At 35.0% G+C, this 72,089-nt stretch overlaps 2 protein-coding genes across 11 annotated transcripts; both read left to right on the top strand.

Annotated features, from left to right (window-relative positions):
• Positions 1–18,768: 18,768 nt before the first annotated feature.
• Positions 18,769–53,852, top strand: LOC114308370 (cyclin-A2-4). Of its 9 annotated transcripts, none has more exons than XM_082866016.1 (12): positions 18,769–19,025; positions 21,344–21,702; positions 22,148–22,466; positions 43,108–43,238; positions 44,955–45,005; positions 45,703–45,836; positions 46,283–46,358; positions 48,829–48,905; positions 49,215–49,248; positions 49,350–49,499; positions 52,805–52,939; positions 53,487–53,852. In XM_082866016.1, the coding sequence occupies exons 2-12, from the start codon at positions 21,406–21,408 to the stop codon at positions 53,538–53,540; spliced, it is 1,458 nt and encodes a 485-aa protein (XP_082722142.1). In that variant the 5' UTR covers positions 18,769–19,025; positions 21,344–21,405; the 3' UTR covers positions 53,541–53,852. The 9 variants fall into 9 exon arrangements, with proteins under 9 accessions (XP_082722142.1, XP_082722135.1, XP_082722139.1 ...); XM_082866009.1 differs by having other exon boundaries at positions 44,913–45,005; XM_082866013.1 differs by having other exon boundaries at positions 43,105–43,238.
• A 9,851-nt stretch (positions 53,853–63,703) lies between these two features.
• On the top strand, positions 63,704–69,238 carry LOC114308400 (D-glycerate 3-kinase, chloroplastic). 2 transcript variants are annotated; one of them, XM_082866008.1, is made up of 12 exons: positions 63,704–64,569; positions 66,264–66,649; positions 66,800–66,879; positions 66,993–67,044; positions 67,129–67,170; positions 67,269–67,347; positions 67,455–67,486; positions 67,575–67,643; positions 68,302–68,376; positions 68,494–68,610; positions 68,700–68,750; positions 68,840–69,238. In XM_082866008.1, the coding sequence occupies exons 1-12, from the start codon at positions 64,347–64,349 to the stop codon at positions 68,981–68,983; spliced, it is 1,350 nt and encodes a 449-aa protein (XP_082722134.1). In that variant the 5' UTR covers positions 63,704–64,346; the 3' UTR covers positions 68,984–69,238. The 2 variants fall into 2 exon arrangements, with proteins under 2 accessions (XP_082722134.1, XP_028109788.2); XM_028253987.2 differs by having other exon boundaries at positions 64,190–64,569; positions 66,261–66,649.
• The last annotated feature ends 2,851 nt before the right edge of the window (positions 69,239–72,089 follow it).

Raw genomic sequence — 72,089 nt, 5'->3', positions numbered from 1 at the left:
TGTATCAAAAAAAAAAACAAAAAAAAAAACGAAAAACCATTATATATTGTCATATTAATTTACTTTTTACACATCTTTTAATAAAAAGTTAAAAGATCAACTAAAGTAGTCAAATTTCAAAAGTTGTGTAAGATTTTTTTTAGACTTCTAGGGCCGTTTTTTTTCAGAGTTAAGTTGGATGAGATTGGGTGAGATTGTTAGTATCGAAATTATTTGTGATGAGACTAACAAAAATTATATTTCTTTGTAATATTTTTTAGTGAGGGGATTAACTATATAAAATACCATAAATACCCTTTGAAGTTTTTGATATATTTAAATATTAAAAATTATATTTTATAAATATTTTTTATACTATATTATTTAATATATATATATATATATAAGGAAAAATTATTTATAAGTCCTATTAGGGAGACTTATGCTACATATGGTCCTACTAAAAAATTTATGTTCCCATAAGTCCTGTGGGAAGTTTGTTAACACATTTACCCTCAATATTAGTTGTTAATATCATAAATAATAGTAAAATCATATATAGGAAATTGAATGTTACCATAGATCATATCTATATAAACGTAACGTAACGTGACACCTACATAAACGTAACGTAACGTGACACCTGCATAGACGTAACGTGACATCTATCCGTAACGTGACACCTACATAGACATAACGTGACACTTATGATCTATGGCAACATTCAATTTCTTATATAGGAAATTGAATGTTGCCATAGATCATATTTATATGAAATGTAACGTGACACCAACATAAGCCAGCAACATTTTCACATTCAATTTTAAAAAATAAAAACTCATTAAGTTTGCGAAACGTAACGTAACACGTTACGTTACGTTTATATAGGTGTCACGTTACGTTTATGTAAGTGTCGCGTTACGTTACGTATATGTAGGTGTCACGTTACGTTACGTTTATGTAAGTGTCACGTCTCGTTACGTTTATGTAGGATTTTGTGGAATACATTCATATTTAAATAGGACTTAAGACTCTATAAGAAATTACACAGGACTTAGTTTAGCATAAATGTCTAAAAAATGACTTATAAATAAGTCTCTCTATATATAATGATGTAATACCCAAAAAAAACCACACACACAAATGCATGGGCAAAATAGACTTTTTTCAAGTTAATCCCTTTGTTAGTTTTGAAATCCAATCTTTGAGGTTTTTTCTAATGGGAAAATTACCTGTAGGTCCTTTTTGAAATAGGTGTACACTATTTAATCCAATAACTTTTTGAATAAACCCAAAAGTCCTACACTTTGCTCCTCTCTCTCTCTCTCTTTCTCTCTCTCTCTCTCTCTCTCTCTCTCTCTCTCTCTTTTCTGCGTTTTCCTCTCCTTCTCTTTGTTATGTCCAACGACCAGTGATTACACCTTCCTTATTCTCTTTCTCTTTCTAATATATAGTCACCGGTAACTGATGACCACCATTAATTGAGGTTATGGGCAACCACCAACCATCGACATCAACTCGTTACTTCATCCTCATCGACGGCGAAGAAGATGAGTAGATCTACTCAAATCTAATATAGAACTACTCAAATTTGATATAGAACTCTACATAAAATTCGACTAAATTTAAACCAAAAATAGTTGCTAGAGTACAATATTCTTTCTATATCTATTTTTTCCTTCAATTTCTCAATTTTTTTCTCTGTTATACACGCTTATTTTTATGTTTTAATGGAGAAAAATTTCAAGTTCTGAATAAGTTATTTTTAAGTTTAGTTACAGGCGGTGAAAACTGTAAAATTTTACAGTTTCAGCTTTTTTGGTGCTGAAATGAATCATTCTTTAAAACTGTAAAATTTTGCAGTTTCATAGAATTCTTTAGAACTGTAAAATTTTACAGTTTCATAACATGTTTTCCAGTTTAATAGAATAATGCTTTGAAACTGTAACATTTTACAGCTTCAAAGCTTACTTTTTAATTTGATCAATATTACAGATTATTTGCTTAGTTGTTTGTTATTGTTATGTTTTTTAACTATAATTTCTTCATTCATTCTCTTTTTTTTGGGAGGCAATATTTTAAATATTCCAGTGAATCTCCGATGATGTTTTTGACATTTTCCAGTGATATTCAGAACACTCCTGCAAACTTCCGGTGATGCTCCGGCTACTTTTAATATTGTTGAATATTCCGGCGAGTCTTCGGTGAATCTGACAGAAGTCGTTGAATGTAGCAACATTTTTAAAGTGATAAAAATAAAAAATAAAAAGAGTTTTTGATAGCAATTAAAAATATATAAGACTAATTGATACAAATATTTTATTTTAAAATTAGATAAATTTTAAATTTTATGTATAAAATTTATTGGTAAGTACTCCTTTTCTAATCCCCTCTTCTAAAGCCCATGTTAGATCACGAGACTACCAATCTCAAGTTTCACACCGCAAACAACATGATTTTAGTACTCCCTAATAGTTCAATCCCAAGTTCCTATTTTTTTAAAACAAACAGGCCTTAGATTCTACGTACCTAGATGAACAAAAAAAAAAAAAAAAAAAAAAGAACAAAAAAGTTGAGGACATTGACCTTTTAGACTTTTTTTAATTTATTTTTTATTTTTTATTTTTTTTATTTTTTTACAACAGAAGGACCAGAAAAATAATTTTGACACAAATTCGAAGAAAAAAAAAAGAAAAAAGAATGAATTGTTTTAGCTGATATGGATGTAGAAAGGTGTGGGTCCCAATGTGAACTGTTTTACATCTTTTGGGCTGTCATAAAACTGACTTGTCACGTGTTAATTCGTAATAATTTGCCGTTAGCATTTCAACAAAAACGCTGTTTACCACCAGACTAATCCTCCATTCAAAATTTTAAATATAATTGAGGTTGTTTGGTTTTAATTTTTTGAATTTATTAAAATTAATTTTTTTTATTTTTTTATTTTTAGTAAATATTTTTAAAATTTTAAGTAATTTTTTATTTTTTTAGATATATCTTATTTAGATGTATTTAAAAATTAAAATATTTGTAAAAAAATATTTTTAAAAATTAATAAATACACAAGTATACCAAAAATATATGGAATTTTCATATGCTTTTTTGTATTTTTGGTATTTAGTGAATTTTCTAAATATTTTTTTCACAAATATTATACTTTTAAAATGTATTTATGTTAGGTATATCTAAAAATAAAAATAAAAAATTGCCTAGAATATTAAAAAAATTCAGTCAAAAAAAAAAATGGAAGACAAAAAATTTTAATTTTCTAAAAAGTGAATTCTGAAAATAAAAACCAAACAAGCTAATTCTAACTTGCTATTTTGCTCCCTTATTTTACCTCTTACGATACTATTATCCCATACAACTGCTTATGGATCCGTCTAGAAATAGGTAATTTTAATTTTTTGACTATTTTAATTTGACTAAAAAAGATTATATTTAGAATGATAGTTAGTATTTTATTTTTTTTGTAATTGATTTGATGATTGTGAAAGAAAAAGTAAAATAATTATTAATTAAATGTGACATTTTATCTTATTAGTTATTTTAGCCTATTTTATCTTTATTAATTATTTTAGCTAAAGAACCTATAACCAAATAGGGCATATATAACCCAAACAATGGATTGTCGGTAGTTTGGGATGTGGGTTGGCTTTTTGACTATTTTAACCTTGAGCTAAAAAGTCTCGTTTAGAATAAACTTTTTTGACTTTTGTGAAAGAAAAAATGAAATAATTATGGGTTGAATGTGATGTGATGTTTTGTCTTTTTGGGCTAAAAAATATGACATGCCAAACGAGGCTAAAAAAAGTACCTCTAAGAATGTGCGTGGTGCAAATTCGGTACGAAATTAATGATAAAATTAGAAATATTAAACCATGAATGTTGGATTAAAAAATAATAAAACTGTGATTTGAGTGGTATGGACGGTTTCAATTTGTTAATTGATTGGAAAAAATTATTAAACAACTAATTTGCATAATATTTTTTCATATATTATATATATATAACACTAATTTATAATAAATTTTACATTTTAGATATCTTTTACACTTATTTTGATTTTGATTTTTTTTTTTTTTTGTGAATAAGTCATAAATAAAAACAAAGAGCTTACACAATTACAAGGGGCATACCCCAGGCCCTACACCACCACTATACATGAACAAAACCAGCCAAAAAGCCACACAAAATATACAGCCTCAATACACAAACACTAGGGACTAGAGTTTTCTCTAAGCTATGGATAACATTCCAAACAAAACTGAGAAGACTTAGACCAAAAAAGCTACACATCAGATTTGGATCCTCTTAATGTGTTCAGGGTCCCCATACCAGCTGTATGTGGACCATGAACTCACCCCATAATCCCAAAAATCTGAATCAATGTCAACATAAAGATACGAGTATTTTTCCCTTGCACAGCCCACAAGGGTAGGCCACAAAATATTCACCTGAATAGCAATAAATAAGAACGACTTTTACAATCAAAATTAAAGGATTTCTTCACACTTGAGGCGCTTAGAGCAGCCATCATCCCTTGCCGCCAGATTCCTAATTCCAGAGGACAAACTGCCTGCAAATGTTCCCAGCGGCAGAAGACATCCAGCAGACATTTTATGTAACCCTTCTTTCCAGCAACAGACTTGAAACAAACACGCAACCTGATACATGAATTCCTATCACAGCTAAGAACCAATGCTCTATGCCATCGGCAAGAAAAGGCATTACATACGAACCACAAACAGCCCACATTATATGAACTCACATCACTCAACCCACAATATGAGACCTCATTACACTCAAGAAATGTTGACAGCAAGCAACCTGCAAGATAGAACAACAATTCATAAACGTGTAAACAAGTTAGCAACAAGACTCTCTCAATATGGGTAGTGAAAGGTATGTGATTTAATGTCCTCCCCACACTCAACCCTCTATGATATGCTCTAGCTCCCAGAACAGCACCTTTCAACCTGCAAATTAACCAAACAATTAGATAACACTCTATTTATGCTCTCATTCACTCAACCCACTTAAAGTGATCTCACATCCCTCAAAACTCTTCTAACCGGATCCAGAACGGTAATACTATTCTTCAAAATTGAATCTGGCAGCCTCCATGTCTCAAGAAACCACCTATCACTTTGATTACTATTCAGGTTAGTAACAGAAAGCATCCGAAATTGAACCATATCAATAATTTGCTTAATAACCACCTCATCTGAGAGGAACTCCCCATTAAAAAATCTATTATTTCTGGTCATCCACAATTGGTAAACTGTGCAATTAAAAGCCAATCTGGAAATGATCGACCCAAGGGATTTACCCCTAATTTGTTGAGACAGAAGCTGAACCAGCTCAAACCATGGCAGATCTAGCCAAGAAACATTTAACTTTATTTTCATGACATTCCACACTCTATCAGAGAAAGGGTAGTGGAAAAACAGGTGGCTGTGATCTTCATAAGGGTTATGGCAAACATAACATTGTAAAGATTGACTAATACCAAACTGCTTAACCCTATCCCCAGTGTTAAGTCTCCCCTGAACATCCATCCAACAAATTAAACTAGCCTTAGGAACATTATGGGGGCCCCAAATAATCCCACTCCAAGTGACTTTATCAAAGGACTTTCTCAGAAAATTCCAATTAGATCCAATGGAAAAATTACCATTAGAAGAGGGAGTCCAAATAATAGAGTCAGCTCCAACTTTAGGACTAAAAGAGGAGGGTGTGCTAGCAATCAGTTCCTTGACCTCTAAAGTATTAACAGAAGGCCACTTCCAGGCGTAATTATCGACAATGGCATTGACTTTAGTAGCATAATTCAAGGCAATATCATCCTGGATCGTATTTCCAAACCTGGTCCACAAAGAACCAAGAGGATGCCAATTGTCATACCATAAGAAAATATTAGACCCATCGCCAACCACATGTTTGATAAGAGGATAGATACTAGGTCTAAGAGAAAGCAATTTCCTCCAAAACCAAGACGGATCACTCGGGATTTTCACTTTCCAAAAGCTCCTACCTTTAAGGAGATAAGACTTAAACCATTGGCACCATATGGACTAACCTCTACCAGAGAATAAAAACCAAATATGTTTTCCCACAGCGGCCCTATTCCAGCCTTCAAGAGACTTAAACCCAAGCCCACCCTCATTTTTAGGGGCACAAAGTTTCTCCCAAGCAATTTTGGCCCCATGTTTCTTAAGATCACGACCAGACCAAAAGAAGGATCTAAACAGACTCTTTATAACTTTGATAATCTTCTTAGGAAGAATAAAGAAAGATGACCAAAAGACCTGCATAGAAAAGAGAATGGAATGAATTAATTGAGCCCGCCCAGCATACGAAAGACACTTATTAGCCCAACCCTTAATTCTCTTTGTAATCCTCTCAGCAAGCTGGTGACAGTCAGAGGACTTAAGCTTAGTGGAAATGAGAGGGACCCCTAAATAACGCACCGGAAGGGTGCCCTCAATGAACTAGGTAACCTCCAAAATCTCATCTCTCAGCTTCGTATCACAACCAGAAAAGAAAATATGACTCTTTTGTAGACTAGGTGAAAGTCCAAATAGAGCCTTAAATTCCTCCAACCCCTCTTTGATGAGGCTAACAGAGTGCATATCTCCTTTACAGAAGATCATAAGGTTGTCCGCAAAGCACAAGTTAACAATTTTAGATTTCTTACATCTCCAATGAAATTTAAAAGATGGGTTATCAGATTTTTTAGCCAGAATACGAGCAAGAATCTCCATAACAAGAACAAAAAGGTAGGGGGATAAGGGATCACCCTGCCTTAGCCCTCTCGTCCCTTGAAAATACCCATTCAGACTCTCATTAATACAAACAGAGAACGAGGGGCTTGTCATACAAGCCTCAATCCAGCGAATAAAAAAGGGAGGAAATCTCATAACTTTCAAGATGTCAAGAACCATATCTCATCTAACATTGTCATAGGCCTTCATAATATCAACTTTCATAGTACACTTAGGGGAATGAGATTTTTTATGATACCCTCTCATCAATTCTTGGGATAAGAAAATGTTATCAGAAATTCTCCTCCTCTGAACAAATGCAGACTGAACAGGGTCAATCAAATCAGGGAGGACAGACTTAAGCCTGTTAGCAATAATTTTGGATATACATTTATACACCGTATTGCAACAGGATATAGGTCTTAAATCCCCAACTCTATCCGCATTCGAAATTTTGGGGATAAGAGCAATAGTGGTGCTATTAAGCTCATGAAAGAGTTCCCCAGACCGAAAGAAGGATTTAATAGCTTCAGTAACCTCACTACCCACCACCTCCCAGGCCTTTTTAAAAAAAACCCACAGAATAACCGTCAGGGCCAGGGGCTTTATTAGAGTGCATAGACCACAACACATCATGGATTTCCTTATCAGTGACTTCCCTAACCAGGAAGTTTGTATGGTTCGACGACACTCTATTTTTGACAAGGGAGTCAATCCTATCAAAGCCAGAATAATCGTCATCAAAAGGTTTACCAAAAAGGTTAGAGAAATAGTTAACAAAGGTGAGACAGACAACATCACCGTTAGTAACACGATCACCATTGTTCAAGACCACACTATTAATTCTCCCACGATTAACATTACCCTTGATGGTCCTAAAAAAGAATTTAGAGTTTCTGTCATCCAAACCCAACCATTGAACCCTAGATTTCTGATAAGCTAGACTCTCCTCGACCCTACTCAGATCAACATACTTGGAATAAGCAATTCTCTCTTCCTCTTGGAGGTTCTGATTAAGAGGGTCTTTGTCCAACTTGATTTGGAGGTTATCCAACAAGGATTTAGCTTAAATAACACGAATCGATATCTCATTAAACTCTTTTTTATTAAGACTTTTAAAAGTAGGTTTAAGAGACCGCAACTTCTGACACACTCTAAACATAGGAGATCCCTTGATATATTTTTTCCAAACATCATTGACAATGGGGATAAACTCAGGGTGAGAAGCCCAGAAATCAATGAATTTGAAAGGCTTCTTGGATTTAGCTTCCTTAAGATCAATAGTGACAATAACAGGGGAATGGTCAGAAATACCAGAAGAGAGAAAATAGGCAGAAGAGTTTTGAAAACTAGACAACCATTGCTCATTAACTAAAACCCTATCCAGTTTAGACATAGGTGGTGTTTGGGAATTTGGTTCCCAAATTTTTTTCTCATTTTTTCCACTAAAAGACAAAAGTTTTGCAAAACCAAAAAAAACAAATCCAAACAAAATATCACATCCAACCCCATAATCATTTCACTTTTTCTCTCACAAACTTCACATCCAACCAAAAAAAACCTAACTATCTTTCCAAACACTAAAATTTTTTTATCCAATAATATCTTACAACTAAAAAAACCTACATAAAAACCCACTTCCCAAACACCCACATAATAAACTCACCCTCACCTCTCTTGTTAGCCCAGGTAAACTGACACCCACTGTAAGCAAGATCATCCATTTCAGAATCTAACATACACTTATTAAACTCCTCCTTATTACTATTCCATGTCAAACTCCCTCCAACTTTTTCATAATGATAACGAGTAGCATTAAAATCACCCAAACAAACCAGTGGAACACTAGCATAACTCTTCAGAATACATGTAATGTCATGGAACAAAGGCAATCTCAAAATGTGTTCATTCTTAGCATAAACAAACACAGCAAAAAAAACTATATTCTTCTGCAGAACAATAACCCTACAAAATATAAGCTGGTTTGTCATTTTGATACATACAACATCACAAAAATCAGGATCCCAACACACCCAAATTCTAGCCCTACAATCTGATTGTGAATTTGTCAAAAATTTCCAGCGTTTAAAGCTAAGCTCAAAAATTTTAGCTTCATTCTCTTTTTTCACTTTAGCTTCCACAAGTCCCATGAATTTAAAATTTTCTTTATGTATAAGATCAAAAACTTCTTTGTGCTTAGAGGAATCATTAAAACTTCTAATATTCCATGCAGCAAGTTTATTAATCATGAGATATAACAAAAAGGATAACACAACCAGACACACACACACACACACACACAAAAACTCTTACCTTTTCTTTCTCCTCTGGCTACTCGAGCCTTTACCAGAGGAATGATGGACCTTCACAGCTTCCACAACTGACTTCGCAAACTTGTTATTCTTCTCTAGTGTTGAATTGGTTGTATCTTGTACTTCCTCACCACCAGTATCAAACTGCTCTGTGCCCACTAGGTTTTCTCCGACAACCGATTATGGAGCTGCTTCCAAACTAGGTCCACATTGCTCTATTTGGCTATTAAACCGATTTATATTCAGTTGACCCTCTGCCATATTTGTACTGACCAAATTAGAAGATGTAGACAGAGGATCTGTAGCTACTTCCCCCACCTTTCTTTTCCCTTTGTCCTTTACTTGACTCCAACCTTCCTCATCCTTAGGGTTCTGCTCAGAAGCTTTTTGTAGAGATATGAGCTTAAACACCCGAGCGGAAAAACACTCTTTTGTTTCATGACCAAAAACACCACAATGCTCACATTTAACCGGGACCCCTTGATATTTAACTCGAATAGTCACAGTTTCCCCTTCACATTTAATCTGAAAATCGTCAAGTAGCAAAGAACTGGCTTTGATTTCAACACAAACTCTAGCAAATGAAATTCGATTACCAGAAGATGTGAGGTTATCCATGAAAAGAGGAACACCGATTGCACTCACAATTCTGCTGAGGCCTTCACTATCCCAAAATTCCATTGGAATATTATAAAACTTAACCCAAAGTGGAATTGTCCCTTGCTTCTCTTTTGTCAACTTCATCATACGATGCCATTTCTTCAAAATCAGAAGGATACCTCCAATATACCATGGACCCCCTTCGATGACTCTAATACAACTATCCTGCTTTTCAAAAATAAAGAAAATAAAACCCTCATCATTTACTAGCACATCCAAGAGACCCAGTTTCTTCCACGTATTAAAAGCATTATTTTTGATGAAGTTAAATGGAAGACTCCTGCCTAAGAAGTAACCCACCAAACAAGCTTCCCACTTTGCCAATGGTGAGGGAACAGACATCTCAACCACTAGCGAATCTGATGAACAAGACGGAGGAATGAAATGGAGTTTAACCTCAGATCATGGTGGAACAGATACAACGTTAGCCCATGTTCTGGACTCCTGATTACGATTAACCCAAACATTACCTCTACCACCACCATGACCTCCTCTATTCCTCCCTCTTCTACCTAGTAGACCACCAAGATTTCCCTCATTCAGACCTTCTCGAGAGATCGAATCATGCCTTAGACCATTCTCATTTTGAGGAGCCCCATTTATACCACTAATTCCAGCTTGATGGTTGTTCCCTAGTTCGACATTCCCCACTACTTCCAGAGATCCAACGCTCGTAGCTCCCCTTTCACCAAAATCAGACAACCTTAAACCTTCCCTAGCAAAGGGAGACACATGGGTTACGCTCTCAGTAGCCACAGTAATAGAATGATGAGAACCTCTAACCTTTGTTACTTTCAAACTATTTGGGAGATCCGACAGTTTAGATCGAACCCCAACTTCAGCCAGATCTGACCACCTAGGGTTTTGTCCTACCGGAGTCAGAAAGAACTCTCCACTCTTATCGCCAACACGTTGAACCATGGAAGCCCCAAATTCTTTCGCCAATGTTTCTGTTCGTTTACCACTAGCCCTTTGTTCTGCAATTTTAACGAGGGTTTCTAACTCTGCTTCAGAGAGATTAGCGTGAGAAAGATTAACTTCTCTGGAAGGATAGTTAACAATCTCGGATGACCCAAATTTACACAACTCACATAGTTTATTTGATGTGACCTAAGAACCAAATCAGAACCCCATCTTCACTAAAAACAAGTATATTAATCGATTGATCCATACCTGAAGCTCGATCCTTGCAGTTTAATGATATATTGAATGTTGAAACCCTACAAATGGAGAGTTTCTAGAGAGAATGAAGAGCTTCTTACTCTAACCCATGTTTGTTTCAGAAAAAGTTTATTTTGATATTTCATTATATATAAAAAAATATATATGTATTAACTATAGCGGAGTAGTCCGATTTCGAAGGTAGATTATAAATTTCAAACTGCGAATCAAACTAATCAGCGATTAGTAGGCAAATCAATGCGAATTAAATTATTTTAATAGATTAGGCAATATTTTACACAACTTTAGATACCTCTTCCTACACAGTATTTATTGTACGACATCAATAACTGTGCGTATAAACTAGTCTTCCAGTAATTAGAAGAAATTTTAGCGATATTTTGTAAGGCCTAGGCTTTGTCTCCAGTCCTAATTACACTAGCCCGTAGTGTTGGGCCTCCATGGGCCCACCACGGAGCCCAAATTGATAATCCAAACTGTTCAATGTATATAACTCCTTGAGTATTTTATCCATGTAAAAAATCACATTGATCGTATATCGATAGCCATTAGATCAATTCATATTTCTATCAGACAAACTCGAAATGGCTTTAAATGAACTAGACTGAAAGGTCCAATTGGGCTGGCCAACTCATCCAATCCCATTTTGTAAGCCACCCAAATCAAATAATTAGAACCATTGGTTATTTTCTATCCTTGCATCTATGGATTTGATTGTACGAGATTTAGACTCCCATCTACTAACAAATTAAACTTGATAGTCACAATGACTAAACTGCCCCTTAAAATTTCAAATTAACACCATTTATTAACATATTTGCGAGTAAATAATGTGAAAAGGCATGGGCACATATTTAACAAAATGAACTTGATTCGATGAGCTGAATGACGATGTCAAATACTAGTAAGAGTGATTCTACTTACATTACCAAATAAACTCCTTGCACTCATTTTCCTTTTACACCACACCCAAAAATTCCTCTCTCTCTTTACACTTTTCATAATGCTAAACTTACCCTCATTTATTTCATCCCAACATTTCAAACCGAAGTCTTCCAACCACCATTTCCAGCAGCTGCTCCATCTTCTTCAGCCATTTCACCACCTTTACAGCCTTTCAACCACCACGATCACCAGTGTCTCAACCACCACTTTCGCCACCCTCACTGCTGCAACCACCACTTCTTCTATTGCTCCACCACTGTGACCATCACCATTGCCTCAACCACCCCATTCTGCAACACTTTTAGATCTACTTCTCCACCATCGCGATTCAATGCTAGAGAGAGAGAGACAGAGAGAGATGAAACCTAGGATTTGGTTTTTGGATGAAAGAAGAAAAGGAAGAAGAAGGAGGAGAGCAGTGATGGAGAACCCCTACAACCACCCCCTTCTGTAACACTTTTGTAACAATTTATTTTGGGTGACCGCTTGAGCGGTCATTTGATCGCTCGAGCATAAATGCACAACTCCCAATATCTTGTATGTTTGCAGGCGAGACCGCTCAAGCATAGAATCCAGGCTCCCAATATTTTCACTGTAGCTTTACAAAACTTATAGAACTTTGCGTTTACCGCTTGAGCGGTAAAAGTCGCTCGAGCGGTCTAGTAGGGATAGCTTTTTTAAAAGTCCACTAAACACTCTTCTTTCTCACTTTTTCTAATTTTTCTCTCTCTAACACGCATTTCCAAACCCCAACCCTAAAAACATTTGATTTCCTCAAGTTTTACTATAGATTCACCTTAAATCCTTCAAGAAAAGTGAAGAGCAAGCTTGATTAAAGATTCTCATCAATTGGACCGTGTTTTTGGTCAAATTTCTTATTGGGTCTTCATCTCTTAGCTACCATTTTGAGGTAGTGGGTATTTTTCACTTGTTATATTCTTGATTTGAGATTTATATGTGATAATTTCTTAGTTATAACAATGTATGGGATATTTGTTAAATAAAGGGGAGTTTTGAGAAATTAAAGGGGATTTTCCCCATGTTTTGGAGCAATTTATACATATCTTTCTTGGTTATTGCTAGAAATTGTGGCTATTGACTCTCTATACGCAAATGAGAAGAAAGCCCCAAATTTTATGAAACCCGAATTTGCAAATTGAATTGATGAAGGGGATCATTCAATTGACTCTTGAATGGTGAAATTGAATGTATTGAGCTTACTTTGGCATTGAGATATGGACTTTTTTTTTTATAACTTGTGGAAATAAATCCTTGAGATTTGGAGATGATGAAAGTATGAAATTGAAGAATTTATTATGTGATCAATAGTATTATTAATGTTGATGTGGATGAACAAACTTTAGGGAAAATTTATTTGAAAACTCATTTCTCATGTGCATCATAATTTCTCATGTGATTTAACCACCTTGTGGATGTTTGGAAAATGTTAGAGGGGGTAACTAGCGTATAAGTTCGGGTAATTGAGTCGAGTTTCGGGAATTAAGTTATGTGTTGTGTTTGGTACTTCCGTAGGGAGTCAAGGTGCTTAATTGCCCTGTCTACACATATTGCCAGATGAATATAGGAAAGGTTTTTAGGTGTCCACGAGCCTGCCGTTTATAAAGTCAGCAAATGCGGAAAACTTGATTTTGGGTGTCCACAAGCCCGCTGTTTTAGAGTCGGCAGAAGTGGAGAGGCAAAGGTTTTTAGTGCCTATCGCCCCGCCGTCATTAGAGTCGGAAAATGTGAGAATATTTTCTGTATATAAATCTATATTTGTATGTATGGATTTGCGGCTTTTGCTTGGGACGTCATAGCGGATTTACCACCCCATGATCATAGATGAGATCTTGAATGAAAGTCATACATGGAACATTTTTGGTTCTTAAATGATAAAATATGGATTTTATCCTAACAAATGCATGATATGATCACATGCATCTCAAATATTTATATAATTTATTAAATGTATTTCCTACTAGGCATTAGTCACCCCAAAACTAACCATCTTTCAGGAAACAATGTTGATGCACCACCTAAATTATGGGCTTTCGAAAATGTAAACAAACAATGATGTAATCAGTGAGAATAGTTCAATGGGAAAGAAGTAGTCATGGAATTTATAATATTATTATTATTGATTTACTCTCTCTCTCTCTCTCACACACACACACACATACACACACTTAATATGGAATCAATCCAAGTGAACATTTGATTATGGCATTTTTCCTGAGGCATTACAGCTTTCATATCTGCGTCCCCACCACCATTGCGACTACCCCATATCTGCAAGAATGAGAGAGAGAGAGAGAGAGAGAGAGAGAGAGAGAGAGAGAGGGAGGAAAACCTAGGGTTAGGCTTTCAGATTTGAAAGAAGAAGAAAAAGAAGAAAAAAAGATGGAAAAGGAGAATGAAGGCTGTAGAGTGAAACTGTGAGGGACTGGGCGGCAGTGGTCGGTAGTGATGAGCTGGTCAACGGTGAAGGGGTGGCGACAATAGTGGGCTGATAAAGGTGGTAGTGATGGGATGTAATGAAAAATTAGGATTTTCAAAATTTAAGGTGGAAGGATAGTTTAGTAATTTTATAACAAAATTGAAATGTAATAAAAAAATTAAAATTGAAACGCATAATAAGTTGAATAAGTGGTATAAGTAGAATTACGCTACTATTAAACACACAATTAAAATATAATCAGGGGTAAATTACACTTTTGCCCCATTATGATATGCCATTTCCTCTTTGACTTCATTTTTTTTCCCCCCTCTTATTTTGACGTTTCACGTTTCATGTTCCAATTTTTTAAAAAAATTATTTTTAATGTAAATTTTTATTCTAAATTAGACAAAAATGTCATATTGATAGACACATGGTATGAAATATATTATCCTTAACTTACACCTCTAAATGGGATGTTTGGGAAGATAAATTTTTAGCCAAAAAATTAAAATTTCACTAGGAGTTGTCAAATCATTCTTTTTTATTTTTTTTGTATATTTTTCATAGAAAAATAAAAAAACACATACAAAAAAAAAAAAAAATTTGAAACGAGCCTAAACTTAAACTTAAATGTAATAATTTATATTTTTATAGTATGTGATAGTCAACATGATATTTTTTTATTTAATTTTAGATAAAAATTAGTTTTAACAGTAAAGATAATCAGCGATCTGTGTTAGGCCCCGTTTGAGAATTGATTATTTTAATTGACTTCCTAATTTTTCACAAAAGATGTGCAAAAACATAGAGAGATTGATGTGATAACTTGTAGTGACTATTTGACTTTTTTTTATTAAAAACCTAACTCCCCAAACGGGCCTTAGTTAAAAGGGAACAGCTTGTCTCCAGTTGGATTTCTCAACTGGAGTGTGTTAGGTTTTATTCTTGGCAACCCCGTTTGACAAAACTCCTTTTGTGTTGTAATTTTATTCGCATTTTTATTTCAGTGAGGATATGAGTTGTTAGATGCAAATCCAACCTGAATTGTGCCTTGCAGAGAAGTTTGTGATGTTAATACTTTCAAGATTGCCATTTCGCTGATTATGATGGGGATCGAGCTACTCAGTCAGCTCGTGGGGGTCGAGGGGGTAGCGCCCCTTGGCGGGTCCAGGGCAGTGCCCCCGAAGCAAAATGCAAAAATGCATTCAAAGTTGCCTTCCTGCTCAAGCGTCCATGCCCCTGCTCGAGCGGAGAATGTTGAGTTCCAGAAGTTTATTCACCTACAAAAATACTAGATGTTGTTTTTCCCCGCTCGAGCGGAACTTGCCGCGCTCGAGCGGCCAATTTGACGCTCGAGCGGCGATCGCGGGATAGTTTTCTATAAATACGTGTTTCAGTCCAAATCTAGGATAACTTCTCCAAATCTTCTTTTTGGATATTAAGGTTTATATCTGGGGATATTTTGCTAGTTTTCTTTGATATTTTGATTGAGTATTCAACTCATGGTTTAAAGAGTATACATCAAAGGATTATTTGTTTGTTCTGCACAAAAGAGAGAGTTGTTCTTCGGTGGGTTCTAAAGAATTCGAGCCTGAAGCTTTGGTGGATTTTGAAGTGACTCAACGTCAAGACAATTCCGAGGTGAAGACGGGGTTGGAAGAGCCACATAGGGGTTGGTTCAATTCGGGCGTGGATACGCTAGGTAATTGAGGGTATACCTCTGTAATTCCTTTATATCTTCTTAGTGGATTGTTTTGTGGTTGTTGCCTGTGGTTTTTTTTTATCATAATTGGAGGTGTCCAATTGTGGTTTTTTCCGCGTAAAATCGTTGTGTCGATTTGTCTTGATTGTTTGATTGGGATTGTTGTTTGCTGCTTAAAATTGATACATAATCACAAATCAACATCTAGGGGATTTCTAGATTTTTCAGAGCGTCTTGTTAGGCTTCCGTGGGTCTACTAAAGAACTCATATCGATCATTCAAACACTTCAATATTTAAGACTTGTCCAATACTCCATCCTTGTCAAAAAACACATTGTTGGATATCATTAGCCACTTGATCAGATTACATTTGTGCCAATAATTTATTTTTAAAATATAGTTACCGTTGACACAAATTTGATCTGATCAAGTGGCTATCACTATTCAATTAACATGATATTTTGCAATGATGAAATATTCGACAAGTACTAAATATTGAACAGTTCAGATTATAGATATAGGCTCTATAGTAAGCCCATAGAGCCTGACAGTATCTTCTAATCTGATTTTGAACTAGAGGCAAGCCTGGACTAGTCAAAATTTAGTCAAAAACTCAAAGGGCCATCATTGAAAAAAGGCCTAACTATAAAGAGGTAGCCTTTGAGGTTAGACACTAAGGAGCCGAGGCATCAAAGGTCACCCTTACATGATTCTACATAGCAAGGCCAGTCAACAATGTAGCGGTAAGTCGCAAACTCGCACATAGGTAGGGATTCAAACCCACACTCTTAACACTAGGTACGGTTTGCCCAAGCTTGGAAGATTCATTCTACCAACCATATATACTGTCACCCAGATAGTTGGCCCCAAGAAAACTGGAATATGAAATCTCAATACTTATACCTCAAGGCCTTACTAAGTTTCTACAACCCCTTGGGTTAAGGGTCATCACTGTAAATTCGACTAAAACAATATTTTTAATGAGTGCTGCTATTAGCATTCCATAAATTATTTTGGACTCTCCATTTTTTAGTTTTTTTTTATTACAATAATAATTTCAAATGAAATTACTATAAAGGACATCAATAATTTTGGAATACCCCATCTCATAATTAAGCCCACACATCCACTACATCATGAGTTAGGGTTTATAAGAGCACCCACCTTCATCACCACTCATCTATCCCCCAAATCCCACCTTCAAAACCTTGAAAACCCTTTGGTGGCAATATTTCGGTGACAACCATTTGATTATATACACTTCTCCGACAATGACAATGAGTAGAAGTTTTTCCGACAATTACAACTCCATGAAATGAGAAAAGTGCAACAATAAAAACTTAAAAGAGATTCATAATTTTGATGGTGTTCTTAACTCAAAGGAGATTGACATAAAGGTAAGTTTATTGAAAAAAATGACAAAAATAATAAAAATTGTTTGTTATTTTTTTCGGACTGAACTCTCAAATATATGACCGAAATTCAGGAACACAAACTCGAACATTATTTATTTGTTCGGGAACAAGTAACCAAACATTTATTATTTGTTCTGGAACAAATAATCGAAGTATCAGCAGACGCAAGCAAACAAAAGAGGTAGGACCACTCTTGGGTGGTTGACTGGTGGGTGAAATCTTGCCTAATTTTGCTCACACAGAAAGCATACAAGTACAGTGAGGTCATGGATGAATGACAGAAAACTAACTAGAGCAGCATGAAAATGGATTGTGTTGTGTATGTAAAAATAAGTATTAGAAAAAAAAAATCAAACAGATTGACAAATCTCGTAACGAAATAGGGGAAAAAACTTCTTAATCACCACAAAATTTTTTTCACTGGTTTTGGGAAGTTCCGCTGACGTGGGTTTTGTTGGGGTTTTGGGAATAGGCTTTTTGGAGGTGTGGGGGTGTGCATTAGAATGTGTAGAATATTTTTATAAGGATAATTTTGGTATTATTTGAGAGGAGAAAATAAATTTTAAGAATTTTACAATTTATAAGTGGGGTCTAAAGAAATGGGGCTTTACAAAATAATTAATGAAATGTTAATAGTAACACTCAATTTTAGGGGTTGTTTGTGATGATCTAAATAAGCGTACTTTTTGATTTTTTACGAAAAAATGAGAAATATGGGTTATATTTGAAGTGATGTGATAGAGGGATGATGTGATTTAAATAAGATGATGTGACTTAAATAGGATAGTGACTTTTTGACTTTTTAAATTTTTTACATTATGCCAAACTAGGCCTTAATATAATAAATAATATTTGTTTTGTTTTGATTTTATTTATGCCTAATTTGAAATGTGCAAGAATAACATATTTTTATATTTCTTTTATCTTATTTAAATCATATCATCTCTTATTTAGATAATCATATCACCTCTCTACCACATTTTCCATATTTTCATAAGTAATCAAGAATATACTGATCATCCTAAACAATGATTTTTTTTTTAATATTCTAAAATAAAAACAATTTAGAGAATTGATCGAATTTTCAAACTATTTGAGAAACTAACTTGCTTTTTGAAATCTTATTTTGAAAATGTGATAAATTGCATGTTGAAAATGTAATTTCAAAAAGTGAAGTCCATGTCAACATAAATACAATTTCAAAAAGTGAAATTTATGTCAGCATAAATTACATTTTTAACATACGATTTTAAGGTAAAAGTATAGGTTGAAAATGTAATTTTAATTTAAAATTATATTTTAAAAATAGATTAATTTTTCAAATAGTTTAAAAAATTGGTCAATTATCTAAATTGTTTGTTTGTTTAGAATATTTTAACCAAAAAAACTCCCAGACAATCCCTAGTTTTTTTCTTTTTCCTTTTTCTTTCCCCGTCTCTCAATTTCTTGAGTTTGAACCCTAATCCGTCCCGCTCGTGCCTCTCTCTCTGTTTCACTCTGTGATTTCTCTCTCTCTCTCTCTCGCTCTCTCTCTCAAGAGTTCAATCTGCATGATCGACCCTACTCTGTTTTCTTAGAGGTCTTGGAGCTCACAAGGCATTGTGAGGTCAACTTTGATTAACTGCGAGACATATCCTTGTGTCTTCTTCATTCTTTGTTTCCAGATCGGCTAGGGATTATTCATTTTGGTTTGAAATTCAAAATTTTCCAAGTTTTGGAGAGTAGATTTGTGGGACGACAGTTCCTCTTCACTTGATAACTCCGTTTGGTTGCTGGGAAAATGTTGGAAATGGAAAGAAAGAAATCTAAAATCTGAATTTTGATTTTCTTGGTTATATATGGGGTCCAAGAAAACATTACAAAAAAGAAAAAAAGAAAAAAAGAAAAAAGACCATAATGCCTTGATATATCAAATTTGTTTTCTTTTTCTTTTGTGTTCCTCATTTTGTAGCTTTGAATAGATATTTCTCTCTGCATTTTTTAATCTTGATTTCTGAATCTTCTCGTTTTCAAATGGGTATCTAATTCTTTGCAATTATTGGAGAAATATTGATTTTGGTTGTACATGTTGATTTTGTTTTCTAGTTGGTTGATGCTCATTTTGTATTTCTTGATCTCGTCTCTTTGCTTGGTTCAATTTGACGGGCTTTAATTGCTCTGTTTTCTAGAAGTTTTTACCCAATTGTTTTTTCTTGGTAAGCTTTTACCCAATGGTTTTGTTTGTACTGTGTTAAATTGTCAACTACTGATGTTTAAGGACTCATCAACTAATGTACTAGGTTGCATTTTCTGTCAAGCATAAATTCCTGAAAATGGAGGTAAGAATATGAAAGTTTTTGCTATGATTCAGAACATAAAAGGGAAATTTAGCAGCATATGTACAGAAAATATAAAAATATTTGTCTGAAAGGCTGTCTACTACACAATCACTAGTGGTTCTCTTCTGTTACCACAAAAATTATCACTAAATTGCCTCATAGAAGTTGTTAATTGTTGCAATGCTCACAAATTGTGCCAAATGATGATAAATCAACCCGGGGTAAATTAAGGGTCTAAAAGTCATGGCTCTTTGGTATTAAACAGCTCTATACCTTATTTATATTTTCTGATAAAATATATTCGGGCGCATTCCTGACTTTAGGAAGAAATGCATGACTTAGTAGAAAGCCCAGTTCAAGCCATATAGGTTCGTGATTCAACTTTGATTGTTATGACTCGTACCACGGTTGAGTCCTATTATAGGCTGTGATTCCTGGTTTTTAATCTAGCTGCCAAGGGTTCTTCCTTACCTAGCTCAGGAAAGTGGTGCCAACTAACTTACATTGATTCTTATTGTAGAAAGGGGGAATTAGAAGTCCAAATTTGTATATCAGTAGGCAACTATGAAGCACGAACACTTCTAAGAAGGTGACATGTCCATGTCGGACACCGACACTTTTCAGACACTTCCCAATGCATGTCAGACACTCATCCAAATGTGTCTTATTTTATTTTATTTTATCTTTTTTTAGATCTGGACACTTTTTGGACACTTGGGGATGCGCGTGTCCATTGTTTGGACACACGTAAAACTAATTATAAGTTTGAACAAAATAATCTAGGGTACAAAGACAAAACAAAATTAATGTAGATTTACAAAAATTAGTGCTATGTTGCTTTTTTTTTTGTTATTATCTTTGAATGATATATTCATATATACAACATATAATAAATATATAAAGAATTATATATTTTATGTGTGTCCTTCATGTGTCATGTCCTGTATTTTTTGAAAATTGTTGTATTGACATGTCCGTGTCGTATCACTTGTCTGTGTTCACGCTTCTTAGAATCTTAGGTAGGCAATAAAGGATAGAAACATGCCACAATGTCAAAAAAGTGGCTGAATGGTGTATTCGTCAAGTGATTCCTATAATGAACTTGAAGTGATTCCTATAATTGCAAGTTTTGCACCAAAGTATTTTATTTTTTTAATCTAAAAAGCCATTCCATCTATTATTTGAATATATTGAATTTTGTCTCTGTCTAGAATCATCAAATTGCAATGTTTAGCAGTTTCAGGAGCTGAAAACAATATTTTCCAGCACTGGATTCTAATGGCCTTATTTCACTCTTGATTTTTGAATTTAAGATATTTACCTTTTATTTCATTCTATTAGATTCAGAGTCTTTTTTGGAACCATTTCTTTACCTCCCTAGCAGTGTGTAGCTTTTTATACACCAGTTGTACATGGTTGTGCATCTGTTTTGGTGTCTTTAAAGACAAACATTACTTTGATTATCTGGAAAATTAGATGCTCTAGGTTGTTATGCTTTGTTTTGTACTTTTACTCGCTTACGATATTTCTTTAGCAGCCTGTGAGTTCCCTATTCTGGAGCCCCTTCTCACTTCAGCAGCTTGTCCTTTATTTCACTTTGTCCTGATATGCATTTTGTTGCAGGTTTCATGAGTCTTATCTGAATTTAGAAACCCTTGCCTTTCTCTTCTCTAAGGCCAGTAAACATGAAGGAAGAAAATCTTGCTATTGCTAATGTTGGGGAGCCTACTGTTAGAATGACACGAGCTCGAGCTGCTGCTTGTCATGCATTTGGAGGGATTCCACCTTCTGAAGCACTGAAGCAGCAAGGTCAAAAGCAGGTTTTACGGACAAGTTCAAAAAGAGCAGCTTTAGATGAGATGAATAGCAGTGCTTCTGCTGCTGCACCTGTTCAGCATAAGAGGAGGGCAGTGCTTAAGGATGTCACAAATGTTTGCTGTGAAAATTCCTATAAAAACTGCCTCATTGCAGCTAAAATTCCGGTTTGTACACTACCCTTTTGCTGAATTTATATAATTAATGTAAGAAATTGTTGTAAATTTAAAGAAAATTAAATAAGAAAGTATGTTTGTTCCTCATTAACAGAGGTCAAAAATGGCTGCTTTAATGCACAAAAAAATGAAATGTTGAATCGCTGATAGATATTTTGATTGCCCGAGCATATAAAAGCATTCCCAAAAAATTGGGATAGTTGAGTTGAGCGGCATTTCTGAGTATAGAGAAGACTAAATTGGTTATTGAACTTCTGGTCATTGATAGCAATAACTAGGACAGTCAAATGTTCATCGTGACCATGAACTTTCCCACTCAAATATCTGAATTTAATAGTTTGATTTGCTTGATGGCTTGGACTTTCTGCTACAAATGTTATTAATTTTTCTTTACTAAAATCATTACATGACCTCTGTTAATTATGCTGTTTTTCAGAAAAAGAATAGCAAGCAGGCCAATAAAGGTTCAGTGAATGTTTCCAAGGTTTCTCCCAGTGTAGCAGTCCAAGTGCACCAGCTTCCAGCTGATTCAAAAACAAACATTGCTCAAGAAACTGCAAATACAGAACTTAAATCCTTAAAAGTTGAATGTCCGGTGAAGGAAAGCAACATAACCTCTCAGCTATGTGCAGTGAGTAATGTGAAAGGTTGTGAGATTGACAAACCTCAACTCGGAAAACAAAGTATTGGAATAGCTCAGCTCGGAAAACAAAGTATTGGAATGCCTTCACAACTACAAAACTTTTCAAAGACAGGTTTGTCTTCATTTTGACTGCTCATTCTTGAACAACCTTTTGCCAATTTTGACATCAATGACTTCTTAGATCACTCATTTGTATATTTTCTGTCAAATGCTACATTTTACATACTGACAAGTGACAACCTTAGCTAGATAAATTATAACTTGTTTATTTTATCTTCATGAATATACTACTAACAGGTAAATGATTGTGGGTGTTTGGGAAGTGGATTTTTTTGTAGGTTTTTTTAGTTGTAGGATATTATTGGAGAAACTTTTTTTTGTGTATGAGAAGACAGTTGGATTTTTTTGTGGTTGGATGTGATGTTTGTGAGAGAAAAAGTGAAATGATTATGGGGTTTGATAGGATATTTTGTTTGGATTGGGTTTTTTTGGTTTTGTAAAACATTTATCTTGTAGTGAAAAAAAAAAAAAAAAAACCTAAAAACCAAGTTGCCAAACACCGCCATTGTTAGCTTCGTATTTGGAGGAAAAGTTCATTATTGAAGTCAAGATCTGGATGTGGGGATATTCAATATGTTAAAATGGATTGTTACGAGCTTCAGTAAAATATGTTTATGTTTGTATTTCCTATTTGCAATGCAATGTAATATTCACTAATAGTAGCCATTAAATGCAAAAACACTTTGCAATTAATGCAACAGAGAAATACAGAAGTACATGAGCAAAAGCCGAAGAAAGATCAGTAACACAGGATTATATAGAACAAAAGAAATAGAAGAAGGCAAGTTGAATTCAAGTAGATATGATCATGTGTGTTGGAATATGGGAATCCCATATATTATGTGATTATAGGATTTTAGGCATATTTTCTTATATTTGATTTTATTATTATTCAACCTTCCTAAATTGTAACCTCCTCAATTCAGTATATATATACAAGGCTAATCATACATTATGATTTAGCCATTCAATTATATTCTTCTTCTTGGCATCAGAGCCAAACCCTAGCCACCAACCACCCTTCTCTTCTGTTTCAGACAACATTTCTTCTTCCCTCCACCGAGCCGAAAGCCCTTCTTCTTCTTTCTCAAGCCCCGACAGCCCTTCCTCTTCCTTCCCAGCCCCTCGGCAGTCCCTCTTCCTCACTGTCGCAGCTTCCTTAGGTGCTGACTAGACCCTCCCTACCTTGGGTCTAGTGCGGCTTCCCTTTCGGGGTGTTTTTTTTCTTCTCTCTTTACCGTTCCAGGATTCGTGTGCTAATGTGGTTAGCACTTTTTAGATTGTTTTTCTGTTATGTTCGGCTACCGGTGTATTCGGTAGCGTTTATAGTACATCGTTTTTTTTCCTGGCCTTTGCTGTGATTTTGCTGGTTGTTTGCTTCGCTGTGATTGTTGTTTATTTATATATGGTATATATTCCTACATATATTAGGTATTGATTTTTTAGATATATTAGGTATTGTCATAGTTAGGTCTCTTATAGGATACTATTTCTTATAGTTAGATTTCTAGTAGGATACTCTTTCTCAGCCTATATATATAGGCCTTCTATCATTCAATACAATATATATTATTTCCCCTCTCTCTACTATTTTAACATGGTATCAAAGCTATAGGTTAAGCTCTTGGTATTCTTCGCCTTACCGGCGGGCGACAGCCTTGCCTTGGCCGCTCGTCGGGCCTCAACCTATTCCGTTGTCATATTTAAAAAATAAGGAATTATATTAAAAAAAATCATAATTGAACACTTTTAGGATGAATAGAAATCTTATACAAACTTAATTTAATAATTTACTTTATAATAAAATATTACATAACTTTAACTAAAAGAGAGAGACTCTGAGGTAATTTGGAAAGATTAACTTTTTAATTTTTTTTAACTTTTTAAAATCAGAACACTTCTTTACTTCTTATATATAAACAAAATAAAAAATCAACTTTTTGACATCATCCCAAAACATCACACTCCCACAAGGATTATACATGGCAATGGATCACAGAACCTAATATCTTCATAGCTAAAGAAGCAAAATCATCAATAGTGATTGGAGCAAACGCACAGGAGCTTAAATTACAACCGAGAGGATACAGGATTCAAAGTTCTGGTAAATCCATTAAGGGCACAGAAGGTTTTAAAAAGTGGCCGTAACCGTTACGTATTGCCGTTACGTAACAGTTTTGGTGGTTACCGCCACCCGTTACGGTCGCTTTTGTAGTGTGATTGAGATTCACAAGTGTGTAGGCCATAGCGGTTGTAACGGCGCTGTAAAGGCCGTAACGGCTTGTTACGCACCATTACGTAACGGTTCCGAACTGTTTTTTTTGAAAAAAAAAAAGAAAAAAAAGCTGAAAACGGGGGAAGAGGGATAGAGAGAAGAGGGAAGTGAGAGAGAGAGAGAGAGAGAGAGAGAGAGAGAGAAGAGGGAAGATGAAGAACATGTTATTGATTTGTTGAAATTATAAGATATATGCTATTCTATTCCGCTGCTATCATTCAATCATTTTGTTTGTGTGTGTCTATCTATATATTGTTTGAAAATAATAATAATAATAATAATAAGTATGGTCATTATCTATTTGGCTTGATTAAAAAATATATATATATTTAGGCTCTTATTTATTCTTACTTTGTCATTATTTATCTTATATATAATAGTTAGTGATTGATTTTTTTTGTAAAATATCTAGAAAACATAACACCTATAATTATATATTAATACATATTTTACACATGTCAATTCTTTTTTGATTAGTTTATTTTATTTTTATTTACAGATTATCCAAAAAGAGAATGAATATTCAAGTGATCCAAACCCCTCCCCCCCCCAAAAAAAAAATCTTTATAATTTATAATTTATTTTTTAATTTTTATATGATTATATTAGCATGTATAATTTATTTTTTAATTTTTATATGATTATACTAGCATGCATAAGTTATTTTTTAAAACTATTCAAGTTAAAATTTACATATGCTTCCACAAGTATAATAATTAAAAAAATATTTTTATACATTTAAGTTCAATAAATTGATTTTTTTCACAAGTGTAATATGAATTTATGACATATAAAGTCATTAATTATTAAAATAAAATGTAAAAAATTTAGTTTATAGTTATTTAAAAATATGAAATATATTGGATCATACAAAAAAATTTATAAAAATTGATTAATATTTATTTTAAAACCCAATAAATATGATTATGGAAAAAAAAATATGCGTATCGGTAAGTTTTTTTCAAATTGTGCGAAAAATAAAAAAATTCACAGTTCCAGTTAGCACAACCGTTACGTTATGGCCTTTACACCCCGCAACCACAACCGCGCCACCGCCACCGTTATGGCGACTGCAACCGCTTTTTAGAACCTTGCACAGCCCTAGACATCCGACTAGTCCTTGCCGGTAGGGCAAGAAGGTCATCTTCTTCATCTCCTTTGCTTGTGCTCTGTTTGCAGTGCAATGCAACTCGTGAGCCGACAACGGAACCCTACACTTTCCGACGCTGTTCGCTGGTTTTTCGGCGATCCGTTTTTTTGGGAGAACTTGTTTGCTTCGCTTTTGCTTTTGCTTTTGCGTTTTCGTTTCCTTGTGATTCTTTTCCTTCTCGTCCCTTGAAGATGATGAGCAGGTGAACGTGATCGATGACCAGAACTTCTTTTTGTTGTCTCTACCTTCGCTTTTGCTTCCGTACAATAGATCCTTGAAGAATATCCACTTCTTCGAGTTCCTTCCAGACGATGAAGACCTTGAAGACGAAGCAGAGCCTGACGGTGTTGTCTCGATCGACGAAGTTTCAGCTTCTTTGTTCTCAGAATCATCCAACTCCAGAATGCGATGATGATGATGATGATGATGATGAGAGGCCTCATTTTCTTTGTGTTCTTGCCATTGGAATTGTGCTGTTCGTTGTGGTGACATCGGCCGGATCTGACCGTTCAAGAACAACTCGTCGGCCGAACTCATATTGCTCGGTGAGAACCCAGAAGAAAATTCGGGATACACTCCGAGCGCTTATGAGATCCCCCCGTAGTCCACCACAGTTTGACTAGGGGGAGTCCTCCATACAGCCACAGCCGGTACCTCCTCAAGCGGGACCTTTTCAGCCGGTACCTCCTTTTCCAGTGATGAACCGATTGATATACTCGTCAGCTACTTGCGTATCCCCGATGACAAAATCATCACCGAGAAGCTAGTATTTGACAAATCTTCTGCCAGGGTAGACCGCATCCGCACTGAGCCATACAAGACTGTAGAGAACAACTCGTCGGCCGAACTCGTATCGCTCGGTGAGAACCCAAGAGAAAATTCAAACTCGAACGAGTCAGACTCAGCGTCGTTGGTGTCGCCATTGTTGGAGGAGTGAAGGTCGACGTATGGTTCGCCATTGTTACGGTTTGAAAAGAGGATTATTTGCAGAGACCCAGAAGAAAATTCGAACTCGAACGAGCCAGACTCAGTGTCGTTGGTGTCGCCATTGTTGGAGGAGTGAAGGTCGACGTATGGTTCGCCATTGTTACGATTTGAACCGTAACAATGGCGAACCATACGTCGACCTTCACTCCTCCAACAATGGCGACACCAACGACGCTGAGTCTGGCTCGTTCGAGTTTGAAATAATCCTCTTTTCAAACCGTAACAATGGCGAACCATACATCGACCTTCACTCCTCCAACAATGGCGACACCAACGACGTTGAGTCTAGCTCGTTCGAGTTCGAATTTTCTTCCGGGTTCTCACCTAGCGATATGAGTTCGGCCGATGAGTTGTTCTTGAACGGTCAGATCCGGCTGATGTCACCACAACGAACAGCACAGTTCCAATGGCAAGAACACGAAGAAAATGAGGCATCACATCATCATCATCATCGCATTTTGGAGTTGGATGATTCTGAGAACAAAGAAGCTGAAACTTAATCGATTGAGACAACACCGTCAGGCTCTGCTTCGTCTTGAAGGTCTTCATCGTCTGGAAGGAACTCGAAGAAGTGGATATTCTTCAAGGATCTATTGTACAGAAGCAAAAGCGAAGGCAGAGGCAACAAAAAGAAGTTTTGGTCATCGATCACGTTCACCTGCTCATCATCTTCAAGGGACGAGAAGGAAAAGAATTGCAAGGAAACGAAAACACAAAAGCAAAAGCAAAAGCGAAGCAAACAAGTTCTCCTAAAAAAATCGATCGCCGGAAAACCAACAAATAGCGTCGGAAAGCATAGGGTTCCGCCATTGGCTCAGAAAAGTTATTGTTTCCTTATTTAAAAAAAAAAAAATTTCTCTGTAAACTGTCCTGACATTGATTTCAGTTAGAGCATCTCCAATAGTTATTACTATTTTGCTATTGCTATTGCTATTGCTATAATTTGGCAATGAATAATGTTATTTTGCCAAATTATAGCAATAGTGCTCTAATGATCATTTGCTATTTTTGGCAAATCTCAACCAACTTTCCCTCCAAGGTTGTAGGTATTGTTTGGATATAGGTTTTTTGTGATTTTATTTTTGTTTATTTTTTGTCTTTTGTGACATTTTTTTACCTATTTGTTAAAAAAATTATATATTTATATTTTTCCCAACTAGACAAATATAAAAAAATGAAAAATTGAAAAAATTGAAAAAAATTATATATTTATATTATAATGTCTTTTTATTATAATAAAATTATCTTCATTTAATATCAGCTAAAGTATTTTATCTTTTTATTGCCTTCATTTGAAAAAATATATTTATTTTTTTGCATTATACTTTATTGAAAATATTAAATTATAATACAAATTAGTGGACATTATACATTGAAAAAATAATATTACATTGTGAAGTACAAAATACTTAAAAAAAAAAAAAATGAAATTTCATTACAAAATAAAAATTACATTGCAAATAAAGACTAAAAATTACATTAAAAAATAAAGACTAACATTTATCCTATAATTATTCATCAGGAGGTAAGGGGAAATAAAAATTTGGGCTGCTCACATTTGAGGACCACTTGGCGAAAATCTCATTTTTTCGCATTGTGTAATACGCTTTCATCTGAGGGTCCAAATGAGAAATATCCGTAGTCATTATCATATGTTCTTCCTTTTTCATCTCATGTTCTTGTTTTCTGATCTCAAATTCATGTTTTTTCATCTCAAGTTCTTTCATCTCCTGCAGTGTTTCAATCATTTTTTGTTCTCTTTCATCTTTTTTCTTTTCCTTCTCAGCAAGGTATTGGTTAAATGTGTCCAATTGTGTGCCCATTTTTTGAACTTCAGCTTGAGCGACTTGATTTTTCCGAAATAATTCTTTTGCAGATTTCCTACCCATCGGCCTTTTACCCCTTGCAGAGACACTACCCTCATCGACAGTTGGATTGTTACCAACACTTGGACTGGTGTCATCTTCAAGAGAAATGCAGTTATCCATAGGGGAATCAGGGGTTGAATTAGGGGAAAACGGTGTATGTATTCTTGACTTCACCGTGTTCGTAGGAGTTACATCTTGCCACCTGATATTGTTTTGCAAGATTGGCCAACAATGTTCAAAAAGAAAATGCTTGTTTTCATCTTGATGGTATAACAGTTTTGCTTGAAGCATCTATATCAATAAAATATTAAATTAATTAATCAGTTAATTTTTATGTAAGACAAATAAAAAAACTAACATAATAAATGGAAATGAAATCTTACTATATCAACTTGTGATGCCCCACTTGGATGTAGATTTTCGACTTGCGCTAGACACCCACGAAATTTGTTACAACATTTCATGATTACACCCCATCAAGATGAGATAGACACTTGTGTTCTTGAGCGATCATTCTGCAATGAACAATAATTTTCAAAAATTCTTCCCCAAAAATGAGCATGAAATTGTGAATTTCCAACAATTAGGTCTTCAGTAATGTGACACCAAGCTCTATAAATTGCCACATCTTCTTGAGTGGTAAATGATTTTCCTCTCTTCATTTTTGATGAACCTTCCATAGTGATTGTGTGAAAAAACAAAGAAGAAAATAATTTGTGAAGTTTGGTGTGAAATAAAATTCAGATAAAGAGAAGAGAAAAGAAAAATAAAATTTAAAATGTTTGGTGTGAAATGAAATTGAGATGAAGAGTTTTTATTTATAGAAATATAGAATATGACCGTTTGAAAAAAATGCCCGTTAATTTATAGCTGTTGTTTGAAAAATGATGAAAAAGAGCCGTTGCTCAAACCCATGTACATTCCTTTCACAAAATAGCACCGTTGGATTATATGATCCAACGGCTCAGCCATCCATCTATCTAGAACAATCCGTGCATTATCTATCTATCTATATGCCCTCCTGTTTGAGTCGAATCCATCTATCTATCTATACACCAAGCTCTCTCTCTCTCTCTCTCTTTCTCTCCCTTCCTTCATTGCCCTCACCAATCTTCATCTTTCTCTCCTCTTTTCTCATCTCCTCTCCTCAAATCTTCCAAATCTTCACTGATCTTGGTCTCGATCTTCACTGATCTTCCAGAGTAGTGAAACAGATCCTCATCTCATTTTCACTGATCTCGGTCTCCGATCTTCACTGATCTTCCAGAGTAGTGAAATAGATCCTCACAGATCATCACTGATCTCGGTCCCGATCTTCACTGATCTTACAGATCTTCACAGATCTTCACTGATCTCTCCACTGATCTCAAGCCTGATCTTCCAGCAGAGTAGTGAAACAGATTTTTTTGGATGTACGGTGTATGTATATTTTTTCATTCCTGGTCATCTATCTACGGTGTATGTATTTTTTTTTCATTCCTGGTCAATTTTTTTGATCTCTCCATTGATCTCAAGCGTTGGTCTTCATTTTTTTTCATTTCATTCCTGGTTGATTTTTTTTTTAATTTTTGTTTTCATTTCATTCATCTCTACCCCAATCTTCTTAAACAGATTGACTAGTTTTTTAATTCATCAATTCAATTTTTTGTGAATTAATCAGTTTTTTTTTTTTTTTTTTTCTGTGAATCTGTTTGATAAATCTGTAATTTTTTTGGATTTGGATTTGTTTGAATCTGTTTGATGAATCTATGAATCTGTAATTTTTTTGGATTTGTTTTTTTTCTGTGAACTGTTTGATGAATCAAATTGACAAACAGATAATAATTTTTTTCTGTGAATCTGTGAATCTGTTTGATGAATTGGCTGAGTTGGCATGAAGGGAGGGAGGGAGGGAAGGAAGGAGGGAGGGAGGGAAACCGTTGGTTTTGGCTGAGTTGGCATGAATGGCAGCTGCCAAAACTTGTGTCAAATTTGACACAAGTTTTGGCATTTCTTAAATTTAGCAGCTGCTATGTTTTGCCATTGGAGTATCAAAATTCAATGGCAGCTGCTATATATAGCAATGGCAGCTCCAATGGCAAATCATTGGAGATGCTCTTAGCTCTTACATCGGTCCGGCATAACCCCTTTAAACTGTCCCGACATTGATTCTGGTTAGCTCTTACATCGGTCCGGCATGACCCCTTCAAACTATCCCAACATTGATTTCGGTTAGCTCCTATAACGGTCCAACATGACCATAAATTATCTCCCGGCACTAGCTTTGGCCTCTAATGCTGACCAGAGTATTTCCTAGCCATAGACACTTCAGCAGCTCTTCTAGGGCAGTGCAGTCCCTATTTTTTTCTTCTTTCTAGGGTGTGGTGCTGATGTATTAAGCACTTTTTGACTTTTTTTTTATTTAGTTGATTACCAGATTTGTTCGGTAGCTTTTATTTGGATTAGCCGTTGAGTTTTTTCTGACTTCTTCCAGTCATCTATTGGCAAGCTACGATTGTTGAATATCTTCAAACTAGCTTGAGGGCGGAGCGTTGAATATAGAAATCAGAGTACATAGAATCTTTTTATTTAGTATTATGTATATAATCTGTGATTGTGTCAATCACTGATTTAATATTGTATAGCACACTTTCTAATAAGCAAAATAATTCTTTTTCCAGTTAGCTCTTACATCGGTCCGACATGACTCCTTTAAACTGTTTCGACATTGATTCCGGTTAGCTCTTACATTGGTCCGGCATGACCCCTTCAAACTATTTCGACAATAATTCCGGTTAGCTCCTATAACGGTCCAACATGACGATAAACTGTTTCTCAGCATTAGTTCGACATGACCTTAAACTGTCCTGGCATTAGTTTCAGCCAGTTTCTACAATGGTCCGACACGACCATAAAATATCTCTCGGCTTTAGTTCCAGCCTCTGATCTATTTCAAGCGCCCTTGCGCTACCGTTTGGATTTTACAATTTATTTGCCTTTTATTTTATTTAGTTTTATTTCATATTTTAGTTTTTCTCTCCAAACTCAAGATGTTTATACTCCTTGAGTTTGAGGGGGGATGTTAATGTACATATGGTATATATTCCTACATATATTAGGTATTGATTTGCTAGATATATTAGGTATTGCCATAGTTAGGTCTCTTATAGGATTTTCTTTCTCATAGTTAGATTTTTAGTAGGATACTCTTTGTCAGCCTATATATACAAGCCTTCTATCATTCAATACAATGCATATTGTTTCCCTTCTCTCTACTATTCTAACAATTGTTATCATGACTGACTCCACCGTTTCTAGTGGGATTGATGCATCTCTTATTCTTGGTAAATTGATTGGGTTTGATTTTTTCCTCTCTCAACAAGCTTCGGCTCATCGTATTACGAGTCTCTTGTTGAATGGGAAGAATTTTGCTGGATGTAGTCGTTCTCTCAAATTGTATTTGGGGGGTAAAAGCAAGTCTCATTGGCTCCTTATGACTGAAACCCAACCTCCTGATGATGATCCTAAGAGTGTACAGTGGGATATTGATAATTGTATTATCTTAGGTTGGATGTTCAACTGTATGGAAGATCCGATTTATCACATGTTCATGTATTGTGACACAGTTCCCTGTCTATGGAAGGCTCTTACTCAGATGTATGCTCATGCTCACAATGATGCTCGCATCTTTGAGCTTTATCAGGATATCTCACATGCTTCTCAGACAGCTTTGGGACTCTCGGTTGCAAAGTTCTTTGGGTATTTGCTGGCTCAGTGGGAGGAATTGACTCAAAATATGAGCCCTTGAGCGACTTTCTAGTGGAGGCCGCATCTATTGTCTCTAAACGTTTGGACCGACAGCATACTTACCAGTTTCTTATGGGTTTAAAACCTGAATTTGAGTCTCTTTGAATTCAGATTTTGAACACCTCACCAATGCCATCTTTATATGAGGCCTTTGCTACTATTGATAGTGGCGAGCGTCGTTGTCGTTTGGTTCAGTCTGCTTTCCCTACCATCCTAGAGCCTTCTCCCGTTCCCGATTAGATGGCCCTTGCTACTAGCTCTGGTTTCTGCGGTTCTTTCGGGAAGATTACTTGTCACCATTGTGGGGTAACTGGCCATATTAAGGCCTGTTGTTTCAAGCTTCACCCTGAGTTGAAGCAACGGTTTGCTTAGAATCATGGTGCCACTTGCACTGCGGCTATTGTGATACTATTGTGGAATCAGTACCTGTTACAGTCCCATCTAGTGTTCTCGACCTACATCTTCTTCAGACTCAGATTGGCCAGCTTCAAGCCCGTCTTGGTTCTCTCACTACTCATCAGTCGGGCCCATCCATAACTACCCTTGCCACAGGTACTTTTACTACTTTCCATGTTTGGTCTGCTCGTCCCACATGGGTTCTGGACTTAGGGGCTAATTATCATATCACTAGTGAATTTTCTTTTCTTTCTTCTTCGATCTTCCTTACTGTGGATCAAACTATTTGTCTTGTTGATGGCTCTCTCTCTTCTGTGAGCCATAAGGGAGTTGTCTTTTTATTTTCTGATATGTCTCTCTAATTTGTTCTTTATGTTTCTAAATTTGCCTATAATCTGTTATCTGTTTGTCGTCTTGCCAAAACTTTTAATTGTACCGTCATCTTCTTACCCACTTCTTGTGTTTTACAGGACCTGAATTCGAAGAGAATTTTTGGTAGGGGATATGAGCGTGATGGGCTGTATTACTTCAGGGACCCACCTCCTTCATCTAGTTTACAGGTGTCTGTTTTGCCTACTTTAGTGTCTTGTGTTTTTTCTAGTCAAACTTTAGCCTTATGACATGCTCGTTTAGGTCATGCAAACTTTCAATATTTATATTTACTTTTTCCGTCTTTAAATAAGGCTTGTAACGATTCTCATTTTCATTGTGTGGCTTGTGAGTTGGCTAAACATTCACATAATAATTATATTTCTCACATGACTAGTGCACTGTGTGCTTTTGATCTCATTCATTCTGATGTTTGGGGTCCATCTCCTGTACTTGCTTTGTTCGGCCATAGATATTATGTAACTTTGATTGATGACCACACTCGATGTACATGGGTTTATCTTATTTGGTGTAAATATGAGGTTTTCCCCATTTTTGTTCAGTTTCTACAAATGACCCAATTTAAGTCTGTTATCCGGAATAATCGCTCTGATAATGTGTTGGGGGGGGGGGGGAGTACATCTCAAATGCTTTTCGCTCCCACCTTAATCAAGCGAGTATTCTCCAGCACCTCACTTGTCCTCGTACGCCTAAACAAAATGGGGTGGCTGAACGTAAAAATCGCCATATTATGTCTGTGATTCGGTGTCTTCTTCGTGGTATGAATGTTCCCAAGTTACTGGCATATGGCTGTTCTTACTGCTGTCTATTTGTTGCATTTTTCTGGGGTATTCCTCTTTATCTAAAGGGTATAGGTGTTATGATCCAGTGTCTCAGCATTTTTATAATTCTTTAGATGTTACTTTTTGTGAGGATTTGCTGTTTTTTGGTTCTAACATTCCTTTGCAAGTTCCTAGTGCTGTTCACCATGTCCCCAGTCTCATTCTACTTGTCCTATTCCCATCTTTGATACAGATATCTCCAACACATCAAATAATTACCCTGCTCCTAGCCCTTTTCCATCTCTTCCATTTGCCTCGCCTCTGTAGGTTTACAACAGTCGCCTTTGGCCCCTGCCAACCTCTTCTTCTCCTCTCAGTTCAGGTAAGTCGCTTTCTCATATTGCACCTACTCGTTTCTCTCAGTATCTCGACAGAAAGCATCGCCCCCCGTCCCATTATGGTTGGCTTTGTAGTACTAATCATTCTATTTCCCAATATCTCTCTTATGATGGTCTTACAGGTTCTTATCGCTCTTTTTTGGGCAAACTTGAGTTTGTCTCCATCCCTCGCTTTATCTTTGAGGTCCTCCAAAATCCCAAGTGGGTGGCAGCTGTGCAGGCTGAAATGGATGCGTTAGAACACAATCAGACATGGGAGCTTGTTTCGTTGCCTCCTTCTGCCAAGACGGTTAGGTGTAAATGGGTATTCACTATTAAGTATCCTGTTGATGGGTCTGTGGGTTGCTATAAAGCTCGTTTGGTTGCCAAGGGCTACACCCAAGTCCGTGGCCAAGATTTTGGGGCTACATTTGTGCCAGTGGCAAATTTGACCTCTGTTCGACTTCTTGTTTCCTTAGCAGTTGATCATTCTTGGCCTTTTCATCAACTTGATGTCAAAAATGCTATTCTACACGGGAAATTACTTGAGACTATCTATATGGATCCTCCACCCGGTTTTCGAGCTGAGGGGGAGTATGCCTGGAAAGTGTCGTCTTCGCAAATCTATGTATGGTTTGAAATAGTCTCCTTAAGCTTGGTTTAGTCGGTTCAGCAAGGTTATCTTGTCTATGGGTTTCATTTAATGTCACTCTGATCATACCTGCTTCATTAGGCGACAAGCGATTCGATGGTGCATCATTTTGCTTGTCAATGTTGATGATATTATTCTTATTGGTGATGATGCTACATGAATTGCTCAAGTTAAAAAGGATCGTAGCCTTGTTTTTGACCTTAGTAGGATTCTCGTCTAGAATTGCGATTCGTAGCAAGATTTGTGATAGAATCGCGTCTCCGTCGAGATAGAATCGCGGATCTAACTAGATGGGAGCGATGGCGATACAGAAGGGGGGAGAGAGAGAGAGACCAGGCTGCGAAGAAGCAGCAGCTGCTGCTAGGGTTATGCTGCGAAGAAGAAGCATACCAGGCTGCGAAGAAGCATGTGAACTAAGAAGTAGCAACTGCTAGGGTTGGGAATTATAAACATAAGAGTTGGGCTTGGGATTTTTTTTTAGACTCATACAAACATTTGTATGGGCTTGTAAGCAATAAACATAAGAGTTGGGCTTGGGAATTTTTATTGGGCTTTGGGATTGTTTTTGGACCCACACAAACATTTGTTTGTGCGTGTGAGCTGATTTATTTATTGTTTGGGTTACTAGATGATTTGTTTGCATCATAAATAGGAGAGTTGCGCTTGGGATTGTTTTTCTTCTCCTCTCCCTCTTCTTTTATTTTATTTTTGTAAGAAAATAAATAAAACAAATAATTTTTAACAAAAATATTTTAAAATAAATAGATAAAAAAAATAATATAAATATTTTAGAATAAATAAACCAAACCAAACCAAACCAAGCCTTAAGTCCCATCAAATGGGGTCGGTTACATGAATCTTTCTTCTCCATGCGGCCCTATCAAAGGCCATTTCATTAATCAAATTAAGTAGATTCATATCTCTATTTAAAACGCTAGTCAACGTTAATCTAGGCCTACCTCGTTCCCTAACACTTCCACCTACCGTTACAGCATCACATCTCTTCACTACTGCCTCTATTGGTCTCCGTTGAATATGACCAAACCATCTTAAACGATTCTCTCTCAACTTATCTTCTATCGGTGCTACTTCTACCCATTCCTGAATACACTCATTCCTAATCCTGTCTTTTCTAGTCTTATCACACATCCACTTTAGCATTCTCATCTCAGTCACACTCATCTTATCTACATATTGTTTCTTGGTTGCCCAACACTCTGTCCCATACAACATAGCTGGTCTAATAGCCGTTTTATAGAACTTACCTTTTAGTCTAGTGGGTATTCGTTTATTGCACAATATCCCAGACGCACTTCTCCACTTACACCATCCCGCCTTAATCCTATGGGCCACATCTGCATCAATCTCTCCCGCTGTTGTGATAATCGACCCTAAATAACGAAAATGTTCACTCTTAAGCAATTCTTGGTTCTCAATCTTCACTTCTCCTCTGCTTTTATTTTTACTGTTACTAAATTTACACTCCATGTATTTTGTTTTAGTTCTGCTTATCCGGAATCCTTTAGATTCAAGAGTTTTTCTCCAAATCTCTAACTTTGTGTTAACTCCTTCTCTAGTCTCATCCACTAGCACAATATTTTAGAATAAATATCTTATAATAAATGAAAAAAATCTAATAAAAGTATATAATTATAATATTTTAACATATGATTTTTTATAGTACTTTATAAAAAAAAAAAATTATAACATATATTTTCTTTATCATTAGAGGAAAAAAAAAAAAAATCTTACAATATATTTTTATATATTATTTTATTTAATATATATATACAAACGCTCCCTACCAACGCTTCTTGGAATGCCTACGATTCCCCGCTTCCGCTCCCGCTTCGTGCAACTAAGTTTTTAACATCAAAGATCTAGGTCCTCTCAAGTACTTTCTTGGTATTGAGATTGCTCGTTCTCGCCAAGGGATTTCCTTGTCTCAAAGGAAGTATACCTTGGGTCTTCTTCAAGATACCGGTATGATGGGTTGTAAACGTACCTCTGCTCCTATGGATCCTAATTTGAAGCTTACTACTGAAATTGGTGAGATATTGAGTGATCTGGGTATGTATCAGTGTTTAGTGGGTCGATTGATTTATCTGATCAACACTAGACCAACCTTGACATTTACTGTAAGTGTTGTGAGTCAGTTTATGCATGCACCTCGTACAACTCATCTTGATGCAGTTTATCATATCCCGCGTGAAAAATATAAAAAACCCCAAAGATATTGATTTGTGATTATGTTTCAATTTTAAATAACGAATGACAATCCTAATCAAACAATCAAAGAATCAAAGACAAATCGACACAATGATTTAAAGTGGAAAAACCACAATTGGAGTGCCTCCAATTGTGATAAAAAAAATCACGGGCCAAAGCAACAAAACAATCCACTAAGAACATAAAAAGGAATTACACAAGTGTACTCTCAATTACCCAGCGAATCTATGCCTGAATTGAACCGACCCAAATGTGCCTCTTCCACTACTGTCTTCACCTCGGAATTGTCTTGTCCAACGTTGAATCCACAACGCTGATGTCAAATCCACGATGATGAGCCACTCTGGGATTCACCAAAGCTTTAGGCTCAAGTTTCTCGGAATCCACCAAAGAACAATTCTCTCTTTTGTAAACGAAACAATAATACCAACCCTTGATGTTCGACAATCTGGAGTTCGTTGATCAAATGATCACCTTCTATACACTAAGGAAATTCATATAAAATAGTCTGCAATGTAAAACACTTTGTTTTTTAACACTTTGATTTTTCTTTCTCTTAAACTCTGGATCGCTCAAACCCCAAAAACAACGAACAACGCACTTTATAGAAAACAAGATCGCACAGACCACTCGAGTGCACATTTCACCGCTCGAGCGGTATCTATGTACTTAGTCAGCAAAATGGCAAACATGAAAGGATTAAAATCACAAACTCCTCTCTCTAGGCACAATTCGGGTTGGATTCGCATCTAAATACTCATAGCCTCACTGAAATAAAAGATCGAATAAAATTACAATTGAAAGAAGTTTTGTCAAACGGGATTGCCAATAACAAAAACTTAACATTGCGATATTTGAAGACTACTCCTAGTTTAGGGCTATTCTTCTCCGCAGGCTTGCAGCCTGGATTGTCTTGTTTCACTTATGTCGATTATGCTGGCTCCAAAATTGACCGACGCTCTACTTTTGGATTGTGTACCTTCTATGGCAATCATCTTATATCATGGAAGAGTAAGAAACATGTAGTTGTTTCTAGATCTTCCCCTGAGGTCGAATACCGTGCTATGGCACGGGGTACTTGTGAGATATTGTGGGTCAGATCTATTCTTGCAGAATTGGGCTTTAATTGGGCCTTAAGGAGAATACCTCATCTCTGTTGTTCTGTGACAATAAGTCAGCAATTATGTTAGCTTCAGATTCAGTTCTCCATGAGAGGACAAAACATATAGAAGTGGATATTCATTTCAGTGTTATTGAAGGCGCGCCCAAGTGTGCCCCTAGGCCCAATTCTCATCTAGGCCCAAGGTTTGGACCTTGTAGTTTTCCAGGCTTAGGTGACTTCGATAAGGTGCACCTAGTCGTGCGCCTGGGCCCAAGGTTTGTGCCTTGTAGTGTTTCAGGCTAGGCGACTTCAATAGCACTTGACTGGCCCAAGGCTTGTGTCTTGAGGGCTTTTTTTATTGTTGCTTTAATTGGTTTTGTTTAAAATTTGACGATTGATTTAATATGGTGTAACTATAGAAGATCCCTGCTCTTATTACAGATGCCAATACATTAGGCATTCAATCCCAAATCAATGATAAAAGAAAAATTAGTCTAATTCCTAATCTCCAAAAAACATTAAATGTTTAACATTTCATTGTGTTTATGTTGAATCCTAAATTGTTTACTTATATTAAATTATATATTTTTTTCGGTACAAGGTGCTCCTCAATTCGGTGAAGCCTGCGCCTCGCCTTGCACCTTGAGCCTAGGTCCCAAGAGACCTTGGCGCCTTGGTGCGCCTATCGCCTTTAATAACACTAATTCATTTTATTAGGGAAAATGTTAGGATGAATGTTATAAGTCCATCCTTTGTCTCTTCATTAGAGCAGTTGACTGATATGTTCACCAAATCGGTTGGTCCAACCTTATTACAGTCTTCCATCGTCAAGCTGGGATTAGTGAATATCTTTGAACCAGCTTGAGGGGGGAGTGTTGGAATATGGGAAGGGAATCCCATATATTGTGTGAATCTCATATATTATATGATTACAACAGGATTTTAGGCATATTTTCTTATATTTGTTTTTATTATTATTCTACCTTCCTACATTGTAACCTCCTCAATTCAGTATATATATGTATATATATATACAAGGCTAATCATACATTGTGATTGTGATTAAGCCATTCAATTGTATTCTTCTTCTATGTGATCATACTAGTTTACTGATTTATAGGATTACATTACAAGTGCTACTTTCTCAACATTGTAATTGATGTTTCCTATGCCAATCTTTGGCCACTATGTTATGATGAATTATAGAGGTTTAACACCATGTAAGTAGGTCAAGAGGCTTTGTTTCTTTGACTTTACTGGTTACTGTAACAAACGTGGTGGATATGACTGATGATGATATGGTGAAAAGTGTTAAAATTTATCAATAAACCTACCACCACTACCACCTCACCTACTCCACTAAACCTAACCCACTACACCACTACCACCTCACCTACTCCACTAAACCTAACCCACTACACCTACATCTATATAAGGAACCATTTGTAATAGACAGAAGATATCAATTCATCAATCAATAATACATATATTTTTACATGGTATCAGAGCGAGGTTAAGAACCTGATCATTCTGCTTCATCGGCGGGCGGCAGCCTCGCCTTGGCCGTCCGCCGGACCTCTACACATACCCTGACTCCGCTGTAACTTCATCTTCCTCTCCTCACTATTGAAGAACTCTGCTATTAGCCTTCTTCTTTCTTTCTTCATCACACCGAAGAAATCTGCTTCTTTCTTTAGCTCCACATTGACTTCTATTCGCGCATGCAGAGCTACAAAGAAACGAACAACTACATTAGAGCACTTGATAAGCCTATGTTGACAGTACCGGTTACGAAGAAACCGACCAAGAACGGCCAGTTCCGACTCCATTCTCGCCGGAAGAAAACGGGCCACGGATCAAACTTCCTCATCTCTCTCATGTTCAGCAGCAAACTCATTTGCCCATCCATCTGGTCCATGAGAAAGCTTCTCATGCACGAACTGGTCAGCCCACGCATGACCTCCATCATGCTGCTGTTGATATTCACAGAGCAAAGTTTCGCTGATTGCGATAATGGCGGTGGTTGTAACTATCGTCTCTCTCATAGAAGGATCTCTCGCAGCCGAAGCTCCGGCGCCGAGCCCTGTCGCCGCCGCGGGCGCGGTCTCTCCTTCGCTCGCCGTCGGTTGCATCGTCACCTTCGCGGATGGAACTTGATATTCAGAAGTTCTTACATAATTCTGAGCAGCATCAGTTTGAGTTCCAGCATTTCCCTACTTCCTACCTTCGTCTTGCAGCACACCGTGTTGCTCAACACTATGGTCTGCAGACTATGGTTCAGGATAATGTCTTGGATGGTCTTGGTACTAGAATTGTGGTTAAAAAATTGGCAGAAAGCAGACCTATGCACATGGCCACACACTTTCCACACACTCCTGTTCCCACTCAACTTTCTTTTCTTTTTTTTTATGTTTTTTTATTTCTTTTCTTCCATCTTTTGAAAAGCAAAAGAGACACAACCTGATTTGCACTTTATTTTTTTTTTATTTCTTTTCTTCCATCTTTTGAAAAGCAAAAGAGACATAACCTGATTTGCACCTCAATATTCTTACTTTTCCTCGTGGGCTTGTTCCCACCACACTATTATACTATATTCTATTATTATTATTATTATTTACACCAAAAAAAAAAAAAAAAAAAAATTGCAGGTTTTCACAAAACCGTGGGTCACGAAACCTTGTTTTCATTATTCTTTCTTTGCACACACACACAAAAAAAAAAAACCCACAAACCGCAGAAGAAGAAGAACTGCACACCACACTCATTTTATTCATGTTGGGGCTCACCCTGATCACCATTTTACACAAAAAAAAAAAAAAAAACACAACACCCACACCCACAGTGGGATTTTTCTTCTCTACTCTGCTGCAGGTCTCTTCTTCTTGCCTCCGTCCTGGACGGCCCTTGCCGTTGTTGCCTCCGTGTTTCCCACTCCACTGGGCTTGATCACTCCACCCTGCTCCTCCACTGCAGCATATGGCGGACCTCCAAATCGGAACATAACGGTGGCCTTCCGCTTCAGCTCTTTATTTTCTGCTTTCAGCACACTTATCTCTGCTCGCGCATCCTTATACATGCGTTGGAGCAGAGCCAGTTGGGCGTTTAAATGTTGCACCTCATTTGTCCTACTCTGCAGCCGGTTCGACAAGTTTGTGACCGCCGTCATGGTTTCCACACATGACTTCAAAGTATACTGATTAGCCTCCACATCCGACTGCACTGCCATTCTTTGCTCCACAGACCGCATCGGAAAGTTCAACGGAGCAAACTCCGGGGCGCTTGGTTGAGGTTCCAGTGCCACCGCACCAGTTCTCTCTCTTGTTGACTCGTTGAGGTCGGGAAAGAGGGTGAGCAGTCCACGGGCAGACGAGGACGAGGCCATTTTCTGGGAAACAGCGTGTTACAGACTATCTCTCTCAGCAAAACGCACTATCTCTCTCAGCAAAACGAAGAGTTTTTTTCAGAAGTTTTTTCCCAGGTTTTTTTGTCTTCGCTTCTGCCTCAAGCACAGCCTCCGCATTGGTTTATATCGACACTGACGACGCGGCCGACACGCCACTCTGTCGTTCACGTGCCTCGCCGCGTCTCCGGCTCACCTTTTGATGGCTCGACGCTTTCTGTCGGGCACGCCTTTTGATGAAGTGGGCGCGCCTTTTGAGGGCGCGACTTTTGAAGGCTCACTATATATATCCATATATATATATATTTGGGCAGCTTATATACACCATCATACAGTGTATTTTTTACAAGGGTCCGACAAGACTCTGTAAACTGTCCCGACATTGATTCCGGTTAGCTCCTTCAGGGGTCCGACAAGACTCTGTAAACTGTCCCGACATTGATTCCGGTTAGCTCCTTCAAGGGTCCGACAAGACTCAGTAAACTGTCCCGACATTGATTCCGGTTAGTTTCTACAAGGGTCCAGCAAGACTCCGTAAACTGTCACAACAACTGGCACAACAGTGTCTGTTACAACGGTCCGACATGACCCCGTAAACTGTCTTCTACATCGGTCCGACATGACCCCATAAACTGTCTTTTACATCGGTCTGACACGACCACACAGTGTCTGCTACAACGGTCCGACATGACCCCATAAACTGTCTTCTACATCGGTCTAACACCGCCATCCAGTGTCCTCTACACCGTTATGACAACACCATACAGTGTCCTCTACATGGTTATGACACCCCCATACAGTGTCTTCTACAACGTTATGACACCACCATCCAGTGTCTTCACCAATGGTCTGACACGACCATACAGTGTCTCTTATCCTCTTTTATTTTTATGTATTTTCTTGTTTTGTTCCTCTCTCCAAACTCAAGTTTGTTAGTTTCTATCCTACTTGAGTTTGCGGGGGGCTGTTAAAATTTATCAATAAACCTACCACCACTACCACCTCACCTACTCCACTAAACCTAACCCACTACACCACTACCACCTCACCTACTCCACTAAACCTAACCCACTACACCACTACCACCTCACCTACTCCACTAAACCTAACCCACTACACCTACATCTATATAAGGAACCATTTGTAATAGACAGAAGATATCAATTCATCAATCAATAATACATATATTTTTACAAAAAGAATATCGTGACCTTACAGGAATGTTTTAATTGTTCTTGAAACTTTTTTTTTTTTTGGGTAGTTAGTACTATTTTAACTCATATTTGACCAAGAGTGACACTTTTGTGATGAATACAGCAGAGAAAGTTGGCGTTTGTGGGAAGTTGATGTCTACCAATCCGGATGTAAGAGACATTGATTCTGATCACAAGGATCCTCAGTTGTGCAGCCTCTATGCCCCTGATATCTATAGCAATTTACGTGATGTGGAGGTTTGTGTTGTAGATATTTTTCTTTGGTTTGTGTAAAAGTTCTTTAAGCATATATTGATATTGTTTTGATGTTTAATAGTAACGATTCGATTTCATGAACTTGAAGGGTTGGCCATTCTCCCGAAAGAATAGAAATGGAGGAAAAAATATGACTAAGAAAAAGAATAACTACCTTGAACCATACGTGAGCAATTTACTAGCAAGCATGCAGAATATGCCTCGTAGAGTTCAGCTTGGTCTCATCCCCATTCCAACTCAATCTCTTGAAATTACGGTCTAGGAGATGACTTAGAATTTAGCTTCCAAGCCAACTCCCTGGAAATTTCTTTTGGTCCATAAAATATTTGGGAATGCCTTTTATTTTATTTATTTTTATCATCCTATCAGATAGATAGTAAGAAGGTAATATAATAGACTTCCTATTGGATCTATAGCTACAATTGACCGTAAGGGTTTACCTTTTATAAATGAAACATTGCGTATTGGAAAATGAAGCAGAATAAAGGCACAGGAATTCTGCAGTAGGCAAGATTGAACAAGTGATCCATTGTCTGTGGCAGCTTCCTTCACAAGACGCAAAGTCGCCTTGTTGAAGAGTCAACATAGGCTTTCTTAAGCGTATGTCTAGTTTTATCTAGAATTCTACACAATCAACAAGAGGTAAAGCAAAGCAACAAAAAAAAAAATTGAGATTAAGATGGAAAAAGAAAAAGCCACGTGAAGAAGTTGAAAGAAGGATGCAGAAATGTGGCAGCCGATATTAGCAAAGTCCATTAGTTGTATTGTGCCCCTCAACAAGTTCTCTCAAAGTATAAATATCCAAGGAAGAGCTTTGGTGGGGTGTGGTTAAGAGAGCCACCAAAGAGGGTGTGGTAAGAAAGCCATCAACCCAAGTGTGGTCTAGTGTCTAGATTTTTGTGAGTGGTCTTCTTATGTAGCTCTCAAGTGAGTGCTTGTGTGTGTAACTAAAATAATGTATATCATATGTGGTAAAGAGATTCTTTTGTTTTGTGAAATGTGCAACAAGTATTGGTCACATCATTGCCTTGTAACAAGTTCTGTGTACTTGTTAAGTATTGATAGTTGTGTGTGAGTGCTTTGTTGATGATATAAAATTAGAGTCTCTTGTATAATATTTTGGGCTCATTCACGTAATAGATTCAGCATGCTTTTAACTCAACCGGTCAACTTTAAAAGTTATATCAATGAAAGTGAGACACACTGTGGTTTGAAGCTTTTGCTGAAATCAGAAAATTTTCTTAAATAGGAAATAAAAGCCTCAACAGGAAGCAACTCTTGAAAGAAAAACCAGACTGGTGATTCAATTTATTCATTTGACACTTCATCTATAGTCTCCCTTTCTAAAACTGAATGTCTGTTCAGATTTGCACAGCTAATTTTTGGATTTAGTTGCACAAAAAAGAGTAGCTTTTAACTGTGTGACCAAAAGGTATGTGCCAATTTAATTTTGTTGTTGGAAGAGATTTATGCCTCTGTAGGTGCATAAAAATTTTCAAAATACCTTTTGTCTACATACTAAATCAATTTTAATACAGACCAACCTTGACTCTAGTTTTCCTGTCAAGTCTGTAACTTCGAGGTGTTTTCATTCCGTTTCTTTGTCTTTCTACCAGATGCTCTACAATGAATCGTGTTCTAATTTTTGTTCTCCAGTTTATTCGAAGGCCATGTTCTAATTTTATGGAAACAGTGCAGCGTGATATCACTCAGAGCATGCGGGGTATTTTAGTTGACTGGCTTGTGGAGGTTAGTGCAGTTTTGACCCTCTTACTAAATTTAGCAGTCTAATTAATACATTTTTTTTTTCTGCTAGAAAGTTTACGTAGTATTTGTGAAGCTAATTGGTAATGACTTCTGTGCCTTAGAGATGAATGCGATTAGTATTTTTACTCATAATAATTTGGAGGGGATTCCCTCTATTTGGTGTTTATTCCCTAGAGTTACCTGTCATTTCCTTCTTTCAGCAACCCGTGTGCTTTATTTTTTATTTTTCTGTGAAAACATGTAGAGGCAATCAGATGCACATGTTCTTTTTTCACCAACAACTAACTTCTAACCCCTACGGATGTATAAAATGTGGCAAAAAAAAAAAAAAACCCTTTAAAACCACTGTTTATGAGCTTCTAATATTCATAAACCTCAAAATGCTTGATTATTTAATTATTGAGAATGTATTAGCATTTATATAAGTTCTAGTTTTTGTTTTGAAACATTTTCATAAGTTTTCAATTTTTTCTTCTTCTCATGTCCCTTGTGCTTTTGAAATGTATCCAAAACGTTTCCGTTTCTAGGGTAACTGAACAATGTACCAAAGCGTTATGAGTTTTTATAGGTAAATTGTGGCTTTCAGAAGAGAAAAATATTTAATTAATTAGTTTAGCCGACCCCATTTGATGGGACTTAAGGCTTGGTTTTGGTTTGATTTAGTTTATCTTGGTTTCAGGTATCTGAGGAATTCAAGTTGGTGCCAGACACACTGTACCTCACTGTGCATCTTATTGACCTGTTTCTCTCTCAAAACTACATCGAAAGGCAAAGACTAAAACTACTTGGCATCACCTGCATGTTAATTGCCTCGTAAGTTTGCTTTAGTGGAGTTTATTTTATGCTTCTTTTCAAACCTTTTAGATTACAATGTTAAGCAGAATGTATGAGTTATGGACAATATTGCAGTCAAGGTTGTTGATCACATCTAAAACAACTGTGAGCTGTCACTGTTTACTTTGTTAACAAGAATAATCAAAATTAATTTTTATTTGACCTGGTTACAATTGAAATCTTAAAGATCAGGATAATTGTGTTTTGTTCTTATGTAATTAATGGTAAACAGAGATACTGTGCTATGTACATATATGATCTTATGGGTACAAATTTATAGTTCTTGTATGCATTATATTGTTGGAAACTTGGAACATGAATTTAATCTTGATTATAGTGATACTAAAAACTTGGCTATATTGTCTGATTTATTAATGTTTTCTTGATGTGATCTTCAATGTGGTTTTCCACTTTATGGCCTGAAGGAAGTATGAAGAGATTCATGCACCGCGTGTGGAAGAATTCTGCTTTATCACCGACAACACTTGCCCTAGAGGAGAGGTATGTCCCCAGTACTTTTTTTTTGGGGCCAATTTGGATACATAAATTCATATAAACAACAAAGATATGTGAAAATGTCTATTATGAAAGTTAGGAATATTTTGCATCCGTGTTACTTGAATGTAATTTTACTTTTAATTATAATATGGTAATACTTCATATTTAATTAGACAGTGTCATATAAAGCTCAGCCCAAACTTAATTGATGCTTGTTTTTGATTAGTTTTATTTCTTCTCACAGGATACTGGGAATTTATCCATAATTTGACAATGTTCAGTGCCTTAATTCGCTTTCATACAAAACTTCTGGAGCACCGCATTGTGCTGAAAAAAATTCGCAATGTTCAATGCCTTAATTCTCTTCTTCTATAACAATGGAAAGAAGAAAAAATAATAGAAAAATATAATTAAAAAAATATTTTTTGGCTACAAATGAGATTTCAGTTTGGTGCCTGATATTAAGGAATTAAGCTGTTCTTTGGCGTGTATGCATTTGAAATAAGTACTTCTTGAATGTAGTAAGGAGTCCAGAGCGAATGTGATGAGAAGGCCTCAAAAAACACCCAACTTGTGAATGCTAAATAAAAATATATAAATACGTAGCTATGTTTCAAGTGTACAAACTACATAGTATGTGTCAAAAAACATAACGGCAATGAATAAAAGGATACTTGAACAATGCATTCATTGGCACATGAAATGAGAAAATTGCGATTTGATGCCATAGTTGAATTCTTCTGTATAGTGTCAAGGTGCTCTGTCCTAGTTGAGGTCATAGATCTAAAATTTTCTAGGGTCCATAATGTCACGTCCTGCTAGATTACCTAGACAGAATTGCCTACCAAGAGAAAGTCTCAAGGAAGGAAGGCTAATGGAATATTTCGAAAGCTCCTAGAAGACTAGAGAAAATGTGGAAATATGGTACATAACTCTATAATGTACATGGAAGGATCTATAATAGTTCTAGAGCATTTAAGTGAGATTGGAGAAATGGAAGCAATAAAAGCTTCTAGAACCTCCTTGAGAAATGGGGGTGGTAAAGGACCTTTGTACGTACTTCTAGAATGAGGTAGATATTTGTATAGATATTTTTAGGGAGAATACTAGAACCCTCTTGTAGGATAAGGAAAGTTTCCATGAGAAGCTTCTCCATAGCTTCTCTCTTGTATGTTCTGGAGTATTCTAGAGAAGGCTAAGATACCTATAGATAAGAGAGGAGTTCATTTGCTCCCAAACAATCCAAGAGTTGTACAAATTGTTTTAAGATGAATACAAAGGCATTCTGTCAAACTTTCTTTGTCTTTTTACTTTTCTTTCTTGCAAACTTGTGAGTTAGGCTGACTCAGTATCATCAAGTAAGACTTGTGATTGTCTAAGTGCAACACGGATAGTTTGGAAATAATCAAGGCTGTGACAGCAAGTCTAAAACTTTTTAAGATCCTTGGAATGTGAACTTTTGGTTACTAATTTTTTTTTTTTGAAAATCAACAACAAAATTTATTAAAGAAGAAAGTGTGGAGGACAAGAAGTCCTCATACAGTGAGAAAGTGACTAATCAAAATAAAAACAACCATCAAAAAGTAAGAGAAAACAAAAAAATCCAATCACTAGGGGTTGCAAACAACAGTCCAATCCCTAGAAATCAAGAAAAGTGGAACTCCCTTAAAAGGAGGAGACACAAAAGCCCAAAATGAAGCCACAAACTCAGCCCTATCTGACAAAGAAGAATCTGCAGCAGCCTCCTTTCCATCAAAGATCCGTGAATTTCTCTCTAGCCAAATAATCTAGAAAATAGCACAAACAATACAAGACCACAATTTTGTTCACTGAAGTTCAGACTAGGCCTTCGGATACATAGAGCAGGAACCTTAAAAGTTTTGGTTAGGCTAGTGTAACTCAGAAAATTCAGATTCGATTTGCTATGATATAATAGGGGAATTGTATTAGATGCAAGATCCATCAAAATTTTGTATATAGAGGGTTGAATTCAAATTAAACTATCATGCTATTTCTGATTTAAAAAACCACTGATCTGGATGGAATTCCGTACACAGCTACTATGCTTATAGTTGGATCATTTTGGCCATCAAGTGTGTTTTAAAGGAGAGAAATTGTGTTTCTTCACCCGCCAAATTTATGCATAAAATGATTAAACGCAATATATAAGTTTCTATGCTTGCATCCATGTATGTGTTACTTGTCTGTTTGTTAAACACTTAGGGGTGTCTACTATTATAATAAATATGTAAGATAAAAAATGCTTAGATGTGGGAGGGAGAGCACTTGCTTTTTGGTTTGTCCCTTGAACAATCTGCTTGAATACAACTGGAAAGCAGACTACTGTATTGAGTGGGTGTATTTTTTTTTTTTGTGGATAACCTAGTTGTATTATTCATATTTATTTCTTTTCCCTAAATAATTCTGGTCGAATATTGGATGGTTCAAATCTCTTATCAAGGTGAACTGGCAGGTACTAACAATGGAGAGTCAAGTCTTGAACTATTTGGGATTTCAACTTGCTGCACCCACTGCAAAATCTTTTTTGAGGTACTTGAGCTCATCTAGTTTCTAGCATCTTCTTGATGTGTAGTTTAACTAATGCTATGTTTGATTCATTGGAATGTGCTAGAATTGAATGATCATTCTATCAGATTGTCCATTTTCACGTTTTGGTTCACTAAAAAAGCTATGAAAAATGCATGTAAATGGGATCATTATTTATCATTATAAAGGAATGATCATTCCCTAAGGAGTCTAAGGAATGACCATTCCATTCGAATCCACTTTCATTTTAGTGAACAAAACACTACGGTAGGCTTTTGATGCATTTTCTTGTGCATATTCTACTGTTTGCAGGAGATTTTTGAGAGCAGCACAAGCAATCTACAAGGTAAGATAGTTTTATGAAATATTAAGAGTTTAAACTTTATACTATAACTTTTGTTAAGTGTTATATTAATACTTTGTTTTCACAAATCCTTGAATTTGCAGACCCCTAGTCTTGAATTGGAATTCTTGGCAAATTATCTAGCAGAATTGACATTAGTTGACTATGAGTTCTTGAAGTTCCTTCCTTCCATAATTGCTGCATCGGCTGTATTCCTTGCCAGATGGACATTAGATCAGTCAGGCCACCCATGGGTTTGCATTCCTTTCTGTTAAAATTGAAGTATTATTTATTGATGTATGTTGATTCATTTCTGTCTATTACAAATGGTTCCTTATATAGATGTAGGTGTAGTGGATGGTGTGTAGTGGATGGTGATAGTGGTGTAGTGGGTTAGGTTTAGTGGAGTAGGTGAGGTGGTAGTGGTGGTAGGTGATGGTAAATTCTAACAGCCCCCCGCAAACTCAAGGAGGATAGAAACTAACCAACTTGAGTTTGGAGAGAGTAACAAAATAAGAAAATACATAAAAATAAAAGAGGATAGGAGACACGGTATGGTCGTGTCAGACCATTGGTGAAGACACTGGATGGTGGTGTCATAACGTTGTAGAGGACACTGTATGGTGGTGTCAGACCGATGTAGAAGACAGTTTATGGGGTCATGTCGGACCGTTGTAGAAGACAGTTTATGGGGTCTTGCTGGACCCTTGTAGAAACTAACCGAAATCAATGTCGGGACAGTTTACAGAGTCTTGTCGGACCCTTAAAGGAGCTAACCGGAATCAATGTCGGGACAGTTTACAGAGTCTTGTCGGACCCATAAAGGAGCTAACCGGAATCAATGTCGGGACAGTTTACAGAGTCTTGTCGGATCCATGAAGGAGCTAACCGGAATCAATGTCGGGACAGTTTACAGAGTCTTGTCGGACCCTTAAAAAGTCGCACCCTCAAAAGGTGTGCCCAATTCATAAAAAGGCGTGCCATCAAAAGGCGTGCCATCAAAAGACGTGCCATCAAAAGGCGCGCCCAAGTTGTCGGCGAGCACCGAGAGGCGCATGATGCGCGTGTCTGCCTCTTCGTCAGGGTCTTTATAAACTGAGGCTGAGGCTTGGAAGCAGAGACAAAAAAACCTGCTAGAAAAACTCTGAAAAACTCTTCGTTTTCTGAGAGAGATTCCTGAGAGAGACACTCTGTTGCGAGAGATATTCTGTAACACTCTGAAAAACTCTTCGTTTTCTGAGAGAGATTCCTGAGAGAGTCTGTAACACTCTGTTGCGAGAGATATTCTGTAACACTCTGTTGCCCAGAAAATGGCTTCATCTTCCCGTGGTCTGCTCACTCTCTTTCCAGACCTTAACGAGTCCACAAGAGAAATAACTGGTGCGGTGGCCAGTGAACCTCAACCAAACACCTCTGTGTTTACTCCGTTGAACTTTCCGATGCGGTCGGTGGAGCAAAAAATGGCGGTGCAAACTGATATTGAGGCCAATCAGTATACTCTGAAGTCATGCGTGGAAACCATGACTGCGGTGACAAACTTGTCGAACCGGCTGCAGAGTAGGGCAAATGAGGTGCAGCAGTTAAACTCCCAGCTGGCTCTGCTCCAACGCATGTATAAGGATGCGCGAGCAGAGATAAGTGTGCTAAAGGCGGAAAACAGGGAGTTGAAGCGGAAGGCCACCGTGATGTTCCGATTTGGAGGGCCGCCATATGCTGTAGTGGAGGAGCAGGGTGGAGTGATCGTGCCCAGTGGAATGGGAAACACGGAGGCAACACCGTCAAGGGCCGCCCAGGACGGAGGCAAGAAGAAGAGACCGGCTGCAGAGTAAAGAAGAAAAATCCCACCTGTGAATGTGGGTGTTTGTTTGTATGTTTTTTTTTTTTTGGGTGTAAAATTGTGATCGGGATTGATCCCTGAGATGAATAAAATATGGTTTGGTGTGCAAAGCTATATGGTATGAATGCAATTGGAAAAAGATTAAAAATAATGTGAAAGAAAAATAAAGAAAGAAATAATAGGAAGAAAGTGGAAATCAAAACGGCAATGGTGGTTTTTTTTTTTTTTGGTTTAATAATAATAATAAGAATAATAATATATGTATAGATAGAAAAGAAAAGAAAAGAGAAAAAAGAAAAGAAATTGAATTCAATGTATATATATGTATATGTTTACATATTAAAATATAGATAGAATATATGATGATGAGATTTTGGGTGGAACAAATGATAAATTATTTTAAGAGATAGTGGGTGATAAGAAAAAGATGGAATGAATAGAAGGTGTTTTTTTTTTTTTTTTTTTTTTTTTTTTTTTTTTTAAATAAAAATATATATATATAAAAATAATAATAAAAAAAAAAGTGTGAAAGAACAGCGGTGGAACCAGCACATGGGTTTGGTTGTACGGTGCATTATTGTAATATATATATATATATATTAAAAAAAGTAAAGTGTGAAAGAAGGTGGGTGGTGGATGCTTTGAGATAATATTTTATAGTGGCTTGCCCAACTTTTTATCTTTTATTCCACGTCACACATTGAAACTGAAAGGAAATTTGCTTGGAAGCCAAATCAGAATAGATCTTGGAATCGAAGTTGGAAGCAGAGGAGATGAGTCGCTTGGCAGCCTGAATTGCCATAATGAGATCAGACAAGAAACTCGAATTTGATGAAGACGAAGCAGCAGGAACATCCAAAGGCCTCAAATCGGTCTTGAAGTCCCTAATTTCTTCAAGCAAATGAGCCAAAAGAGAGACCCTCCGAGCCAGATCTGTACAGTCCCTCTTGAAGGCACCCCCAAACCCGGCAGCAGACAACCGGAGCACGTCGCGAACAAGGCGGAGAGGCGCCTGAGTAGGGTCTCCGGCGACGGTGCCGTCTCCGCCGGCCATGAGTGGTGGTGGGAGTATGAACGTAGGCCGTGAAGGCGCTGAGAGAGCAAAATGGTGAAGTTGGCAAGCTGTATGGGCGACGGCACGAGCCAGCAACAGCTCGGGTCGCGGTGCTGGCGTGTCCGGAGCAAATGTAACCAGCGAACAAAGGCGCGTTGAAGGTCAATAGTGCAGGTCGTGGCGACTGTCACGGTACCGGGGGTTGCTGCAACAGGCGACTGTGGAAGCAAGATTAAGCTCTGGTGAGTTCGGAGCTTTGATAAATTGATGCTAGATTGGAGTGAAATACTGAGGGTGATGAGAGGTCCGGCGGGCGGCCAAGGCGAGACTGCCGCCCGCCGGTGAAGCGAAAATACTAAGTTCTCAACCTTGCTCTGATACCATGTTAAAATTGAAGTATTATTTATTGATGTATGTTGATTCATTTCTGTCTATTACAAATGGTTCCTTATATAGATGTAGGTGTAGTGGATGGTGATAGTGGTGTAGTGGGTTAGGTTTAGTGGAGTAGGTGAGGTGGTAGTGGTGTAGTGGGTTAGGTTTAGTGGAGTAGGTGAGGTGGTAGTGGTGGTAGGTGATGGTAAATTCTAACACTTTCTTTTGTTTTCTTTGCGTACACTCCGATTCTTGGTACTGGAGGTTTGACTTTGTTTTTGATTTCTTGGCAGAATGCAACACTGGAACACTATACAAGTTACAAGGCGTCAGATCTGAAAACCACGGTTCTTGAATTACAAGGTTTACAATTGAATGCCAATGGTTGCCCTCTTAATGCTATACGTGCGAAGTACAGGCAAGATAAGGTAAGAAATAATGTAGAATGGAGTAGAAGATAATCATGTTCGATTTTATTAGCATTTCATCTTATCTTGCACTCAGCTTGTGTTTGGATGGAGTTATTTGATAGGAAATGATAAGAAATGATGAGAAATAGAACTCATGTTTGGTTTACAAATTATGTAAGAGAAAGGATGAGAAATGGAGAGAAAGATAAGTATCTTATTATGCCACTTTTATTTCTTAACAAACATGGTGAGAAATCATCTGATTGGTTGTATATTTTTTTATAATATCAAGATTACCGTTCAAAATACAAAGGAAGAAAAATAAATCTCACCCATATCCTTATTTCACATGTTTTCTTTCTTACTCATCTAAATTTTCTTTTCTTAATTAGATGAGAAACCGCAATAATTTCTTTTCTTTTATCAGCCCATGATCCTGACGGAGTAGCTTGGAAGACTCATCTAAGTAGTTTTGCCATCTATGTCATATCAAATTGAACAATTGACATTGTTTGTTTTGGTGTCTTATACTATATTTCTAACAAGGTTGTTTTTGTGATAGCAGTTCAAATCCGTATCAGCTTTGTCTTCCCCGGAACTTCTCCAAACACTGTTCTAATGGAGTACTAACATATCACAGTCACTTTTACCTTACCAGATGGGAGTTTCCTCCAGATTTTGGCCGCTCTTCCTTGAGGTTGTAGCTCTTGTCTAATCTTAATCTATTTTTTGTTCCTTTCTCATTTGCTTCTCCATTTATATTCGTTTTCGACTTGGTTTCTTATCTTCCTTTTAAATATCTGTTCATAATTTTATTTTTTTTCAACTTCTGTTAGGGTTTGGTTCTTCCAAACCTGGCTTTTGTAAGTTGAATCCAAGATCTAGGCATGTTTAAAGCCAGTAAATGTTAAAATCTGTCTTTGTTTGCAAACTAGCAAGTCACCTGACATAGATAAAATTGATTGATAGGTTGTATGTTAGCAAGAAGGTGAATAAATTGATTGATAGGTTGTATGTTAGCAAGAAGGTGAATGTAATTAAGGCCAAGTTTGGGAAGTCTCAAAAAAGTTAAAAAGTCAAAAAATTACTCAAAAAATTAAAAAGTTATCACTATTCACCAAAAGTCAACAATTACGGCTGCACAACTCTCAATATTAATTTTCTCATACACATTAATTTATAAAAAATTTTAATACACATTTTTTCATAAAAAGTTAAAAAGTTAACCCAAACATTCATATTTTCAACCTCAATTTTTTAGTCTAAAAAGACAAAAAGTACACTTATTTAGAACATTCCAAACAATCCCTAACTGTATTAACTTTTGTTGCTAATGCATCCACTTTAATGTATTGTTTGATCTATTTGTCTACTCTGTTTTTCTTTACTTTAGATACTTTATTTTCACGCTTCATTTGTTCATGGAAAACTATTTTTTTAGAAAATGTTTTTCGGAGAAAATATTTTTCTAAGTTTAGTGGTGGTGGTAGTGAGACAAAGATGGAGGTGATAGTGATGTGATGGTGGGGGTAAGAGTGGCGGTAGTAGTGTGACAACATTGTTAAGAGTTCAGTTCGGAATGTTTTGATCTTTTAAGAGTAAAAAATATTTTTTGTCCAAATTAATTTATTTTATGTTATTTTGGAAAACAATTTCTGTTGATTTTCGTTTTTTATTGTATTAAACATTAGAAAATGCAAAAAGTATTTTCAAAAAATGTTTTATGTCAAAACAAATGGAGCAAGCGCGTGGTAGAAGTACAATCGTTCTAATGTAAGAATTTGGTGAAAAAACCTATTGGGATATCAAATTTAGATAAAAAGTATGGGACCATTCTACAATTTTAGTGTTTATTTATTTATTTGTTGAAATCGCATATTGAATATATAACTTTAATTTGAGTTCATGTTTTAAAAAACATAAATTAATAAATTTAGAACATAAATTAAAATTGCTTGAATCCAAGAAATAAGTTTTTAAGCAACATGGGATGAAAGAATTCAACCTCAAGTCCTTTCACACATGAATCTTTCACGTATTTGAAATAAATATGTGAAAGTGAAAAACTTATTAATCCATGTATCCTTGTCACCTAGAGACAAAATTAGGAGAAGAATACTTTTGTGAATTAAATTGTTTCAACATTTATATATATATATATATATATATATATATTATTTGGGAAATGCTCTGAATCGTATGCAATCTTATTACAAAATTACATAGTTTTCACAAATTTACATAGGTGATCTTATAAAAATGTATAAGTTGAACACAAATTTGTATAATCATGTAAATTTTCACAAACTTATGTAATCTCAAAAAAATATGTAAGTTGAACACAAATTCAGGTAAATTCGTGAAAACTTAATCTTATGGTAGAGGTACATATGATGTACATTACACACTGGAGAATTTTTCATATTATTTTATATGATCCCTCGGTATAAAAAATATCTCATTCTTCTACTATCATTTCACATTCACTTTTTATTTTGCACTAAAATAGCTTCTTCATCCAATTAGAAGTTGCTTCCACAGTGTTCAATTATTTATTTATTTATTTTTTTGTGTGTGTGTGTGTGTATATACTAGAGTGTGAGCCTCCTCGATGGGTGCATTTAAAATATAAATTTTAATAATTAATTTTGAATTTATAACAAATTTTGTATGTCGTTTAAGTGATGAAAGTGTTTTTTAATAAGTTAAGTAAATGATCTTAGATTCAAGTCTTGCTTTTAACTACTATTTTTTGTTTTTTTATTTCTTTTGGATGGAGAAAACCAAGTGACGGGCTCACTTTTAATAATAGTATAGATATAACTTACATATCATACTGTGGAGAAATTCTTTGGTATATACTATATGCATTTTTAGTTACGATAGTTATGTATTTGGTTATGACCTATTGTGTTGTTAGTTATGACATTATTTTGGTTATGATTTAAAAATTGTTTGATTATATCTCATGTAATGCTTAGTTATAACACAATTTTATTTTATTTTTTTATTTTTTTTATTTTTTAATTCCCATAGATTGAGGAGAAAATTGTTGAAAAGGCCAACCTAAGGAGGGTATAAACTATTAAGTCCAGTGAATATTTTTTGTTGGTGAAAAATTCACAATTTGTGAAATAGTTTGGTAAGAAATCCTTTTATTTGTTTTACAGGATATTTTGTTTTTAATTTTACCCTTTAATTTATTTGTTGACTTTTTTGACTATTTATTTAATTTTTTGACTATCTATTTAAATTTACATCTATTTGTTTTAAATTTTTGACTATCTGTTCAATTTTTTCCTCTTACCTGTTCAAATTTTAATATATGTTAATTTTTTTTTTCTATTTGTTGAAATTATTTTAATATATATGTTTTAATTTTTTTGTTTGTGCAAATAAGAGAGATGAGAGTGAAAATTATTTGTTCAACCAAACTATCTATTCAAATACAAAACTATCTGTTCAACCAAATTTTGTTTCTGTTAAAATACAAAGCTATCTATTGAAATTCAAAAAGTGATCTATTGAAATACCAAGCCAATTTTTTCTATCTGTCTATTTCTTATCTGTGCCTATTACATACATTCATACAAACATACATATCTATATCTTTCTTTTATCTGTGCAAATAAGATACATACATTTATATATCCATATCTATATGTATATCACTGAGAGAGCAAGATTGGACCCCAAAAAAAAAAAAAAAATCAACACAAAAGAGATTACTAGCGAAATCCATAAAAGATCCAAGAGGAAATTAATTCACAGAGTTGTATTTAATTATGAAAGAAAAATTCCAGAGAATGTCCAATTGAGGAAGAAGAGAGTTCAATAACCTGCAAATCAATAAACCAATAATCTTTTAGACACATCACTGAGTTTAAAAAGTGGGCTCAATTGAAAATCATTGCGACTTTCTTAAGATCGATCAAATACTTTGTTTTGGGCATTTGGTTGCTCAGAAAAAGTAGGAAAATAAACAAAACAAAAAAAAAAAAAACCAGGAGTCAATAACTTGTTTGAAACTGAAACCAAATCGAAATCACACAAAAAGATTAAAAAAATTCTAATGATTTTCTCATCAGTTTCCTTGCAACCAAACAACCTGCACAAAAAAGAGATGACAACGATGATCAAGATGATGATGATGAATTTGAAGCTTAAGTAAAAGTAGCAGCTCTGAATTCATCTTTGTCGCCTAAAAACACATTGTTGTTGGCTAGATGTAGATCTGCACTGTACAGATCTGCACTGTACAGATCTTCATCGATATATATGGAGATCTGTACTGATTTTGGGGCTAGCCATTGGAGGCAACATCGAAAACAGAGAAAGGTTGTGAAGAAAATAGAGCATTACAACGTCGACATGAGTTCAATACTATCCATCGCCGCCCAAAACTCCACTGCCATAACCTATGTCTCCTTCGCCATAGAAGAGAGAGATTGTTTTTAGGGATTTCATCGTACAGATCTTCGTCAATGTAGATGTAGAAGTAGATTTGCACTGATTTTGAGAGAAGCGATAGCGTACATATTTCAAATCGGAGATAAAAGGAGAGAGACAACTAAGTCACAGATCTAAGTGATGGTAGATCTGAGCAATGAACGATGTGACTTCTGATAATGATGATGATGAGACGACGACAGAAAAGATGAGAGAGACCAATGGGCGGTGACAGAGAATATGAGAGACTAACAAGCGATGGCGAGGTAGCGGCGGAAAAGATGAGAGATCGACGGGAAGAGAGAGAGAGAGATGGGAGTTTGGTTTGATTTGTGAAATATACTAACTGTATATAGGGGTGTAAATTTGGCCTGGCACGGCCCACAGGCCTCGTGGGTTCTTGCTAAAATTTGGGCTGGGCCGACTCGGCCCACGAGCTAGAAAATTAGGTCCAGGCCCAGGGGGTGTTCAAGCCTTGGGCGGGCTAGGCCTCGAGTCAGGCTTGAACATTTTTTTTTCTATTTTTTTTACCAAAATTTTAATTTTTTTCCAAAATGACACTGGGTCTCCAACAGGCTGAGCCTCGAGCCGGGTTTTGAGTGGGCCTTGAGTAAGCTGATGGACCTGCCCATGGGGCCAGGCAAGGTTTCAAAATGATGGCCTAGGGTCCCGGGCTGGGCTTGAGTTTGGGCCAGGCCCACCTCGAGCTGCAGGCCATTTTTATACTCATAACCGAATATACAATATTTATATACACATGGTTATTTTGGTCATTTTATCTAAACTTGTCTTTATGGCCAAAGTATTTAAGCGTTTAGACCTAGGCGTGGACATCGGCTCATTAGCCCACCTAGTCTAGCACAATCCTATTTTTTTAGGGCTTGGGAACATAATTTTAGCCCATAGGATTGGGTTGAGTTGATATTTTCAGCCTGATTAATAAATGGGTTGGTTTGCAAATTGTACTTTTGGCACAGTCCCGACTTGCTACATATTTAATTTAATAAATAAATAAATTTATATAATATATTAAAAATATATATACTCTTTTAATTGTATGATTTTTTAATTTGTTTTTTATTTTATGTTAATAATTTATTTGTTGATAATGTAGTAAACTTATTGGAAACTATGGTTGATGGTAATTCTAGCCGTTCACGAGATGATAATAAAATAGAGAAAGAAGTTTGAAATTATACTATAAATTTTTTTTTAATAACTTATGTATATGACCTGATGGACGTGCTTGAAAATTATAATTTATAGTAAGGTTGGGTTTGGGATGATTATATAGGCTCGATGTTCAGGCCAAGCAGGTTTGGGCATATACAAAATTTCTTATTAGGTAGTGTTGTCCTGGCCTAAACTCGGCCCGATGAATGACCACCCCTACTTGGATCTTTCGCCAAACAAAATTTAAATTTTGATTTATGAATCGAGTGCCCTAAACTGAGTTATTTCATTTGTAATAATCAAATTCACAAATGACATAACTTACCTATGAAACGCATTACCATAATATTATCTAATATTATATACATATGTGTGCACAAGTGTAGTCTGAAGCTTTTATTCTTATAATAAAATTTTAATGTATTAAGAGCAAATAAAAAAAAAAAATTTAAAAATTCTACATACACTACCAATTTAACTCCTTACACCTCCAAAATTTAATTTTTTTATTTTATATTTTTATAATTTTTGTAATTCCTTTATTACTCTCATTTCTACAATTTTTCTTTCTCTTTACATTCAAAACTTAAAAAACCCTAACCCTAATTCTCCCCCATCACCACCACTTCCATCGACCCCCCACCGGCGCCACCACTCCACCACCCAACCTGTCTACCCAATCTCTCTCCGCCTCACTCCTTTTCTCTGTCTTCGCTGCCTTCCTCTTTCTCTTTCTTCTTCTTCTTTCAGATTTGTTAACAGATCTGGTTTCCTTTTTCTCTCGCTCTCTTCGTTCTTTGCTGGCAAATGGAAGAAAGCGAGAGACTGAGTTGCGATGGCAAAGGTGGGGGTAGGGCTATGCACGATGGGTTGCCTCTTGGGATATGTTTGGCTATGAAATAACAGTAACATATGGATGCAATTGATCCAATCCATCTTCTTCTCCTTCTTTTTTCTATTTCTAGTCTCTGTTTATGGTCTCTGGCTTTGTGATTTCATTTTGATTTTGGAATGTATAAAATATATTTTTTAAAAATGTTTTAAATGGGAGATGTTGACTATCAAGGAGGCTGAGCAGCTAAGATATCACACGTGAAGGGTAAGGTGTGTGTTTGATCGCCAAGCACCATTGTCATCGCTATCTGACAATCGCTGGAGCAATATAATAAGGATAATTAGAGGAAGTTGCATTTTTCTTGGAAAATTATCACATGAAATCTTCAAAGTCAAAACAGTTTTGTTAATTGCGTAGCTCCTCCATTTGAATTGATGGTGGTCGGAGGTGATAGTGGGGGAGAATTAGGGTTAGGGGTTGGAGTTTTTAGATTTTGGATGTAATGAGAAGGAGGAAGGTTAGGAATGAGGGTAACAAAGGTCCCGTTTGGTGTAGCTGTTAAAACAGCTTATAGATTATAGCTTAACAGATTATAGATTATGACTTTAATCAGAAGTTGTTAATCTGTTTGGTATAGTTGTTGGATTATAGATTTAAGTTGCTGAGTAGTGTTTGTTAAACAAGCTGTGAAATAGCTTTTTCAATTAATTTTTATTTTTTGTTTGTCTACATTTCTCATAAAAAATAATAATAATAATCTATAGTCTATTTGAGTCTTTTTCTATTTTTAAAAAAATAAAAATAAAAAAATTTAAGAGTATAACCATAAAGTAACATGTCCACAGCAGAAGCTGATAATCAGAAGCAAGGGGTGAGCAGCTTCTCAGAATTAGCTTTTTTGAGTTAAAATAAACTGTTAGAATCAGAAGCTGTTTGAAATAAGTTTAACCAAACAGTCAAAAATAACTTTTTCAAAGCTAAAAGTCATAAGTTGGCTCTGAAAAACTGAAACAAACACTATTATTAAAAGCTTTTTTAAAAGTAGAATTTTTTAAAAGCTTTTTGAGGGCATGAGTACTAAAATTGATGATATAAGTAGAATTTTTTAAAAGCTTTTTTTTAAAAAAAAATTTAGCTCACACTATTATTATCAAAATATTTTTATTGAATAGTTTAATGTTTTAAATTTTAAAACGATATAATTTTTTATTTAAATGTTAATTTTTAATAAAATTAGTATTTTAAAAATCATTTTATCAAAATTTATCAAATAAGATTCAAGTTGATTATAAAATTTTTAAAGAAAAAAAAAGATTAATTTCGAAATTGACGTAAAAGTAACATTTTACTTTATTTAATAGTGAAATGTTACTTTGATTTATAATAACATTTTACTCTAATTCACAGTAAAATGTTACTGACCATCAGAGTAACATTTTAGTATCTTCTTGACAGAGTATCAGTAATAAAAAAACAAAATATGAATTGAAGGAAGTTTTACGAGTTCTTTTATTACAAGTTCACAAACAAATTAACAATAATCAATAACAATCAACAAACAACCATTCAAATCACCAACTAAAAGAGGAAAAAATAAAACACCGGAGCATACCAAGAGAAACAAATTCAGCTACTAAATCATAAAAAAATTTCCTAGGAACAAGCTAGATATTCCCAATTTGCTGTAAATGGTGGATGAAATCACCAACTGAATAGCGGATACCTTAAACTTCGAATTTGATCCAAATAATAACATTCAGCTTGCTTGTTTTCATTTTTCAGAAAACACTTTTCAGAAAATTCTATTTTCTTTTGTGTTTTTTTTTGTTTTTACTGAATTTTTTAAATATTTTAAGCAATTTTTTTACTTTTTAGACACACCTAACATAAATACACCTAAAAGTAAAAAAATTGTAAATTTTTTTTTTTAAAAATTCACTAAATACTAAAAATATAAAAAAAAATACAAGAATTCAGTACATTTTTTATATTTCTATGTATTTATTAATTTTTTAAAATATTTTTTCACAAATTTTTTACTTTTTAGATACATCTAACTAAGGTGCATCTAAAAAAGTAAAAAAAATGTTTAAAATTTAAAAAATATTCACTAAAAACAAAAGAATATGAAAATCAAAAAATTTAATTTTCAAAAAACTTAATCCAGAAAACTCAAACCAAACACACTAATTCATTTTTATACTTTCAGTGATAGTCAGCCAATTTGAAATAATATTTTGAAAGGTAAATTTATTTCTTATGGTTCAGATTTGATCATTAAATAATGACCAACAATGATCATTGAATAAAATTTCAATGTCAATTACTAATAGATTTGATTCAAATTCCTAAGATACATATTTTGGATAAAATTGTCTAGGGAAAAAAAAATCTAACCTTCATGAAACACACACTTCTTATTCAGAAGGTTTAAAAAAAATATTTTGAATTATCCTTTACATACCAACATTTTCGACCCAGGAGGATTTAACTAAATTGTTCGAATATTCAAACTATGGTCCCACCGATAATAAAATTTTGGTTCTCTATAGCCTCTAATAGCTATGTCAGTTGTTTCTCATGCTTGGAAAATTTTGGAACCATTCCTGTCCATCAATTGAAAAATTATTAGGTAGACAACACTTATCAATTGAAAAAATATTAGGTATACATCACTTGACAAAACACTCTACCCATCACTAAACGCCATTCACTTTGCTTGGTTCGTGCTTTCAAAAAAACATTTTTCAAAAAATTTTATTTTTTTATTTTTCGTATTTTTTTTGTTTTTATTGAATTTTTTTAATATTTTAAGTAATTTTTTTTATTTTTTAGACATACCTAACATAAATATACCTAAAAGTAAAAAATTTGTGAAAAAAACCTTTTAAAAATTCACTAAATACCAAAAATATAAAAAAAATACGAGAATTCAGTATATTTTTTATACTTTTATGTATTTATTAATTTTTTAAAATATTTTTTTACAAATTTTTTACTTTTTTGATACATCTAAATAAGATGAATCTAAAAAAGTAAAAAAAATGTTTAAAATTTTAAAAATATTCACGAAAAACAAAAAAACACGAAAATCAAAAAACTCAATTTTTAAAAAACTTAATCCAAAAAACTCAAACCAAACACACTGATTATTATTATTTTTCATGATTTAACACAAAATTGTGTCCTATCCTCTCGCTATCAATACACTCCACGTTTTGGTAGATTAAAAGTTAGATGTGATTGTTAGTAAAGAAATTGTTAATGTATGAATTGTTAGTGAGTGGACTAAGTAAAAGTGTGTATTTATTTTGATGATAGTGTGGGAAATGATTAATGATGGGATTGTTAAATTATTTTTATATAAAATAAATAAATAAATTATTTCTATATTAAAAAAAAAACTAAAACATGTATTAAAACAAGTTGGTGCCCTTGGAAATTTTTTTTTTTTTTTTTTTTTATATAAAATAGATTCAATCTTCTCACTATTTTCTTAATTTCATCCAAAATTCACCAAAACTAATCCCCTTATTAAGGGAGATTAGCAAGCCGTTTAGAGTAGCAATCCCTCTCCACAAAGAAGTCACCAAACAAGTTATAATAAGAGCATCTCCAATGGTGAACTATTTTTTTTTTAATCAAATCTGATGAAAAAAAAACTCTTTCTTCAATTTGATACGAGTTGTTCAAACGGTGGACATTGTTGCTTGTATCAAATGCCTGGGGACGTCCGGTGGGATGACCGGCCGGTCGACCGTTACGCCACTGATTTTTCCACCCCCTCAATTTCTGTTTTGATTTTATTTCCCTTCATTTCTGTTTCCTCAATTCAAACAAGAATTCTTCAGAATATCCACAGTGAGAATTCTTCAGAATGCGCATATGTACGAATTATATATCTTTACATAATTTAATTGTTAGTCAAGAAGAGAATATGATGGAAATGGATTCAGAGGATGACCTGTGGGTCGACCTGTGAATGTAAATTTTCAAAAAGTTTTTGCCTTAAACAATATATATATATACACAAATGAATCCTCTATATTGAGGTAGATGAAAAAATATCAATCGTTTTTGTAATCTGTATATATATATATATACAAATGAATCCTTTATATTGAGGTAGATGAAAAAATATCAATTTGTATATATATATATATACAAATGAATCCTCTATAAAAAAATATCAATCTGTATATATATAACTTCGAATCGATACAGAACTTTTCCATGTTGCATTTTGATAGAAAATTAAATCTATATCAATCTTGAATTAAATTGTTAGTACTACAAAAACAACCTAATTGTGAAGCAATTCGCAGGCCAACCAAACACTGAAGCACTGCATAGGAGCTTGGCATTTTTTGTATGCAAGGGACGACCGATGGGACGTCTTGTGGGGCGACCAGTGGGACAATCGGTGGGACGTTCGGCTGGTTGTCCAGTAAGACTTACCTCCAACGTAAACGCACAGTGTTTTGATGAAATCGGCTTAGCTTCTCAGTTTGGTGAAATTTTTGAGCGATTCTCATTTTGATATCAGTTTAATGAAAATGTTAGAGCAAAAAAAGTTATTTTTTTTTACCAAATTCAAATTTAATAATTATTTTACTTAACCATTAAAAATGATCTAAGATCCAGCTCTTTACTACTCCAATACCACTCCATAATCTCCTAACCAAACCTGGCCATTAGGCAGTAGCTGACCGTGTCCAAAGATAACCAAAATTTTTGAGGAACAAGACAAAGGGTATTTTCGTACTTTTGTTAGCTATGGTTCTTCTATGGCCTTGGAGCAACCCAAAGCTGATCGGTTTAACTGTCGTGTAGCTTTTCTCTCTCTTTCTCTGTCTCTCACTCACTCACACACACACAAATATATATATATATATATATATACATAGACATACACAACACAGAGAGAGAGAGAGAGAGAGAGAGAGGGAGGGAGGGAGGGAGAAAGAGATGACGATGGCGGTTTTGAATATTTTATCGCAGCCTACGACGCCATGGTTGACGAAGACAACTTCAATCTCTCTCTACAGTTGTAAATATAATAATATATTCAGCTGCTACTTCGATCGTATCTCAATTGTTTCAACTCCACTTTCTCTCTCTAAAGCACTTCTACTACCAACAACCAAATCAAACTTCACTTCTCCAATGCTTCCCCAATCCCCAAAATCAGGTAAAATTTATCCCCTCTCTCTCTCTCTCTCTCTCTCTCTCTCACTGCCTCAAAATATATTTAATTCCACTCTCATTCATGTGCAAATTTACCATTTCACAAAATATATTCTGTTATTCTTGTAACTGAATTATCACATTATAATTTTCTGTTAATTTCTTTACCCATGATTTTTTTTAGGAGTTGGCTCCTCTTCAGTCCAATAACTTCAGTCCATTGTTGGACTGGAGGATACTGTTGGACCATTTTCAGCCCTATTCTGGACTCATCTCGATAATTTAAATCGTTTAATTGAGTGACATTTTTAATAAAAAATGTCATTAATTTTTGCAGGACCTACCTATTAACCTACCCGTAAAATTTGGGTAATTAGTTTTCATTTCAGAGAGAGGGGTTAAAATTATCAATCAAATCTAAGATTTAGATGTTTCTTTTGGGTATTTGAATTTCTTGCTCTGTTTGGCCGGAGAGAAAACTGTAGGCAAAAGATTTAACAGTTTTCTTAGCTGAGCTTTACACAGTTATTTGGTGCTTCTGAGGAAATACTTTCCATTTTTCATAATGGAAAGAGAGTAAATTTATATATTTTCTAAAATTTTATTTTCCTCAACTTTCTTGGTAACCAAATGAAGGACTGTAACATGTTTAGCGATTAGTACAGTACAAATTTCCTGTAAATTTATGTTCTTAAGTTGCTTCAGCACAAGGCAATGAGGGCAATTTTCCACAACTCAACTTAATTTTTTTTTTTTGTTTTAAGCTGTTTTGTACTTAAAAAAAAAAAAGAAAAGAAAAAAGGTGGTTAAAAGGAGAGATGAAAAATGTTGAAATCTGCAAACTGTGATTTTTTTTTTCCTTTCTCTTTTTTTGGGTGGGTAATTTTGTGCATTCGTTCTTAACATGTGTAAATAATGTCTTAGCAAGAAAATATAATTCATGTATAAATTACCACCTTAGTTTTAAGGGATTTTCAGTAGTGGTTGCAGCGATTCATTGAATTGAGCTTTTCATAATTGCTTTTATATTATCATTGTATGGGATCATGCCTCTTTTTTTACAAAGTATTTGTGGAATTTGCAGCATTTTTAGGCATATAATTTTAATGTCACTTGGCAATTACTTTTTCAAAGCTGTTTCTTTTATCTACGATTCAAGAGAAAATAAATAAATAAATAAAGAGAAAGAATGGAACAGGACAGATTCTATCCTCTTGGCAATCAAATCCAACATGGGTATTATTAGTGGAATTCAACCAGTCACATTCATGCAATTGTAAGTGGTAATTAAGGAATCAAAAAAAAAAAAAAAAGGCCCAATTGGTACACATTAATGTGTGTTTGAAATATTTATAAATATTTGTATCAAACCATGATACATAATGTAGAGATACATAATGTAGAGTTTAAGTGTTGTAATAAAATGTATATTTGACATACTTATAGAATGCATTTTGTGACAAATGTGTGCCACAGAATATGTAAATATGTAAATAACACTAACCAAGTTAGAGACAGGGTGGCCATTTCATTTTGCCTATTATGTTGGAATTTTTTTGAAGTTTTTCATTTAGAGAAAACTGATATTGATTTTGTTTGTACCTATTCTTTCATAGACACATTCTAGCTGTAGAGTTCTTTTATCAAATGCTAATGAAGTAAAATTTATTTAAATGTACTTCCAAATTATTCTAGCAGGCCTTGGATGTTCATGGATACAAGACAACTCCAAATGCCCTGACACTATTGCCGACAATGGAAGGAGGCAATGCCCATTGCATTCCGTGTTTCCCACCAAACCTGCCGCAGTTTCATCTGTAGAGGACCTTTTTGAATTTATATGTTCCGGTCCCCTTTTAAACAAGTTGGGTCTGACCATGGAGATGGTGGCTGAGTCCATTAACAAGTGGTTAGAGTATGGATTGCATCTTTGCAGATTGTTTCAACTCAATGAACTCTACTTGACAATACCTCAGAAAGCTAGGCTTTATCACTACTATATACCAGTCTTCTTATGGTGCGAACAACAGATTTCTCTTCACAGTTCCACATTTAAAGATGGAGAAGACGTCACTCCTTTAGTGGTATAAATAAGATGTTTGGATTTTATTTTTCCCCCAGACATGCGTAGCTATTCAATTCTATTTTTATTTATTTTTGTTGGAAAGCTAGAGAAAGTTATAAAAGATAGGAAAATGTGTGAACTGCTATTCTGGCATCTTTTTGTGATGCAGATTGGTTTTAGTGCTCCGCAAGGTTGTGGAAAGACTACACTTGTCTTTGCTCTAGATTATCTTTTCCAAATCACTGGGAGGTAGATTGCAGAAATGATCATATTTTCTGTGTAGATGCAATCTTGTCAATAGTACGAATGAAATAATAACAAAATAAAGAAATTTGTTACTATTGATTCGTGTTAAATCTCAGGAAGTCTGCTACTATATCCATTGATGATTTCTACTTGACTGCAGCGGATCAGGTAAAACGTATTCAATGGAATCTCTGGCCCTTGCTTCCCTTCTTTGTTTTTGCATTTTCTGAAGTAATTTCACTTTGATTATAGGCTAAGCTAAGAGAAAACAATCCAAAAAATGGACTTCTAGAGGTAGCAATTAACACTTTTCATTCTAAAATCTCTTAACTCGAGAGATTAGGTAGCCCTCATTAATAACTGGGTAATGGAGATTATTTGCTCACCTGCAGTTTCGTGGAAATGCGGGAAGCCATGATCTTTCATTGTCTGTTGAAACACTGACTGCTTTAAGCAAACTGACTAAAGAAGGTTGGTGGTTTTCCTTCATTTGTTTTTCTTTGCATTGTGTTCTTATTTTGTTTTTTGATAGGTTACCATGTGTAGTGGGAAATGAATTATTTGTCTGTACTTGTCAGGTATGAAGATGAAGCTACCCCGATATGATAAAGTAAAGCTCCCAGCATCACTGCACATGCTTGTTTTCAACTTTCGTCCTTTCAGTTTAAGGTGCTTATCATAATTGCTCTGTTATGCAGTCTGCAAACAGTGGAAGGGGTGACAGAGCTGATCCTTCAACATGGCCAGAAGTTGAAGGGCCTCTAACGGTAAGGAGGATCTTCAACTTATAGCATGCAATAGCAATAGGGGTCTGTTTGGATGGATGTGGATTTTAGATCAAGGGATTTGAGGTTAACAATATTGGAAAGTTAGCTATTGTTGGTGAACAGAAAAGTTATAGAAGAAGATAAGTTCAGATAGAAGAGATGTATTTTAGTAGGATCCTTGTGGCTAGAAGAGAATTCTTAGCATGAGATTTCAAATAACTACTTTTATATAATTATTTCAAATTATAAAACTATTTAATTCAATCTTGAAATTCATAGGTAAACTATTAAATCTAAATTTGAGTTGTTCTCCTTGAATTATTAATGTCAAATCCATGCTTTTCTATTCCACATCCATTCAAGCAGACCCTAGGTGTTAAAATTTGAATGTGTTGAAAATTATGCCTCACACATCATCTTCCATCCGCAGCAACTCAATAAATATATTATCATTTTAATGAATTAACATAAAATATTGATTATTATTTTTTATATATTGGACATGGACCAATTGGCCTAGGGGTCCAATTAACATTTGATTGTTGGGTCGGTGTGGTTGGCTTGTGGGTTCAGGTTACATTCCTAGCCTACTCTTTCTGCGGGAAAAGCTCTAAATTCTGGTGTCCTCACCATTATTATTCTTTTGGCTGTCATTTAGGTTGTTCTGTTTGAGGGTTGGATGCTGGGCTTTAGACCTCTTCCAGTTGAAGCTGTCAAAGCTGTCGATCCACAGGTCTGAGTTCTCAAAATCTATATCTAGAGGCACATCTAGTTTCTGTTTGTTACAGATTGTCTCTTATGTTACTCTGAAGGGGGCCATTTTAACTCAACTTGAAGCTTATTTTTACAGCTGGAGATAGTGAACAAAAACCTAGAAGCTTATTATGACGCTTGGGACAAGTTCATAAAAGCATGGATAGTTATCAAGATTAAAGACCCTAGTTGTGTCTACCAGTGGCGATTGCAGGTTGGCCATTGTGTTAACATGCTTTTGCAGATCAAAAAATTATTATCCCGTGCAATACTTGTGTGTAACTAGTCGTGGGGAATTTGCAGGCAGAGATCGCCATGAGGGCAGATGGAAAGCCCGGGATGTCTGATGAGGAGGTGGGACTATTTTAACTCTTATTGAACGTCATATTTCAATGATTCAAAGAAACTTTGAATTTGAAGGTTTGATAATGGGGTTATTTCAGGTTATGGACTTTGTTTCTCGGTATTTGCCTGCATACAAGGCTTATCTCCCTACACTATACTCTGAGGGACCAAACGGGTCAGATCCAGAACGTCTCTTTGTGGTTGAAATCGATGAAGGAAGGAATACTATCCTTGGTAACTAGGTGATGAGTACTGTTTGCAGGGAAGCCATTTTTGATTCTTATAGAATGTCATTGGAATGGGCATATACATTCGGAAAGAGCATTATTTATCTTTTGGGAAAAGTAGTCAAATTTACATCTGATTGAAACACAATGCAGATGAAATGATGATTACATTATACTAATTGTTTAATGAAATGCATATACACTCCCTTCTTTTTTCCTAATCTAATACACAATAGCAATTACAACAATAAATTTGATTTGCCTTCTAAAGTATTTGTTTTATGGTTCTTTTGCAATTTGATTTCCATATTATTTTCTTAAGTCCCCAAGACAGTCTCCTCTTTGTTTTCAGGTTGTGGTTGTAAGTGCATTGTAATTGATAATGAGAATTATGAGGGTAAAAAAAAAAAAAAAAAAAAAAAAAAAAAAAAAAAAATTCCTTTTAGACAATGATAAATTACAAATACACCTCATGAGATTTAATTAAAATATGAATCATCTCTTGTAGTTTTGAAAATTACATTTCACCTACTGAGATTTTTAATTTCATAACAAATCGCCCCTTCTATTAATAAATCATCAAGTCAATTAACAGTTTTTAATGAGGTTAGAAATATGTTTCAATTAATAATTTAGGTAATTTTATTATTGTATAAGAGAGCAATTATGAATTTTATTTTTTTAGTTAATTCTATTAAATAAAAAATACTAACAATGAAGTATTTATAGACTATGCTTGGAACGGTTTTGGAATCATAGTTCTACCCTTACATTTTAGTATGATGTTTGGTTTGAGTTTTGAAAAATTAATTCCACCCCTCCTTTTGAAAACTCGTTTCAAGTGGGCTTTTAAATTTTGAAATTTTGCCTATCGGTCGTTCTCCTGGACGTCAGGCCGGTTGACCAAGTGCCAATTTTTTTTTTTTTTGGCACTTGTTTTTGTTTTTTTTTTTTAATAAAACAATATTTTTGGAATTTTTAAAATTTTTTTATGAGCGTTTAATAAATTTTTGAGTTGTGTGTTTGGTTATGAGTTGTAATTTTTTGTATCAGATATCATATGTCACATCAAAATTTTTTCACTCAATTCAAAACTCTTTTCAAAACTCTTTTACCAAATAAATTTTCTACACTCAAATCATTATTTCAAAACTCACAAACTCAAAATACAATTTATATTCTTAAATTATATTTAAAAAATTCTACCAAATGTTACCATAATTTTTTAAACCAAATACGATAATTTGTATTTTAAGCAAATTTGGGGGTGTATTTATAATTTACCTTTTAGACAAGTATCGTGTTTGTCTGGTAAGAGACTGCCCTGTTGCAAGTGATGTTGGGTTTTTCTGTCGAGCAAGGATCCTCTAGAGTGATTTTTCCCTAAAGTTTCCTAAAGTGCTACAGTGTATGGTTTAGATTTACTGGCAAGTCACATCAATTTTTCTGATGTGACTTGTCAGTAAATCTCAACCACACAATATAGCACTCTAGGAAACTTTAGGAAAATTTCACTCTAGAGGATCCTTGGTGTTTTCTGTCCATGGAAAAAAATAATTATTAGTTTATTTTGATCTTTTGGGAGTCATACGGTTCAATTGACATTTTGGTGTATGTTACTTGGTTTGTTTCCAATGGGTTTTCTTCGACAAACCAGCCGCTAGGTAGGAGAAACATTCATTTTGTTGGTTTTGATTTTCAGAAAATAATTTTTAAAAAATTTTATTTTTTTATTTTTCATATTTTAGTATTTTAAATAAATTTTTTTAAGATTTTAAATATAATCTTTAATTTTTAAATAAGCTTAATATAAATACACTTAAAAGGTATAATATTTTATGAAAAAAATCTTTAAAGAACTACACTATATAAAAAAAAGAAAAAAAATTCAGTATATTTTTCGTATTTTTATCAATTTATTAATTTTTAAAAATATTCTTTCATAAATATTTTATTATTTAAAAATATTTAAGTAAGGTGCATCTAAAAAAGTAAAAAAATTACTTAAAATTTTAAAAATATTCACTAAAAACAAAAAAAATACGAAAACTAAATAAAAACTCAATTTTTAGAAAATTAAATTAAAAAAACTGAAACCAAACGCACTAATTTGTCTTCAATATTGTAAACGTGTTGCAAAGAATTATTGGTACCGTTTGGTTTAATTTTTAAATTAATATTTGGATCAAAAAATTAAAAAATTTATTTGATTTATCAATTTTAAAACTCTTTTCAAAATTATTTCTCTCTCTCTCTCTCTTTTTTTCTCTCTCTCTCTCTTATATATATTTTTATTAATAAATCAATCAATCACATTTTATTTCTCCTCTGTCCTCTCTCCTCTCTCCTTTCATATTATATATATACATATTAATTAATCAAATTTTCTCTCACATTTATCTATTCAATTATAAAAAAAGAGAACAATGATATATCTTTCTAATTTTGAAACTCTAATTGAGTTCTAATGATATGTCAAGGGAAAAAAAAAATCAAAACATCACATCAATGGATGAGATCCACCCCCTAGAGCTCTCAAACATTTTTGAAAAAAAAAAATATAAATCATCCAAAATTAATTTTCAAAACTCATAACCAAATAAATTTTTAAATTTCTTTTTGATAACTTATATTTCAAAATACAACTCATTTTTTTTAAAAAAAACTAAGCTATTAAGTTTTGATAATCGATACTTGAGAAGCAATAAATGATTACGAGGAAAGAGCATAGAGAATTTTAGATTGGCATCTCTAGCCCGAAATCAAATTGGAGCATATTTTTGAATTTCTGTGAACTCACTATAAAACTTACATCAATAATTCTAACCGTTTAATGTGGAGGACTCGTTGAGTATTTTATCTCTGCAAATAATTACATTGATCGAATATTGATAGCCACTTAGTTGAATCAAATTTGTGTCAACACTAAGTATAATTATGATTTGATCAAGTGACCATTAATATTTAATTCATGTGATTTTTTACATAAATGAACTACTCCTTGAATTATCGAATAATAAGCCTAAAATGGGTTGGACGGGAACATCCGGTTAAAATACCCAACTAAAAACAGTTTGGATCCTTTTGGATTCAATGACGTGTGTAGTGTTATTATTAATGG

Source organism: Camellia sinensis, chromosome 4 (genome assembly GCF_055761805.1).
Source record: "Camellia sinensis isolate YWXY chromosome 4, ASM5576180v1, whole genome shotgun sequence".
Taxonomy (NCBI): Eukaryota; Viridiplantae; Streptophyta; class Magnoliopsida; order Ericales; family Theaceae; genus Camellia; species Camellia sinensis.
This window is presented reverse-complemented; position numbering and strand designations above follow the sequence as displayed.

Coding starts and splice junctions, on each gene's coding strand:
- LOC114308400 (XM_028253987.2), top strand. CDS start 64,347: ATGACGATGGCGGTTTTGAATATTTTATCGCAGCCTACGACGCCATGG. Junction 66,650..66,799: donor AAGACGTCACTCCTTTAGTG/GTATAAATAAGA, acceptor TTTGTGATGCAG/ATTGGTTTTAGTGCTCCGCA. Junction 68,751..68,839: donor CCGGGATGTCTGATGAGGAG/GTGGGACTATTT, acceptor GGGTTATTTCAG/GTTATGGACTTTGTTTCTCG.
- LOC114308370 (XM_028253945.2), top strand. CDS start 21,406: ATGAAGGAAGAAAATCTTGCTATTGCTAATGTTGGGGAGCCTACTGTT. Junction 45,837..46,282: donor ACCTGCATGTTAATTGCCTC/GTAAGTTTGCTT, acceptor TATGGCCTGAAG/GAAGTATGAAGAGATTCATG. Junction 48,906..49,214: donor ACTGCAAAATCTTTTTTGAG/GTACTTGAGCTC, acceptor TACTGTTTGCAG/GAGATTTTTGAGAGCAGCAC.